The 72,089-nt window shown below is 46.8% G+C and overlaps 1 protein-coding gene across 2 annotated transcripts; it reads left to right on the top strand.

Moving 5' to 3' along the window:
- The first annotated feature begins 17,753 nt into the window (after positions 1-17,753).
- Positions 17,754-62,070, top strand: XPO6 (exportin 6). 2 transcript variants are annotated; one of them, XM_040440282.1, is made up of 24 exons: positions 17,754-18,440; positions 21,422-21,512; positions 25,622-25,734; positions 27,147-27,344; positions 27,578-27,737; positions 28,259-28,336; positions 34,917-35,418; positions 37,610-37,736; positions 39,306-39,415; positions 39,816-39,924; positions 40,717-40,809; positions 43,797-43,866; positions 47,680-47,839; positions 48,303-48,395; positions 48,596-48,740; positions 49,266-49,412; positions 51,895-52,081; positions 52,178-52,333; positions 55,060-55,174; positions 55,860-56,031; positions 56,122-56,286; positions 59,848-59,946; positions 60,613-60,843; positions 61,879-62,070. In XM_040440282.1, the coding sequence occupies exons 1-24, from the start codon at positions 18,438-18,440 to the stop codon at positions 61,978-61,980; spliced, it is 3,426 nt and encodes a 1,141-aa protein (XP_040296216.1). In that variant the 5' UTR covers positions 17,754-18,437; the 3' UTR covers positions 61,981-62,070. The 2 variants fall into 2 exon arrangements, with proteins under 2 accessions (XP_040296216.1, XP_040296217.1); XM_040440283.1 differs by lacking the exon at positions 40,717-40,809.
- The last annotated feature ends 10,019 nt before the right edge of the window (positions 62,071-72,089 follow it).

Genomic DNA, 72,089 nt, shown 5'->3' with positions numbered 1-72,089 from the left:
TGGAGGAGTAGAACTGTGGCTGATATGGGGCTCATTCTCACATTGGACTCATTGTCTTAAGCCACGGGTGCAATAAACCTGCTCCACAGATACCAGGCTTGAGAGAAGTATCTTAAAGTGCACTTGTTGGCAAGATCAATCCTATTATACTCTGCATACCACCTGGAAGGGTTGGTCCTGCTGAATAAAATGATACCCGTCTTGTGAAAATTGGTTATGGCGTTCCTGAGAAAAATGTATTTTATTCTTTACGCAAATAAGGGCTTAACTGCACTGAGGGGCGGGGCCTCAACCCTCAGTGACCACTCAGTTTTCCAGTGCTGTCCCCGCCCCCTTGGAGCGCTGACTAACTTGCATACAGAATAAAAGTCTTTTTTTTTGTCAGGAACGCCACAACCGATTTACACAGGACAGGTATTGTTTTAATCAGAAGGAACAACACTATCAGGTACTGTAGTATTCCTGGTTTGCTAGGGTTGATCCTGCTGAAAGGAGCTCTTTGAAGGGGTTCCCAGGCTCAAGATGCTGGGAGGGACCGTTATTGAAGCAAACGCATGACGCCCCGCAAACGTTTCCCATTCTAATTAATAGTATATGGGCATTACACCTATTAGGTGTCAGACGGTTGTGGGAGAAAGGGTCTGGACAACCCTTTTAAAGGGATTATTCAGAGTGTTTTATATTGATGACCTGTCCTCGGGATAGGTCATCAGTATCTGATCGGTGGAGGTCTGTTGCCTGGCACCCCTGGCGAACGACTGTTCGAGGAGGCTGCGGCACTGTAGTGAGAGCTGTGGCCTCGTTGCAGCTTACCAAGCAGAGCGCCATCCACTGAATAGTGGCTGCGCTTGGTATTGCAGTTGAGGCCCATTCACTTGAAGGACATCCCCAGTTCTATTTTTTTCCCTGGACACTTCTCCGTCCAGAGACGACATGAGGGGCGCCACTGTATGCAGGGCCGGCATTAGGGGGTGGGGGGGGGGGGGCAAACTGGACAATTGTCCTGGGCCCCCATCACCAAAGGGGCCCCGCTTCAGGTGGTCTTCCTCCTATCTTTACAGAAAACAATGCTATGAGGATCTGGAGTGGGGAGCAGAGGTGAACCGGAATCATTCTGCGTTAGCTGGACAGCAGCTCACTCCTTCCGTCTAGCAGAGGTTCCGTCTGCTAGCAGCTGAGTTAGGCTACTTTCACACTAGCGTTTAAATTTTCCACTATTGAGATCCTTCATAGGGGCTCAATACTGGAAAAAAAACGCTTTTGTTTTGTCCCCATTCATTGTCAATGGGGACAAAACTGGACTGAACAGAACGGAGAGCTCCAAAATGGATTCCGTTCCGTTTAGTTGCATTCCTATACCAGAGAGCAAACCGCAACATGTTGTATTTTGCTTTCCGCCCTGGGATGCGGAGCAAGATGGATCCTGCATGACCCACAATGCAAGTCAATGAGGACGGATCAGTTTTTTCTGCCACAATAGAAAACGTGTAGTTTACATCTCCAATTTTCTCGAGTACCTCGTAGGGCCCCTGCCACCTAGCCAGGAACTTACTGTCCACAGTCGGCACCAGAACCAAAACCTGATCACCCGGGTTAAAGATCCGGACCCGAGCCTGCCGATTATAGACCCGACTCTGGGCTCGCTGAGCTTCCTCCATATGCTCCTTAACAAGAGGCAATACTGTCTCCATCCGATCTTGCATCTGGGTAACGCACTCAATGACACTTTTATGTGGAGTGGGTTGTTGTTACCACGCCTCTTTGGCCACATCCAAGAGACCTCGAGGGTGTCTGCCATATAGCAGTTCGAAGGGCGAGAACTCAGTAGAGGCCTGGGGCACCTCTCGCACTGCAGACATGAGATAGGGCAGAAGGAGGTCCCAGCTCTTTAGACACTACCTTTATCAACATATTTTTTAATGTTCCAGAACGTCCGTTTGCAGATCGTAAACGGACGTCCGTAGTTGTTTTATGTGCAGCAACTTACAGAGTTCCCTCATCACCTTGGACATAAAAGGGGTCCCTTAGTCGGTCAGAACCTCTTTAGGTAGTCCTACTCGGGAAAACATCTCCATTAACTCCTTAGCTATGAGTTTGGCCGAGGTATGTCGCAGTGGCAGCGCCTCCGGGTACAGAGTGGCGTGGTCTAGAATGACTAAGATGTGCTGATGCCCTCTGGCGGACTTCGGTACTGGGCCTAGGAGGTCCATAGCTATTCGGTCAAACGGTACTTCGATAATCGGGAAAGGTACTAGGGAACTATCGAAATGTGGCTGGGGGCTAGTTATCTGGCAGGTCGGGCAAGACTTACAAAACTCTTCCACTTCTTTGAATATGCTGGGCCAGTAAAACCGCTGAAGAATACGATCCTGAGTTTTCTGCAGCCCCAGGTGACCCCCGAGAACGTGTTGGTGGGCTACATCTAACACAAGCTTGCGATAAGCCTTGGGGACCACCAACTGTTCAATAGGCTCACCCCGTAGTTGGTTTACCCGATACAACATATCCTGATGAACCACAAAACAGGGAAACACTGACTCTGCCCCAGGTTGTTGTGGTTCATCATCTACTATTAACACATTTTCCCAGGCGCGGGATAGGGTTGGGTCCCGAGGTCTGCCAATTCAGGACCCCGCAGCAATTCCTTCACATCTCCCACCACCTAGCGGGGTTGTCCCCCTCTTGCACCGGAGTGGCCTCACCCCTACCGCTGGTCCTTTGGTCTTAGGTTCCCAGGGTTCTGGTCTCCCCCCCTGAGCCGCCCTGCTAGGGTTACTCCTGTCTCATGGGTATCTGTCACTCTCATAGCAGGCCACAGTGCCGGGAAGTCTCTCCCTATTATGAGTTCATAATGTAGATTTGTGGCGACAGCCACCTCGTGGGTCCATCTACCGGCCACCATGGTTAGAGACACCAGCGCGGTGGGATAGTCTTTTAAGTCTCCGTGGATGCACATCACCCCGACTTACCGGTCAGTATACTCAGCGGACCGCACCAGGTTAGCCATTACTCCCTGAGTCCAGCCTCCACCGGAGTGTCTCCCACTTCCACCTGGCACAAGTGATCTAGAGACTCTGGGTACCTGTTGCACACAGCCTCCTGGCATATAGCGACTGACGGTAGTGTAGTGTCCCACTACGTAAGGGTGGGCACTACTAAGGGACATGTTGCCCCCACCTCCTGTGGGAAATTGCTATTGTGTTTTGTATTGCATTGTAATGCATATTTTCATGTTATTTCCTGTGTACAAGGCCTGCTAGGGGTGTAGTTTCTCCTCCCAAGCTGTAGAGGGAGCTAGGGAACCCCCTAGTACAGTGGTGGCAAACCATTGGCACGGGTGCCAGAGGCGGCACTCGGAGCCTTCTCTGTGGGCACCCACACCCTGGAAAAAGTCTGAGTGTACCAATATGCCTTAGACCTTTCCTGCCATTCATCAGCGCAGGACGCACCATGAACAGCACAGGCAGCGCACTGAATGTATGCAGGCTATTATAGCTACTACATGATAAAGTACATGAAAGATATACTATATTGGACTGTAGGATTCAGGTTAACTTGCCGCGTTGGCACTTTGCGATAAATAAGGGGGTTTTGGGGTTGCGGTTTGGGCACTCGGTCTCTAAAAGGTTCGCCATCACTGCCCTAGTATATATAGTTAGGCCCAGACAGGAAAGAGTTAGTTCAGTCCAGTCCAGGAGGCTAAGTAGCTCAGTCTAGCCTGCCTGAAGTCCTGAGTAAGCAAAGCTCAGAAGTTAGTCTAGGAGAAGAAGTTTCCTCCTGAAGTTATTCTGCATGTAGCAAAGTACAGAGCAGTGCTAATTGTATCCAGCCAAGTAGAAAGCTGAAGGGCAGAAGTTTATTTGCAGCAAGTGGATTTATACCAGAGGAAGGTTTCCCTACCCAAGGATAAAGCCAGCTATTAGGCATTCGGGCCTTGGAGAAAGTCAGACAGGATTCTGCAGAAAGTACAGCCTGATCTGTGAGTTTATTCCCTCTGAGTTATCTTGCCAGGATTATTCCTGCCATTTGTGTAAAGCCTGCCTGTTACCAAATCTACTTCATATGGAACTGTCTGAAGCCTATATATAGTTGAACTGTTCAGTAAAGTGGAGTTCTATTTCACCATAAACGTGTGTACCTCAATTATTCCTCCAACAAATCGGTGTGCCACCGTTACCGGCACTGGCGTCACGAACTGTAAGGGATCTTGCCACCGGCACACTAAACTTCCAACACCCAGGGCACCTCACCTACCACCCGGCCTGGTCCCTATATTCAGATAGTGCCCCAGAGGATCTATGTGCCAGCCTCTCTATCACTGCTGTACGCCTGCCCAGGGTCTTCTACAAACTGTGAGTACCAAGAGCAACTGCTCGCCCTGCAGGACTGGCGTACTGCAGTAGCCATAGTTAGTGTCCATTGGCTACCCGATGGGGACAGTCAGCCCTTACATGGCCAGGCTCCTGACACCGCCAGCAGACTATCGGAGCCAGGTCCGCCGTGGGTACATCCGGGGAGGGTTTTATCGGCTCAAATCTCCGGGCCTGGGGTGGATATTTCCGGGGTTTGCTGACCCCCCCTCCCGACAGAAGCCTCCTTTAGATTCCTGGTAGCTTCATAGCATTCCACCAGGTCCACCATCTCAAGGGCATTGCCAGGGGACACCTGACCGATCCAGTGCTGGAGAGGGTATGGCTAAGCCCTCCAGAACATATCGGCTAACATACGATCCAGCATAGCTGTGGGACGTCAGGCTGTAGCCATTCTTGCAAGAGGTGAAGTAAGTTATAATACTGGGTCCTCGCAGGCTCAGCCGGGTTGAACCCCCACTGATGCAACCGCTGGGCCCGGACCAACACATTTACCCCCAGTCTTGCCAGAATCTCACCCTTGACTTTCTGGTAGTCGGACGGTTGATCGTCCGGCAAGTCGGAATACACCCGCTGGAAATCGGATGCCAGGAACGGAGCGACGACCTCGGCCCACTGGTCACGGGGTAGCTTTCCCTGATGGCCACTTTCTCGTACATCGCCAGGTAGGTTTCGATGTCGTCTGCGGGGGTCATCTTAGGAATTGTGGCACGGACTGCTTTCCGGGCATCGTGGACGCTCAGGGTTGCTCCTGCTGCTGCTTATTAGCCTCGCGTTGCTGCAGGTTTGTCTCTCGCTGCTGCAGATTAGCCTCCATGAGGGCCTTCACAACAGCCTCCATTTTGTCGTGGGGCACTGGTTGTAATACAGCTGGTTTAATGTACGACATACAACCGTGCCTGAAAAATGCAGAAACCTAAAATATCGTTGTTCACGCCAGCCTCACTGCTCTTGCCCGCATCCTCCACCAATTGTGGGGACTCGCTCTGGTAGACAGGATTAGCGGACGCAGTATAGAGGCAACAACAAGTTCTTTGGATCAAACAGTTTAGTGTTTTATTCACACTTTAGGCAAGTGACAAAACAAGCAGTCATAATCAAACAAAAAGTCACCTTGTGGTGTTGGTGGTAATTCACACAATGCGGCAATTCTGCCTCAAAGAGTCCTTGCTGATCGCAGCACCAACCTGTTTTCACGTCAAACAGGTAGCAAGCCTTCATCCAGACACAAGACTCCCAGATCCCAACACAGAGACATGGCTTCTGAGCCCAGCTGCCTATTTAAGGACAGCCAGGTGCTGCCAAAACCCAGACCAGCACTTAAAATCCGTTCCGGTATTTGACCTCACTTGGCTGTAAATCAGCCCAGCAGCACAAGCTGGGAGGAAAATACACACTTCTGCCTTTTTGTTCACTTATTTAAGTGAACAAGGAGGCAGAAGTGCTCAGTCACGTGTTGTCCCTCCTCGCTAGCTGAAGACTCGGTAAGGCCTCATGCACACGACCAATCTGCTTAGCCGTCCGCAAAACACAGATCTTGGTCATGAGCTTGCCATCTTTTTTTCCCAGTCTAGAGAAAAGAACATGCTCTATTTTTATGTGAGGCCACGGAACGGAAGTACGGATGCGGACAGTACACAGTGTGCTGTCCGCATCCTTTGTGGACCCTTTGAAATGAATGTGTCCGCATCCGAACCGCAAACAATGTGGAATGCATGCAGACCATAAATACTGTGATGTGCATGAGGTCTTATAGAAAGTCTGTGATCCAGTCTTTCGTTTGTGAGGAGGGACAGTAGAAGGCTGAGCATTTCTGCGGGGTCTCAATACCCTGATTTCCAAAATTGGCAGGTCACTATGAAACGTAAAAAGTGTTTTTAAAGGAGAGTTACACTATATATGTTTGTCTTTCTAACCTGCTTCTTGTTTTTTTCACTTAAAAGTTTTAGCTGGGATGGTCTATCCTCGGGATAGGTCATCAGTATCAGTTCAGTGGGGATCTGACTACCGACACCCATCAGCTGTTTGAAGAGGCCACTGCGCTCTGCACTGCGGTCTCTATAGCTTACCAAGCACAGCGCCAGACATTAGACTGCGGCGATGCTCGGTAATGCAGATCATCTCCTTTCACTTGAATGGGACTGAACTGCAACTAGGCCATGTGACTGATATACAGTCGTGGCCAAAAGTTTTGAGAATTACATAAGTATTGGAAATTGGAAAAGTTGCTGCTTAAGTTTTTATAATAGCAAATTGCATATACTCCAGAATGTTATGAAGAGTGATCAGATGAATTGCATAGTCCTTCTTTGCCATGAAAATTAACTTAATCCCCAAAAAACCTTTCCACTGCATTTCATTGCTGTCATTAAAGGACCTGCTGAGATCATTTCAGTAATCATCTTGTTAACTCAGGTGAGAATGTTGACGAGCACAAGGCTGGAGATCATTATGTCAGGCTGATTGGGTTAAAAGGAGGGTGATGCTTGAAATCATTGTTCTTCCATTGTTAACCATGGTGACCTGCAAAGAAACGCGTGCAGCCATCATTGCGTTGCATAAAAATGGCTTCACAGGCAAAGATATTGTGGCTACTAAGATTGCACCTCAATCAACAATTTATAGGATCATCAAGAACTTCAAGGAAAGAGGTTCAATTCTTGTTAAGAAGGCTTCAGGGCGTCCAAGAAAGTCCAGCAAGCACCAGGATTGTCTCCTAAAGAGGATTCAGCTGCGGGATCGGAGTGCCACCAGTGCAGAGCTTGCTCAGGAATGGCAGCAGGCAGGTGTGAGCGCATCTGCACGCACAGTGAGGCGAAGACTTTTGGAAGATGGCCTGGTGTCAAGAAGGGCAGCAAAGAAGCCACCTCTCCAAAAAAAAACAGATTGATCTTCTGCAGCAAGTATGGTGAATGGACTGCTGAGGACTAGGGCAAAGTCATATTCACTGATGAAGCCTCTTTCTGATTGTTTGGGGCATCTGGAAAAAGGCTTGTCTGGAGAAGAAAAGGTGAGCGCTACCATCAGTCCTGTGTCATGCCAACAGTAAAGCATCCTGAGACCATTCATGTGTGGGGTTGCTTCTCATCCAAGGGAGTGGGCTCACTCACAATTTTGCCCAAAAACACAGCCATGAATAAAGGATGAAACCAAAACACCCTCCAACAGCAACTTCTTCCAACAATCCAACAACAGTTTGGTGAAGAACAATGCATTTTCCAGCACGATGGAGCACCGTGCCATAAGGCAAAAGTGATAACTAAGTGGCCGGGGACCAAAACGTTGACATTTTGGGTCCATGGCCTGGAAACTCCCCAGATCTTAATCCCATTGAGAACTTGTGGTCAATCCTCAAGAGGCGGGTGGACAAACAAAAACCCACTAATTCTGACAAACTCCAAGAAGTGATTATGAAAGTATGGGTTGTTATCAGTCAGGAATTGGCCCAGAAGTTGATTGAGAGCATGCCCAGTCGAATTGCAGAGGTCCTGAAAAAGAAGGGCCAACACTGCAAATACTGACTCTTTCCATAAATGTCATGTAATTGTCGATAAAAGCCTTTGAAACGTATGAAGTGCGTGTAATTATATTTCACTACATCACAGAAACAACTGAAACAAAGATCTAAAAGCAGTTTAGCAGCAAACTTTGTGAAAACTAATATTTGTGTAATTCTCAAAACTTTTGGCCACGACTGTACAGTGACATCACTGGCCTCCCAACAGTTGATCGGCAGGGGTCCCAGGAGAAGGACGCCAGCCGATCTGATATTGATGACCTATCCTAAAGATAGACCATCAAAATTGAATCCCCAGATAACACGTTGTTCTTCTTGTGTAGAACTAGTATCTGCACTTTATAGTCACTGCATGGTGGTAATATTGGTCTTTGTGTAGTGATTTGTATTCGGTAAGACTACGGTAATATTATTCAGTGACTCAGTGGTAATGCTAATGGTGGTAATGCAAACTGTGGCAAAATAAAAAGGGGTAAGGCACTTATAGGGTGATTTGTATGATAAATTAGGATAAAAACTAGATGATTATGCTCACCTTTAAGCCTCTTTCCCACGGGCGTGTGCGCCCCGTTGCCGTATTGCGGACCGCATTTGCGGATCCGCAATACACGGGTGCCGTTCCCTGGGCATTCCGCATCACGGATGCGGACCCATTCACTTCAATGGGTCCGCAAATCCGGAGATGCGGAATGGTGCGGAACGGAAGCACTACGGAGTGCTTCCGTGGGGTTTTGTCCCGTGCTTCCGTTCCGCAAAAAGATAGAACATGTCCTATCTTTTTGCGGAATGGGTCAGCGATCCGCTGCTGCTGCCCCACGGACTGTGCTCGTGCATTGCGGCCCGCATTTTGCAGGCTGCAGCACGACCGCGGGGGCGCACACGCCCGTGGGAAAGAGGCCTTAGGTGTTGTGCAATCATAGGCACAAGACTAGTGAAAGGTGTGTAGGTGCAATTGGTTGGTGCTGCCAGTGTCGTTAGGTCCTCAACACAAGGGCTAGCCAACCCTCCGGAGGAAAGTGAATAGTATAAGCAAGGGGGTGCAAACGATCGACACTGTGCAATGTTCTGACACCTCTGGGCGCAAACACGATCACAATAGGATGGAATAGATTTTTCTTATTTTTTATTTTGTTACCAATGAAGAAAAATCTATTCCATCCTATTGTGGTCGTGTTTGCGCCCAGAGGTGTCAGAGCATTAAACGCTCTGTAGCGGACTGACATTAGCGATGTGCGAATGTCAGCACTACATAACAGTACGCTTTATAACTCCCTGCTGCCGCCGCTCTCTTAAAATAAAGACTTTTAAGAGAAAGGCGTTGCTTCAGCACCTAGAGCAGGGGTACTCAACTGGCGGACCGCGGTCCAAATACGGACCGCGGCCGCCAGTTGTCCGGACCCCGGCCATCCTTCAGAGCGCTGCTCCTCTCCTGCACACTGTGCCGTGCAGGAGGAGGAGCTTACCGGCGCACTTCCGCCTGTCCCACAGCGCAGTGAGACAGGGCTTCCTCCACATGTAGCGCTCCTCCTCCTGCACACTCTGGCAGCTCTGCTCAATACAGCGGCGGGGCACAGGAGCTGATAGTTCTCAGCAGCGCAGGAGGAGTCTCTCCCTCCCCCCTGTGCTGCTGCTGTCCCCACCGCTGCCAATAAGAAGAGGCAGGAGGAGGAGGGGAGGGGCTGTGGCCACTGCGCCACCAATGAAGAAAACTGACCTGTATTACAAATACAGGAGGCGGGTGCTGGAATCAAATAGCCGGCACCCGACCTCTGTGACAGGGAGCTGCGATCAGCTGCAGTTGAGTTAACCCTTCAGGTGCGGTACCTGAGGGGTTAATTGTAGCTGATCGCAGCCCCCTGTCACAAAGGTCGGGTGCCGGCTATTTGATTCCGGCACCCGCCTCCTGTATTTGTATAAGAAACGTTGGTGGCACAGTGCGCCCCCCCCCCCCCTAGTATAAGAAACATTGGTGGCGCAGTGGGAAGTGCCAATGAGGGTTAAAAATAATAAAAGAAAATTAACTCCCCTCCTCCAGTTCATCGCGTAACTACCGGTCTCCAGTTCTTACTTCTTTCTTCAGGACCTGTGGTGACATCACTGAGCTCATCACATGGCCGATTACCATGGTGATGGATCATGTGATGAGCTTGCAGTCAGCAGCGAATGTTCACCGCAGCCAGGTGAATGCAAATTATTATTATTTTTTTGCAAAAGCAGAGAAGGGGGGCAATACTCTTACTGGGGGCACTAATGGGGACATTATTCTTACTGGGGCACTAATGTGGCCATTACTAATTCTGGGACTTACCCGGGGCGCTCCACTATAACGTCAGAGCGCCCCACGCGCATGTATCACATGATCGCATGGCATCTTTACTGTTGGCGTTCAGCTCGGACCTTCACCTGACTGCAGACCCTGGTATGTGGACCTTTAATAAAACTAGTTGAGTACCCCTGACCTAGAGGCTCGGTCTACGCACCCTTTGGCACGCCCAGGTTCAGTTGATTGACTGTCGAGTTCTCCTCAGTGTCCCGTAAATCCTGCGCCTGCGCCGTTCCATTTTAGAATTCGGCGCAGGCGCAGTGAGTGAAAGACGCGCTCCTGCTGCCGGCTTCCTCACTGCGCCTGCGCCGAAGCCGGCAGCAGGAGCGCGTCCTTCACTCACTACGCCGAATACTAAAATGGGCGGCGCAGGCGCGGGATTTACGGGACACAGAGGAGAACTCGACAGTCAATCAACTGGACCTGGACGTGCCAAAGGGTGCATAGACCGAGCCTCTAGGTGCTGAAGCAACGCCCTCATAGCACCTACAGGCTCATTAGCATATTTTAAGTCTTTATTTTACGAGAACGGCGGCAGCAGGGAGTTATAAAGCGTACTGGTATGTACTGCTGACATTAACACATCAGCTACATAACGTTATTTCTGATGACAGAAACCCTTTAAAGAGTGTTGATCATCTGCACCCCCTTGCTTATACTATTCAGTAGTGATAATGGTTATGGTGCCCCATATAGCGGTATTATCGGCAATACTGGCCTTTGTACAGTTTGTTTTGTTCATTTTTAGTGTGGACGTTGGACTAGATAAACCTTCTATTTTAAATCTTATCAACTACACAACTAATTAATTTATATTTAATCAATTTCTGGTGGTAACATCTGGTCCTGGTATAGTAGTCTTATTTGATAATGACTGTATATACATGACATTCAGCGGATTTCTAAATCCACATGGCGGGAACAAAGAAGCAAAATGTACATGAGATTTGTCCAATCTTATACACCTTGCTGGTCCTGTATTACGCTGCAGTATCTCCGCACGAGAATCCGCGTGGAAAAAACATGCTTATCTGCAATCTGCGCCGGCAGGCTATATGTGACTGTGTGTTTGTGCAATATTTCATTTAGGGCCCCACTTAAAATTTTGCCCAGGGCCACACTTTGTCTAAAACCGGCCCTGCCTGTATGCCCCCCTGACACCCCGCATGTGCATAGGGCGCTCACAGGTAGACAGACCCCATGTTATGTACCCATAATAAATCTGACACCTTACTTCTCAGGTTGTCACAAGTCTTACATTCTATCAGAGGTTCTCTGGGCTCAGACATCGCTGCTTGCACAGCGGAAGCGCACGGCACACTGGTGAATGAACAGACATAGAAGAGGATGAGTGATTATAAAGAAATGTGGATTTCATAAGACAAAGGTATGAGACGTCGGCACAAACACTGATGTCCTGGATATTACTGCCTGCCCCTCGCTGGAGGCTGCTGGGTGAGAGCCGTCCACGGAGGGAGAGCGGTGCCAGAGCAAGATGGAACCTGACAGCTCCCCCAGGACACGGCAGGAATGTCACATATCTGAGGCAGTACGGCTGAAGCCCTTCCCAAAGTCATAGGCATCCAGACACACAGCCGAAGCCTCCTAATACACAGACATCAGGACACGGACCTCTCCTCCTCCTAATACACAGACATCAGGACACGGACCTCTCCTCCTCCTAATACACAGACATCAGGACACGGACCTCTCCTCCTCCTAATACACAGACATCAGGACACGGACCTCTCCTCCTCCTAATACACAGACATCAGGACACGGACCTCTCCTCCTCCTAATACACAGACATCAGGACACGGACCTCTCCTCCTCCTAATACACAGACATCAGGACACGGACCTCTCCTCCTCCTAATACACAGACATCAGGACACGGACCTCTCCTCCTCCTAATACACAGACATCAGGACACGGACCTCTCCTCCTCCTAATACACAGACATCAGGACACGGACCTCTCCTCCTCCTAATACACAGACATCAGGACACGGACCTCTCCTCCTCCTAATACACAGACATCAGGACACGGACCTCTCCTCCTCCTAATACACAGACATCAGGACACGGACCTCTCCTCCTCCTAATACACAGACATCAGGACACGGACCTCTCCTCCTCCTAATACACAGACATCAGGACACGGACCTCTCCTCCTCCTAATACACAGACATCAGGACACGGACCTCTCCTCCTCCTAATACACAGACATCAGGACACGGACCTCTCCTCCTCCTAATACACAGACATCAGGACACGGACCTCTCCTCCTCCTAATACACAGACATCAGGACACGGACCTCTCCTCCTCCTAATACACAGACATCAGGACACGGACCTCTCCTCCTCCTCCTAATACACAGACATCAGGACACGGACCTCTCCTCCTCCTAATACACAGACATCAGGACACAGACCTCTCCTCCTCCTAATACACAGACATCAGGACACGGACCTCTCCTCCTCCTAATACACAGACATCAGGACACGGACCTCTCCTCCTAATATACAGACATCAGGACGCGGACCTCTCCTCCTCCTAATACACAGACATCAGGACACGGACCTCTCCTCCTCCTAATACACAGACACCAGGACACGGACCTCTCCTCCTCCTCCTAATACACAGACATCAGGACACGGACCTCTCCTCCTCCTAATACACAGACACCAGGACACGGACCTCTCCTCCTCCTCCTAATACACAGACATCAGGACACGGACCTCTCCTCCTCCTAATACACAGACATCAGGACACGGACCTCTCCTCCTAATACACAGACATCAGGACACGGACCTCTCCTCCTCCTAATACACAGACATCAGGACACGGACCTCTCCTCCTCCTAATACACAGACATCAGGACACGGACCTCTCCTCCTCCTAATACACAGACATCAGGACACGGACCTCTCCTCCTCCTAATACACAGACATCAGGACACGGACCTCTCCTCCTCCTAATACACAGACATCAGGACACAGACCTCTCCTCCTCCTAATACACAGACATCAGGACAGGGACCTCTCCTCCTCCTAATACACAGACATCAGGACACGGACCTCTCCTCCTCCTAATACACAGACATCAGGACACGGACCTCTCCTCCTCCTAATACACAGACATCAGGACACGGACCTCTCCTAATACACAGGACCATCACTGCTCTTAAGAGCAGTGATGGTCAGTTCGCAGTGTTTGCCAGCGAACACATGCGGGCTGCCATCTTTAGTAAGGTAGACTCACCCGTCCGGCGATGCACAGGTAAGCCCTTATCTGTGCCTGTGCCGGTCTGAAATCAAATGCAGTCACAGGGAGCAGGCAGTTCCGAGAACAGCTGCCGGGGGCCTCCATCGGGCTGTTCTCGGAACTGCCTGCTCCCCGGTGACCGCATTTGATTTCAGACCGGCTCCTGGCACAGGCACAGGTAAGGGCTTACCTGTGCATCGCCGGACGGGTGAGTCTACCTTACTAAAGATGGCAGCCCGCATGTGTTCGCTGGCGAAAACACGCGAACTGACCATCACTGCTTATCCCTTTGAGGACCAAGGGACGTATTTGTCCCATGTTTTTAATTGCCTGTATCGTTTCATTAAGAACTTAAAATACTTTTTTTTGAGTCAAAATATAAGTTCTTATCAACGAATGGTTCTAGCTTTTTGCCAGTTATTTCATGAAAATGGCTTAGTTACAGCAACTGAAGTGTACGAACTTCAGTTGCCGTAAAAAAAAAAAAGTAGCTTCTTTTGGCCTTCCATTAAAAGTAACCTAAATAGTCACATTTGCCCCGTGTCATAACTCCTCCCCCAAAAATGACACAAGTGTGGAAATGGTTTTTATTTATTGTTCAAATACATTCTTAAATGGAAAAAAATATAATTATTTTTATATTGATGACGGTAATCTTATGGTCCTCAAAGGGTTTTTAAGGGCAGGTTTTGCAGGGATGATTCCCGCAGGGATAAAATACTAAGTTGGATAGCCATGTGCGAGATTTGGAATAAATTGGTTTTAAATCGCTAGGTGCAATTTTTTTGACCTATTGTTTGAGCTTTCCTGTAAGACCCTCTAAATCAGTGGTTCTCAACCTTTCTAAAGCCGTGACCCCTTAATACAGTTCCTCATGTTGTGGTGACCCCCAACCATTACATTTTTTTCCTCGCTACGTCATAACTAATTTTGCTACTGTTATGAATTGTAATGTAAATATCTGATATGCAGGATGTATTTTTATTGCTACAAATTGAACATAATTAAAGCAGAGTTATTAATCACAAAGACAAAATATTATATATTGTTAAATATTTATTTCTAATTACAAATAAATGAAATTTTGTATTGAAGCATGGTGTATAAATCAGTGGTGCTTCAAGTCCCCCCCAAATAAATAAATCAGCGGGGCTTCAGGTCTCCCCCAAATAAATAAATCAGTGGTGCTTCAGTTCCCCCCCCCAAATAAATAAATCAGTGGTGCTTCAGGTCCCCCCCCCCCAAATAAATGAAGCCTTGCTCAGCCAAATAATTAAAATAAAATTAGCCAGGCTCAATTAAATCATTGGTGGCAGTGGTGCTCAGCGGCGGTGTCATTAACGAAAAAACTCGGACCTCAGCAGACAGGCGGCCCGACTTACCCGTCCAGACGTCAGGCTCCTTCAAGCACAGGCAGTGATAGGACATCACTTCCTGTGCGCGAGGATAAGGGGCCGCTGCGCGGGCGACCCACAATAGGAAGCCTCAGGCGACCCCCCGGAAAGGGCCGATCGACCCCCAAAGGGGTCGCGACCCCTAGGTTGAGAACCGCTGCTTTAAATCCTTCAGATAATATGTGGTGTCATTTTTCATCTTAATAAAGTATTGGTATATATTTCTAAATTAAAGAGCGTACTGTTTTCATTGGGGGTATTGTGACTGTTCGCACCAGGGTTTACATTGGCACAATGTTGTTGGCACTAATGGAATAATGGCTAACCCAAAGACTGGCATGGTGATAGGGGCACATTGCATTTACTTGTCCTTATTCGACTTGGGCCTCGTGCACACGACCGTTGTGTGTTTTGCGGTCTAATAGAACAGTACTATCCTTGTCCGTAATGTGAATAGGACATGTTTTAGACTATTTTTTTGCGGAACGGAAATACGGAAACGGAATGCACGCGGAGTAACTTCCGTTTTTTTTGCGGAAAACGGAACTGACACGTAAAAGAAAATATGTTCGTGTGCATGAGCCCTTAGTCTAAAAAATAAAAATAGGAGAACGAGGCATTTCAGTAGCAAATCAGACAGTCTGAACAGCATTTTTAGACTAAAAACAGGCACAAACACTTTAGTAAATGTGCCCCCATGTGTGACTAGCAGTTTTTGGTGCGGATTGACCGCAGAGCTTACCCTTGCATTGAAAAGAGTGAAATCCGCCCCAAAAATTTTTGGACATGCTGTGAATTTCAAAATCCGCAAGGCAGGTCAGTTTCAGCATATAACGAGTAAGCAAGGTGTACACGAGATTTGGGAAATCTCCCCCCATATGAAGGTCACCCCATTATTTCTATACAGTGCCATAGGGAGTCACCATAAGGCAGCAGATGGCGCGCCAACATCTCTGTGAGCTGTGACTGACTTACAGGGGTTGTCCCATCTGGACATGAATGCGGCCTCAGACGGCTGGGGGTCCAAACCCTCCACTGCCTTAGACCACCAGGGGTGTTAAGTTTTTTTTTCCGGAGTAAAATATTGATATCCTCAGAATAGGTCATCAATATCAGATGGGTAGGGGTCCGACTCTCAATACATTTTTTTGAAGAGGCCCCAGTGCTCAAGCAGGTGATCGTCGGGGCTGCCAAGAGTTGAAATCCCACTGATCTAATGAGCTATCCTGAGGCTAGCTCATCAATACTGTACTCCTGGCAAAACCCTTTAATATGAACCCCTTTACTTTTCTAGACCACCAGAGGTGTTTACATGAGTCCCTTTATTGTTCTAGACCAGTAGGGATGTTTATATTAACCCCTTGGCTGCCCTGAACCATCAGATATGTTTATATTAGCCCTCTTACTGTCTTAGTCCACTAGGCAGGTTTATAATAACCCCTTTACTGCCCTAGACCACCAGAGATGTTGATACTAACCCCTTTACTGCCATAGACCACTATGGATGTTTTTATATTAACATCTTGGCTGCCTTAAACCATCAGATATGTTTATATTAGCCCTTTTACTGTCCTAGACCACTAGGCAGGTTTATAATAACCCCTTTACTGCCCTAGACCACCAGAGATGTTGATATTATTAACCCCCTTTTACTGTTTTAGACCAACAGAAATGTTTACGTTAGCCCCTTTACTGTTCTAGACCACTATGGATGTTTATATTAACCCCATTAATGTCCTCGACCAGCAGAGATGTTTATATTAACCCCTTGGCTGCCCTAAACCATTAGATATGTTTATATAAACCATTTTACTGTCCTAGACCACCAGGAATGCTTCTATTAACCCCTTTACTGCCCTAGACCACCAGAGATGTTTATGTTAACCCCTTTACTATTCTACACTACCAGAAATGTGTATATCAACCCCTTTACTGTTTTAGATCACCAGACATGTTTACAGAAGCCCCTATACTGTCCTAGACCACCAGGGATGTTTACATTAACACACGTCATTATCCCTAACCTGCCCCCCCCCCCCCCCCCGCCTGTTGCAAGACTACAAGTCCCAGCATGTTTGGACAGCCTAGTTATTAGGGCATGCTGGGAGTTGTAGTTTTGCAATAGTTGGAGGGCAGCATGTTGGGCATCCCTGCATTAACCTCTCGACTGCCCTAAACCATTAGACATGCTTATATTAATCCTTTTTTTTTTGCTGTAGACCACCAGGATTGTTACTATTAACCCCTTTACTGCTCTAGACCAGAAAACATGTTTCTATTATCACCTTTACTGCCCTGAACCACCAGAGATGTGTATATTAACCCCTTCATTGCCCTAAACCACCAGGGATTCAAGGTTTCAACCCTTCCTGTAACCTAGATCACATTTTTGTGGAAAAGGTGTCAGGTCTACTCCTACTGCACTTGCACACATTCACGGACCAGGCCACAGACGTTACTATTCATCAGATGGAAATCTACCTCCAAGCTTCTATTACGCTGCTATAACAAAATAAACAAACTGAAATAATCCTGTGATCAATAACGTGTGCCACATTCCATCCGTTATTTCCATTCCACCAGTTGCATCAGTGTACATAAAATTAAAAAAAAGCCGTCAGGTGTGTAATCACCTCTGTTCCCCTACCAACATGGCGGCCTTATGCGTACCACTGCATGTCACGTGACAGTGCCCTTCCAGCGCCGAACGTCGCCTTTCCTCCGCTCTCATTGGTCGGCTCTAACAGCCGAGACGAGATGTTCCTCCACCAACATGGCCGCCCGTCTTTTCGGTCACGCTGATTGGACGATCCGCCTAATGATCCCGCCTCTCTTTCTTCTCAGCATTATCTGATTGGCTCCGGTCCCGGCCCGGCCAAGATGACTTCCGGCCAAGCGGAAGGAGTGTACGACTCTGTCAATTAAACGGGGAGACGACAGAAGGGAAACGCTAGAGGCACCACTCCCCCCTACCGGAAGCGGAAAGCAAGCTGAATAGAGACCCCCCTTGGGAGTCGTGAAGACTGACCCCTGACACCCCCACCTCCCCATTAGCCATCCTTTACTGGGTGTGGCCCCTGACCCTAGCAGGGGCCACATGTGCTTTCTATCTTCCTCCCAGGGAGCGTACTGGCTGTTGTAGCCCATTTTATGTCTTTACAATTCATTTCTGCATGCCTCGTCTCTGCCTAGCCCCCCATACCTGTGCTGCAGCCCCTCTGTATACAGCCATACCTGTGTGCTCTCCTCCCCCATCACTGCCTAGGGCTGCAGTAATGGAATGCCCCCTATAGCTTGTTGCCCCCCTTTGGGGTGATAGAAGGGCACGCCCTCGGAGGGTGTTTGAGATTTTATATATATATATATGTGTGTTCATGTGACGATGTATTAGGCGTGCACCCAAGACGTGGAGGGGGCAGCACTGCCAGTACATTAGTGCCATTTTATATTTGTTAGGTTTTACTGTCCGGGAAAGGGGGGGAGTTGGGTTGCGTCTAGCCGGCGGTGTGACATGTGCCGGGAAAGAGACGGCGGTGTGAAGAGACGAGCTTGACAACCAATCACAGCATGGTGAGTACACGGGGCAGCGGGATAAGTACCCCACATGAGTCGTAGGGCCCCCTCGGATACTAGATGCTACCTCTGCACCCCTTAGAGCAGGGGTCAGAAACCTCCGGCGCTCCAGATGTGGGAAAACTACAACTCCCATCATGGTCCACTCACTGCCAAGCAAGTGAGCATGCTGGAAGATGTAGTTACACCACAGCTGGAGCGTCAGAGGTGGCACCTAGTGTCTAAGGGGGCCCACGACATGTTAGGAAGGGATCTTGTTGCGGATTTTCTTCCAGGAGCTTCAAGTTACCCCCTCCCCCAATAGAAGCGATAATGATGACCTGTGGGCAAGTGTCTTAAAGGGGTTGTGTCATCTGAGACATTGGTGGCATATTGTTAGGACAGAGCGGGACCCCCGAAGTGAGCAGAGAACAGGCGCGCATGCGTGGACGCTCTCCATTCATTTCTATGGGACTGCCTAAAGTAGACAAGCTTGGCCATCTCTTGCAGAGCATTGGCCGCGCTTGCGCAGTGCTCTCTCCGTTTATTTCTATGGGACCTCCAAAAATAGCCATGCGTGGCTGGCGGGTGCGCGAGGCACTCTTTGACTTCCGGGGGGGCCCAGAGGTGGGATCTGCACCTGTCTGACTGGTGGCATATCCTAGTGATGTCACCAATGTCTGAGATGAGACAACCCCCTTTTCTTTTTTTTTTTTTAGGTGTATTCCTGTGTTATGAGTGCATGAATATGGAGCCAGAAGTCCCCAGGGATCAGCTGCACGGCATGGGCCAGTTTCCCTTACCCTGGGTTCAGACCTGAGCGTTCGCGATGGAGCGCTCTGTATGCGCGTTTGTACCGGTGTTTACAATCGCGCATACAGAGACAAGCGAACGCCCAATGTCGCGCGTTCCCGAAAGTCTATGTACGGGAACGCGCGACAAACGCCCAAAAAAACGCTCAAGTACTTGTTTGAGCGTCGGGCGTTTTACAGCGCGATCGTACGCGCTGTAAAACGCCCAGGTGAGAACCATTCCCATAGGGAAGCATTGGTTTATCCTTGTTGAGCGTTTTACAGCGCGTAGGAACGCGCTGTAAAACGCTCAGGTGTGAACTGGGTGTTAGGCTTCTTTCACATGAGCGTGTCCTGTGTGCAAGCGTGATATCCCATCGTGGACACTGATCGCATTATAATGATTTATAAAGCTGTGTGTCTCTGCATCACCTTACTGCTACAGAATTATACTGACTGCATTATGTCAGTATAATTCAGTAGATACAAGTCATGCAGAGACACACAGCATTATAATGCCCTATGCTCCTGCGAAACGAGCAGTGTCCATAACGGGCTATCACGCTCACACGCGGAGTGTGATTTCGCACAGGACACGCTCTTCTGAAATTAGGTATACATTTTTGTGCCCTGATAATCCCGCTTGCATATGGCCATTGGAAAAGAGAATCAGATTTCATGCCCTGCAGGCCGATCAGTGGGTTACAAGCTGCTGTTTATGGCAGCCTGTATACTACCATTTGGACTCCTGCAAGGTATCGGCGGCAGTAATGAGGCTCCCACATTTAGGGCAATTGCTTTTTATGCCATTTCCTAATATTCAGAGTGACTTAAAGGCAGCCTGTCGCCTCCAAAATCAGTTTCGAAGTAACCATGCCGCCATGTGAGGTTGGTCCACAAAGCCAGTGTTATGGCGGAACATTGATGCAGCATACGGAGTGGCCCCTCCCACAGTGCACCGAAAACCTCATTCCTATAAAAATAGAAGCATCTTTCAGCATTAAAGGATTGAGTTTTCACACAGACCGCTGTCACTTAATTTTCCACAGGATTTTTGTGCGTTTTCTTCTGCATTTCCGCACCAAAATCTGCTTTCGTTACTTGCGGATTTGCCCCAGATCTTTTCAAAAAGGGTGAAATCTGAGCTGAAAAATCACACAATCGACAACATCGTCTCCACCGCAGGTCCATTTCCACCTAGAAAATTTCAGCGCCATGTACATGAGATTTTAAACATCAGCCGCTACTGTGCACGAAAATCCGTACCATGCGCATACACCCTAAGGCAGGGATCCGCAACCTCCCGCACTCCAGATGTTCTGAAACTACAACTCCCAGCATGTTCCACTCACTTTCATGGCAGTTACAAGAACAGCCAAGCAATTGTGCATGCAGGGAGTTATAGTTTCACAACAGCTGGAGTGCCGAAGGTTGCCGACCCCCTGTCCTAAGGCCTCATGCACACGGCCGTATCAGTTTTGCGGTCCGCCACCCTCGGATCTGCACAATACGGATGCTGTCCATGTGCATGTCACATTTTCCTCAGTCCCCATTATAGAAATGGCTATTCTTGTCTGCAAAACGGACAAGAATAGGACATGGGACAGACGGACGGATGCAGATGTCATCTGTGTGGTGTCCCCTCTTTTTTATCTTTTTGCAGACCCATAGAAATGAATAGGTCCATGTGCGATTCGCAAAAAATGCAGATCGGACGTGGACCCAAAATATGGTCACGTGCGTGAGGCCTAACGGAGACTGACCCCTTTATATAAGGGGGTCTAGCGGATTAGTGATCTCCGACCTATGGCAAAACTTCAGCTCCCGGCATGTCCTGCCCATCACAGGCTGGAAGCTACATCTTTAAAAGAGCGTGGGGCAGCGGTCCCTGATTATCAGCGCAATGAAATGGCCGCAGCGTTTGCAGGAAGCGCCCTTATATTGAGGAGCCCTCCTTATGTATTTATGACTTGCAATACCGATTTAGGCATGCGCCCCATTCTAAACCCTCTGCACAGCCAGGCGGCCGGGGCTGCCACCCCATTCATTCTCAGGATTGAGAGGTCGGACCTTCACTGATCATATGGCACATTTTAGCATTGTACATAATGCATGCTGAGAGTCGTAGTTCAGCTGAAGATCACTGCTCTGTATATGTGACGACTACTACCACCACCATCTGACTTTACGATCCCTTTCTGTTTCCAGGCGTCCGAGGAGGCCTCGCTCCGTGCCCTGGAGGGTCTTATGAGTGAGTTCTTTCACACCAGCACATCCAATGATCGGAAGAGAGAAATCGGTGAGGCAATCGGTGACGCGGATGACTTTATGCATATGCATGGCGGTGTATTTTTTAGGTGACCTTGGATGGTACCTCTGTATCTTAGGAGCCTGCTATTGGATAGCCTGTGGGGTGTATACTTGCTGGATCCGGGAAGGTGGGAGCGGTGGTCCATGTGACGTAGTGTTCTGTGGTCATGTGACAAAATCTGCAAGACTTGAAGGCGCAGAGCGTGTCAATGTGAAGCAGCCCGACTCTGACTTAAAGGGGTTGTCCTAACGGGACAGCTCTTGCCCACATGCACTGTTGGGTTATATGGACACCATAGTGGGCAAAGAGCGTATAACCTCTGTAAAGAGATTTCTCATGACCCCAGTTGAATGTAGAGGTGGTCACGCATTCGCACTACCGCCCCATTAAATCTGTGGATCCGATGGAGAGAGTGGGCACTGCATTCAGTCCCATAGAGTTTGAATGGAGCAGCATGCGTGACCACTATTCCGTTCAAACACAGGACCCTCATTCTTGCTGCACGGTCAGACCCCCAGCGATCAGATCTATCCTGTGTGGATAATAAATGTTTTTCATGGCCCACCCCCTTTAATAGAGACTATAATGGAATTGTTCACTATGCAGTTTTCTGGCTCCAGAATTGGACGGGATATGTGAGCGGAGAGTGCAGAGTGTCACCTGTCGGCGAAAACGATAATTCCTTACCTTTTTTTATTTTTATTCAACTAATGTGTACGAGCACCGTTTTAAAGGGGTTTTCTGGGGCCTAGATACTGATGACGTATACTCTGAATAGGTCATCAGTATCAGATTGGTGGGGGTCCGACACCCAGCGCCACTCAACGGTTTGCTATTCCTGGCAGCCGCCGGCGCTGACACTATACAGGGGATGGAGCTGGAAGCAGAAGGCTCATCATCCACCACGTAGTGGCCGTGCCAGAGTACTGCAGCTCACCTCCCATTCACCTGAATGCTGCAGTACGCCGGCATGGTCACTACACAGTGGAGGAAGCTTTCTCCTTCCAGTTCTGCCCACAGTATAGTTTCTAACGTTAGCGGCTGCCAGGAAAAGCTGATTGTCGGAGGTGTCAGGTGCCAGACCGACCCCCCACTGATCTGATATTAATGTCCTTTCCTAAGGTCTCTGAAAATCCCTTTAAAGGGGTTCACCCCTCTCAGACGTTGATGACACGTTGCTAGGATATGCCATCAATGTCAGGTGGTGTGGGTCCGACCTCGAAGGAGAGCACACTGCGCATGCGTGGCGTGCAGTCTGCTATTTTTGGGAAGTCCCTTGGAAATGAATGGAGAGCATGCCGTGCAAGTGCAGTGTGCTCTCCTTTACTTCCGCTCAGTTCACCTCTATGGGACTGCCGAAAATAGCAGAGCCAGTGCACTCAACGGTGAATGAAGAGTGGCTATGCTTGCTTGATGTGCCCTCCATCACTTCGGGTGGTTCCCAGAGGGAGACTCGCACCGTGTGACATTGATGGCCTAGCCTTGTGATGGGCCAACCCCTTTAAGCTGGCCATAGATTGGATAGCTGTCGGATGAATGTCTGCTCCCTGCTGAGCATGCATGTATGGCAGCGGATATATGCCACTGGCAGCAGCTTATCTCCCCTGAGAACAAAAAGATTGGGCATGTTGAAATCCAACTGCCCGATCCCTTACCTCACCCAACATCTGCTGTTGGTGGAGAGTTGGAAGGACCCCCTATACACATTAGATGGTTGGCAGGTTCAGCTGACATTCATCTAATGTGTATGGATGACATAAGGCAGTTCTCTTCTCCGGTTGAGAAAGTATAACTCCCAGCACCCCCCAATAGCTAGTTGGAGATCACTGGCCTAAAGGAACAAGGAGGGTTGACAACGCTGTCTATATGAGTGGTCCCCAGACCGGATCCTGACGTGGTTGTGACAGGTCTGCCGCACGTGTTGTTCTGCTGTGTAACTTCTTCTTGAAGTTTTTAAAAATGAGAGCGGTGCGTCGCTCTGGGGAGACGTATTAACCAGTCGCCTGTATATAGCTGGTTGTGCATGCCATGGGCGCATAGCCCGGGTGCAGCGGGCATCGGTGCACAACTGAAGGGGTTTTCCATCTTTTGCTGTTTCTTTCTTTCAAACTCTGTGGTCAGCGATTGGGAACATTGTACGTCCACTCCCTGACTTCTCACAGCTGAGGGGCTGGTACATTCCATGCTGTGTAATCCTTTGTATTCCCATCCGGAACACTTGTGGCATATTACAAGAGGTGGGACCTACACCTGTCGAGAACAAATCCCCATTACGTCATGTGCAGCCCCTCTCCATTCACTTCCATGAGAATTCCAAAACCCTACTTGGCTGTTTTTGGGACTCCCATAGAAGTGATTGGAGAGAGCTGCGCATGCACGTGGACCTCTCCGTTCACCGCTGCTGCCAGTCAGGCCCTGTTATTTGAATAGTGGTGGGACCTGCACCTAGCAGACATTAAAGGGGTATTCCGGATAGTTTGTTAGCCTCTGTCCACAGGATAGGGGATAACTATTAGATCGATTGGGGACTCCTACTGCTCTCGAACGGGGGCCCCGTACCCTCTGAAAGGAACAGACGTTCACATGTGTGTGTCAGTTCTATCCATTTCTATGGAAGTTCCAGAATTAGCAGAGTACACTGCTCTGATATCTCCGGAACTCCCATAGAAATGAATAGAGGGGCTGCACGCATGCCTGACTGGCTGCTCCGTTCATTTCAGAGGGGCTGCAGGGGGTACGGGGGCTCCAATTATTATGATCAGTGGGGGTCCCAGTGGTAGGGACCACAATTTAATAGTTATCCCTTATCCTGTGGATAGGGGATAACTTAATCTTCTCAGAATACCCCTTTAATGTTGCACACTGTCCAGTCTAAATATCGCTGACAGGAATACTGCTTTAAAGGGGTTGTCCGGTGTTTTAATATTGGTGACCTATCCTCAGGATAGGTCATCAATATCACATCGGCGGGGCTCTGACACCCGGCACCCCCGCCGATCACCTGTATGAGGATATGGTGCGCACCTGCCTTTTCACGTCTCTCTTCCTGCTCTGCCATAGACATAGCAGCAGTGAGAAGGAATACGGCACTGTGCACACTGTGCTTGCGCGCGCCTTCCCTTCATAGAGCTGATCGGCAGGGGTGTCGAACCCTCGCTAATCTGATATTGATGATCTCTCTTGAGGATGGGTCATCAATAGAAAAAGCCCGGAGAACCCCTTTAAATCGCTGTCCTATCCTTCTCGTTTCTTGCATTTAGCCTGCACTGGATATATTTGGAGGAGATGTTCTAAGCCAGGGATGCTCAACCTGCGGCCCTCCAGCTGTTGTAAAACTACAACTCCCACCATGGCCTGCTTTAGGATGATAGCTGTAGACTATCTGGGCATGCTGGGAGTTGTAGTTTTTCAACAGCTGGAGGGCCGCAAGTTGAGCATCCCTGTTCTAAGCCAATCTCCTCCGTTGTATCTCGGAGGATTCTCCAGACTTGGATACAGCTGGAACAAAATCTCAGCTGTGAGAGGAATTAGTTCAGGCGAACCTTTTATGTCTGGCCCCATTCCTTGACCACAAGCAGATATGTTGATATTTGTGAAAATTCACTATAAAAAAATAAATAAAAAAAGTAGCACAACCCACTTTACAGAAACGCATTTTAAAGGGCTTCTCTGCTTTCTTTGGGCTGAAATGCCATGACTATATTTCTCATTGTGGCTTCTGAGGGGGGTGGGTTATGTGCTGCTCTTCAGCACTATTTGCTGCATGTCTTTAAGGCCTCAACGGTTGTGTGTATGAGGCCTAAGGGGGTTGTCCAGGATTAGAAATCGTGGCTGCTTTCTAGCAAAAACAGCGCCATCCCTGCCCCACAGTCTGTGTGTGATCGCAGTTCAGCCCCATTCACTTCAATGGTGCTGAGATGGAATACCAGACACAACCTGTGGGCAGGGGTGGTGCTGTTTTTGGAAGAATTTCTAGGGAAGTTTATAATCCATTACATCACGGTTGGGTCAGCCTGGTGAAACTACAACTCCCAGCAGTCTCTGGTTATAATGTCCTGTACTGTATCGCTCTCTAATGACTTTCCTCTTTTGCACAGAGGCCCTATTGAATAACTTCGCGCAGCAGCTCGGGGCCTGGAGGTTCTGCTTCTACTTCCTGTCCAGCTCGCACAATGACTATGTTCTGATGTACAGTCTCAGCGTGTTTGAGGTGAGAGAATTCATCACTTCTTAGCTTATTATAGATCGATGCATGACACACACATGTAGACACAGATGAACTTTGCCCTTAAAGGAATTGTCCATTGACTCCAGCGGGCCTGATGATTAAAAGAACACTGATGAATAATGTGTTATGTCGAGTGCAGGGTCTGTGAGGGCGTCTGTCAGCAGTTTTGTACCTATGAACTGTTGCATATGCGCTTGGCAGCTGAAGGCATCTGTGTTGGTCCCATGTTCATATGTGCCCGCATTGCTGAGAAAAATGATGTTTTAATATATGCAAATGAGCCTCTAGGAGCAACGGGGTCGTTACCATTACACCTAGAGGCTCTGCTCTCTCTGCAACTGCCGCGCCCTCTGCACTTTGATTGACAGGACCAGACAGTGTAAACTTCATCACACCTGGCCCTGTCGAAGTGCAGAGGGCGCAGTAGTTGCAGAGAGAGCAGAGCCTCTAGGTGTAACAGCAACGCCCCCGTTGCTCCTAGAGGCTCATTTGCATATAATAAAACATACATTTTTCTCAGCAATGCGGGCACATAGGAACATGGGACCAACACAGATGCCTTCAGCTGCTAAGTGCACATGTGACAGGTCAGTCAGTGTCATAGGTACAAAACTGCTGACAGATGCCCTTTAAAAAAAGTAATACTCCGTATACTAATTGCCCACCTTTTCCGTTCTGAGTTCTCCTGGGTTCGTCTCGGCCTTGATTTGCCGCAGCCAGTGATTGGCTGAACAGTCAGTTGCGCATTGAGAGGGTCTAGATCAGGGATCAGCAACCTTCGGCACTCCAGCTGCTGTGATACTACAACTCCCAGCATGTAAACTTACTTGGCTGTTCTGGTGACTCCCTCAGAAGTAAAAGGAGGATTCTGGGAGTTGTAGTTTCAGAACTTCTGGAGTGCCGGAGGTTGCTGATCCCTGGTCTAGGAAGTAGTGGGGGATACAGAAAGCATCTGGACGGGAGCAGCAGGGAATCATATTACTTTATTTTATTTTAAAGTGTTCCCTAGGCTACAGATGTGGATGCGCTATCCTTATGGTAGGCCATCAGTATAATGATGCTGGGTGTCCCCCACCGCTCACCTTATTCGGGCTGCCATGGTGCCTATACTACCCCCCTTCTGCTCCATACACTTGTTAGTTTCTGGTGCTGGATGTTGACATTCACCAAGCAGATATTGATGACCTATAATTGTAACCTGGAGAATTCTTTGAAGTCATTGCAAAAAAATTAGTCGGTCACAGAGCACAGATTTAAGGAAAAGTTTCTTATACCGAGGTGAAATGTATTGCAGAATGTGAGCCGCTGCTGTAAAATTGGCGCGCTTTCTGCCTGCCGTGTATCATAAATATAGGACTGCGGTAATAAATCTCCCCCACTGATTAATTGTGCAGAACTTAATCAATAAGATGTGGCTGGGCGTCCCGTCAGAGGAGAAGATGGAGATCCGCAGCTCCTTGCCCAAGCTCCTCCTGAGCCAGCACAAAGCGCTTCCTGGCTTCATCTGCAACAAGCTGTGCAAGGTGATTGTGGACATGGGCAGACAGGACTGGCCGATGTTCTACCATGACTTCTTCACCAATATCCTGCAGGTAAGGGGATTCCTCCTTGGGTAAAAAAAATAAATAAGGCAGCTTGTCCATAGGTTGTGCTTGGTATTGCAGCTTAGCTCCATTGACGTGAGCTGTAATACCACATGCAACCTGTGTGGAGCTGTTTTTTGGAAAGGAAGCAGCATTTTTTTTCCCCAAATTATAGACAACCCCTTTAAGAGGCAGTTTCTCAGCACGTATTCACTGTGTGTCTCCGTCACCCCATCATGTAGCTTATCCAGAGTCCCCGCACGACTTCCCTCGGGTTGATCATGCTGAAGACTGCTTCGGAAGAGCTGGCCTGTCCCAGGGAGGACCTGAGCGTAGCCAGGAAGGAGGAACTTCGCAAACTGCTGCTGGAGCAAGTGCCAACCGTGCTGGGTCTGCTGACGGGTAGGTGCTTAGAAGCCACGCGGAACTCTGGACTGAAGGGGACATGTCTCTTTTAGTAACTACTTGCATTCTGCATGGATCATCTATTCTTATAACTGTATGCAGTGCCGTTCCTCTGTTATTCCTGCTAGAAGTTTAATTGGCTGGGGAGGGGTGTCCCTGCACAGTCAGATAATGGCAGCACCGATTGGATAGAGTCAGACTGTGCAGGTAACAACCAATTGTACTTTATTCATAAACTTCTAGTAGGAGTTATAGAGGAATCATCATCATTTGTTTCTGTTACAGAATCAGGAAACTGTACGCTTCATGCTTTCATTTTAATTTCTGCCAGACAAAGGGTGGGGTTGTCATTTTATTTTTATTTTTTTTGGCTCTTCGTGCATCTCCATTTACATAGACCTCTGCCTAAGGGTGTACACCTCATTTCCTCCATATGTAATTTAACGTAACCAGGGCATGTTATTTAGGTCATTGCCTTTGCATTACCTCTAATGACACTACTTTCTGTTAAATTCCAGGCGTGCTTGAAAGTATATGGGATAAACACAGCGTCACCACAGCCACTCCTCCGCCATCACCCACTGCGTCAGATGCCGGTGAGCGTGCCACCTTCCTATATGTCCTCCCGTTTCTTTCTGGTCAAATTGCTTGACACTGTGTACGATTTTTAAAGGGTGTTCTGGTTATCACCTATCCAGAGGTTGGGGCTATAATCATTACATCAGTGGGGGGCTATTTGCGGAGACCCCCACCGATTATGAGAACCTGGCCCCATACCCCACGCAGACCTGTCTGGTTGAGCGTGCACGCAGCCGCTCCAATCATGTCTAAGGGACTGCCAGAGATGGCAAAAGTACAAGCGCTCGCCTGTTTCCACCAGTCCCATAGAAATGAATGGAGCAGCAGTCCCCATGCTTGACCTGCAGCTCTGTTCGTTTTACGGCCCCTGTAAGTCATGACAGATGGCTACAATTTGCCATCACTTCATGATCCATTTCAGTCCAACCTCTAATTCTTTACCCTGTTTCCAGCCCACTACTTGCAAAATACATGACTGGCACCCAGCTCTGTCCCAGTGCCGAGTTCACTTCAGAGTCCATGGGGTCCCAAAGATCAGACCCTCAAAGATCATAGGCCAAGTAATGACCTATGCTACTGACATGTCATCACTTTACAAGAAGATATTAACCCTCTAATTGACTCCTATGCTTGACAAGGATCCTCCAGAGTGCTTAAAGGAACACCCCTCACTACAAACCTGTTATGCCTAGGACAAGACCTAAGGGTGGTCAGACAAGATATAAGAATTTGCTTTAGGAGGTCCTTTAAATGCCTTAATCATTCTCCTCCATGTCTAGGCAGAATACAGTATAGTAGTTTGCCTTGAGTCTCCCTTTAAGAAACCAGTTATAATACTCTTAACGTGAACGATGGTTGCCAGCGTACCCCATTAGGAGATGCAGATGCCCACCTAGCCATACTGCAGAATAATTCTGGTTGGATTAAGTGGCCCCATCGACTATCTGTCTCTAATTCTGTGATCTGCAAGCAGCGTCCAGTAAGGGGAAGCTGGAACTGGTCTTCTTTATCTCCTCTGGTAATATGGCGGTGTTCCATGATTGTAGTACTCCTTATTGGTGATCTTGAGGTATCTTCCCTCCAAGCATCAAAGAGGCAGTTGCAAGGGGTTAGAAAAATGTTGCTGCTTTCTTTAAAGAGGTTATCAGGGAATTAATATTGGTGACCTATCCACAGCATAGGTCATCAGTTTTCACAACGGTGGGGGGTGGTAGTCCTGACACACCCGCCGATTAGCTGTTTTGGGAAGCTGCAGCTCTATGGTGAGCGTGGAGGCCTCCCCAGTGCTTACCAAGCATGGACTTGTATGGGGCTGAGCTGCAACTAGGCAATATACGGTGCTCACGCAGCGCCTGGGCTCTTCTAACAGCTGATCGCTGAGGGTCACGGGCGCCGGACCCCTGCTGATTTGATACTGAGGATAGATAATCAATATTAATTCCCAGATAACCCTTTAAAGAGGTTGTCTCCTCATAGACCATGGGGGCGTATCGCTAGGATATGCCCCCATTGTCTTATAGGTGCGCTGGGACCAGCACCTATATCGAGAACGGAGCCCCGCAAGGTGGTGGCTGGAGAACTCCGGCCACCACCAAGCCGGCTCCCCATAGAAGTGAATGGGAGCGTACCACACATGCGCGGCGCCTGCTCCCATTCATTTCGATGGGGCCGACGGAAATATCCGAGCCAGCGCTCGACTATCTTTGCCGACCCCCGTAGAAAATGAATGGAGGGCGGCTGCGCATGTGCAGTGCGCCCTCCTTCACTTGCGGGGCTCCGTTCTTAATATAGGTGCTGGGATCCGCACCTATAAGACAATGTTGAGACATGATGAGACAACCCCTTTAAGAAACAACACCACTCCTCTCCTGAGGCCATGTCTGATTGTGGAACTCGTATCCCCTTCATTGGACTCCAAGACACAGACCATGGACCAGTGGTGCTTTCTCTTTCAACTTCAGGCACAAGCAAAAAATGGAGACATGCCCCTAAGTAGTATGGGAGCACATTTTACTACGCACAGCGGACTTCCTGCCTTGTAATCGCATTGGAGGACACTGTGTAGTTCTCATTTCCTAAAAATATCCAGTAAATGTAGAGCCGTTCTAAAAATAATGTACTTCCACTTTAACGTGTGACCTTCTGAGTACAACACATTTCCACTTGTGCAAGGCAATGTGAAACCTGTAGTTTCAGAAAACGTCTAACTTGTCTTAGTGCCTTTTTGATCTGTGAGGTGCAGATAGTGAGACCCCCCCACCCGCTGATTCTCGGGGAGGCAGGATAGTATACAGCGGGGATCAGCAACCTTCGGCACTCCAGCTGCTGTGAAACTACATCTCCCAGCATGCACACTTGCTCAGCTGTTCTTGTAACTCCCATAGAGGTAAAAGCAGGATTCTGGGAGTTGTAGTTTCGGAACGGCTGGAGTGCTGGCGATTGCTGAGCCCTTACGTCGCTCTGATTGCTTCCACGAGGATCAGCAGAGCAGAGTTGAAGCAGCTGAGCGCCTGTTATGGGGGCACCAACCATTAGATCCATCCGATACGTCAGATGTTTTCTGAATGTAGATGTACACTAAAGGCTTCACGTCTGCCCCTTCAATAAGTGTATAAGAGACGTGCCCCCATGTGAGACTCTTCTAACTGGGGGAGTGTACATCATCCCTGCCATATAGCACAAGTTAGATTTCAGATGCACATTTAAAGGGGCTGATATTGTTAAAGATCAGCCCTGACCTTTTCCATACGTCCTGTTGGGCCACCTGCTCTGGACCCTCATTTACAGTAGGTGCCACCAGCAGCGGCTCTTGCTCTGGTGCATTTGGGCTGTACATTTGTTTAAATGCTCTCATCTAATACGTCATTACATCCAGTGGCCTCTAAATAATCTTCTGGCAAAATCGGCAAGTTGCCTGGTGTCTTGGTGGCCACACCAGCAGTGACTCTCCTATTCAGGTGGTTATCTGTGACGAGATGTTCCCTTTCTTGGAGAAGACTGGAGTTGCCCTCGTGTTACTCGTTATAATAGAGGAATGCAGGTTTTGCAGCATCTCTATAGTAAACACATGTCATCAGCACCCAGTTTTTGTCACTCCCGGTCCCTGCGCGTCTTCCGGCATGTCTGTCATTTCCCCTGAGATCATTGGCGTCTACTTGTTGCTTATTTCCTTCCTGTTCACGAAAGCATTTGTGGTTCCCTTTTGTAATGCGGCTGCAGACACGGACTGAAGAGATGGCACAAGAGGTGGCGCCTAGCCAATATTGGCATTCTTTTTCACAGTGGTAGCATGGACTTCAGGACTGACAGTATGGCGACTTACCACACCATGAGATGTCTCCTTCAGAGGTGACCACCAAGTGTCGACCATGCACAGCCTGCTTTTCTATCAGGAACATCCACTCCCCTCTCCGTGGGTTGTCTTGTATTGTAGTTCAGTCCCTTTGACTTAAAGGGGTATTCCCATCGCAGACAATGGGGGCATATCGCTAGGATATGCCCCCATTGTCTGATAGGTGCGGGTCCCACCTCAGGGACCATCACCTACAACGTTAACTGAGCGAGGAGAGCTGTGGCGGGAGGACCCTGGATTTCCCGGGGTACGTCCACCACCAAGCGCTGCTCCCATAGAAGTGAATGGGAGCGCACCGCGCACGATCGCCCCTTTCTCCCATTCGTTTCTATGGGGAAGACTGAAATAGCCAAACCAGCGCACAGCTTTTTTCAGCGGCCCCTTAGAAATGAATGGACCCGCACCTACAATGAGAACGGAGCGGGGAAAGTAACTGGGGGGCGCACTGCGCAGCCCTCCTCCATTCATTTCTATGGGGCTGCCGAAAATAGCTGTGCGCTGGCTTGGCTATTTCCGTCTGCCCCATAGAAATGAATGGGAGAAGGGGGCGATCGTGCGCGGTGCGCTCCCATTCACTTCTATGGGAGCAGCGCTTGGTGGTGGACTGACCCCGGGAAATCAGGGGTCCTCCAGCCACAGCTCTCCTTGCTCCGTTCTCGTTGTAGGTGCGGGTCCTAGAGGTGGGACCCGCACCTATCAGGCAATGAGGGCATATCCTAGCGATATGCCTCCATTGTCTATGATGGGAATACCCCTTTTTAAATGGATGTGAGCTGCAGTACCAGACACTGCCTATAGACAAGAAAGGCGCTGTTCCTTCAGAAAAAAAATAATAATAAATCAGACTTTCTCCTAATCTTGGACAAGGAGAGGTTCCCATAAAAAAAATATATATACAGTATATACCCATGAATTCCAGAAATGATGAATCTTTGTGTGAGATGCAGGAATATTCTAGCCACCACTCTCAATGGGATGATGTTGCTTCTTCTATCCACAATCTGTTTTTCTCCATCCCAGTTAATGACTGGCCTGCAGAAAGGTTTTGGACACAGTGTCAGGTGACTGTGCCGTCCAATAGCTACTGTGGGATGTCTCCTTACAGTCAGTCCCCCCCCCGACCAGATGGATGATCATGTCGGCGACTGGCTTATTGCAGTAAGGACTTGTGCACGTGGCCGTATCACAAGTCCATCTTGTATGCAACCTGTTTACAGCACCCGTAAAAATCTATGGGCCCCGAGTCTGTTTGCTTCCAGTCCCGTTCCCAGGGTCGAATGGGCCACGTGCATGAGGCCTTATGGCAATGTAAAGCAGGGCTAGGTCTCCGCTGCCCCTTAGACAAGGCCACTGCAGGGCGGTCAGTCTGGTTTGTGCAGTCCTGGATGCAATATCTGGCCTCAAGCTGTGGCTTCTCTTAGGATGCAATGTTAGGGCTCATGCACACAACCCTATGTTCGGTCCGAATCCGCATTTTTTGCAGACCCATTCATTTCAATGAGGCCGCAAAAGATGTGGAAAGCACACGGTTTGCTGTCCGCATCCATACGTCCGTTCCGTGGCCTTGTAGACAAGATAGAACATGGTCTAGTCTTGTCCATAGGACATTTCTACAGGAGTTAAAAGAAATGGTGGCATGCACTCGGCCAGGACCCATGACTTGCAGAACGGATACGGTTGTGTGCATGAGCCCTTAGTATGCAATATCATTATCTCCTCACTACTTACAATGTTAATCCAGAAACTAGAAAATATTCTCAACTGAAAAAACAAGCTCTCCAATATTCCACCTGCATACATTACTTCTTTACTTCCATATTCCCTTATTTTTAGTCAAGCTGCACACATGAAGAATTTGTTTTTCTTTTCATGCAAAAATATAAAATTTCCCGCAAATGAACTGCGCTGGGCCTGGATGGATAGGTCGGTGCCAGCGGTGGGCAGAGTCTGCTGCGTGCTAATGACTTCTGCCTTGCTGGAAGCATCCTTGAGATGTGTAGCGTAATGATACGGACAGATTTCATGGGGGGAGAAAATGCCAGGAATTTGCAGTAATAAAGTTCCAAGTGGATGACCTTGAAACTACGAAGGAATGCAAGGGAAAGGGGCATTATAATAATAATAAAAAGGGAAAAAAAAATTCCGTAGCCATCAGCGGCTTTTATATACAGTAGATGTCTCCATTGGGTTGCACTCAGCCATTCTAGATCATTGGTCTCCGACTTGTAGCTCTCCAGCTGTTGCAGAACTAGGACTCCCAGCATGGCCTGACGGCTACAGCTGTGAGTTGTAGTTTTGCCACAGGTTGCAGATAGAGATGAGGTTGACCAGTGTTGGCTAACCTCCGACACTCCAGCTGTGGTGAAAGTACGACTCCCAGCATGCTCCATTCATTTCTATGGAGTTCTGAGAACAGCCAAGCAAGTGCGCATCTTCGGAGTTCTAGTTTTACCACAGCTGGAGCGCCGGAGGTTAGACTGTTCGACCTTTCATGGGGAGGCCATGTTGGAGGAGGATGTTGACCGAGCACCACTTGCCAGACATGAGCTCCAAGATAAAGACACTACCGGTCACTACAGGATAATGCTAAGCTCCAGGACTAGCGTCATAGACACTTAAAGAAGTGTTCCCATCTCGCAAAGTGATGGTATGTTGCTGTCTGTTTAGGATTGGTGGGGATCTGACCTCTGGAACCCCTACCGATCCAGGGAAGGAAGAGGTCGCAGTGCTAGTGTATAGTGCTGTAGCCCCTTCAAAGGAGCTGATATGTAAAGGAGCTGCAGCACAGACCCTTTCAGCAGAATTGAACCAGTGTAGTCGAAATATCGTCAGTCATGCAGTTACTGCCATATGGAGTTCGATAAAATGAGACTGTTCCCCCTAATGCCAATGACTTCACCTTCAACTGTCCCATGTGCATCTTCTTTACTGCTCTAAAATGTAAGATGAAGCAAGCAAGTTTTTTTTAAACTTGGTGCCATGGTAACAGACTACAACAAACCATCTGTAGTCTGATCCTACAATTACTCCGTTCCATCTATGCCTTAGTTCTTGCTAACCTGCTGAATGTATGTTGGCAAGTAGCAGATGGGAGCGTGACTACGTAAGGTGTTTGTAGTCTGTTACCATAGCGACAATGTGCAATAGTGAAGAGGCTGTCTGCATCATTGTAGGGGTCACTAATACCTGCAGTGATGCTTTCTCATTGGTCTGAATTATTTTTCTTCCCTTTTCCACCTTTGTAGAAGACCTCCTCAGTAACCTTGTGCACACCCCCGCCTTGGCAAAGCAGCTGAGCCAACCACCTCCGAGCCTGGAAGCTGAAAGTGAGCGTATTTGTGCCCTGGCCCTCGAGTGCCTCTCGCATCTCTTCAGTTGGATCCCCCTTTCCGCCAGCATCACCCCCTCCCTGCTTACCACAATCTTTCACTTTGCCCGCCTGGGTTGCGACACCCGGTCACGAAGGACTCATACCGTCAACAGCACCAATGCCGTCACCATGAACGGTGGTGGCAGCAGTAGCCCTCCCCTACCATTGACTTTGCCCACCTCTCAGCAAGACTGTAACCGACTGGGGGTCTTAGCAATGTCTTGTATTAATGAACTGATGTGCAAGAACTGTGTCCCCCTGGAGTTCCAGGAATATCTGTTACGCGTGTGCCAGCAGACCTTCTACCTCTTGCAGAGGATTACACGAGAGACGAATGCCCACAGTGTGCGCAGTCGCCTGGAGGAGCTGGATGAGAGGTACTCGTGGTTTTTATGGTAGCACGATTTAAAAGAAAATTCTGAATGTGAATGATTTTAAAGGGGACAGACGCATTCACTGTCTTATCTCCATGCAATAGAAAGCAAAATATAGCAACTTTTGCAAAAGATCAGTGTCCATAGCACCTTTGCATACCCATGTGTCTCCGTGGCAACAGACTACAAACAACCCCTGTGTTGTCTGATTTGCAGTCGTGCTTATATACATTTGGTAGGCAAGCAAAAAGGGACAGGTAGGAGTGTGGTTCCGGATCACTTTGGCTGGGAATAGTGGCAACAATTGGAATGACTTTCTCCGTGAGAAATCGGTGCAGATCTAATATGAAAGGGGTTATCCAGGATCTATAATGTCCCCCGTATGCCCAGGCCCATCACAGATGTGGTACCTCCTCGGCACCCGCATCGCTTCTCATACCGGCAGGGCCTCCGCTGCATCTCCCCGTCACATGGATGAAAACATCTGGGGCGTGGGGGTTGGGATGGGCAGCCAATAGCTGGCCACGACGGGGAGGAGCCTTCCTAGCATCGCCCTTTAATATTGACTGTCCTCAGGTATTGGTATTGCAACTCTGCCCCATTCATTTGAATGAGACTGAACTGCGCCTATGCCATGTGACCGATGAACGTGATGTCACATGGCTTAGGAAGAGCCTTTTCACACAGCTGATCGGCAGGGGCGCCAGGATTCGGACCCCCCCACTTATCAGGTACTGGAGACCTATCCTGAGGATAGGACACTTCAATATCAAAAATCTCGGACATTTCCTTTAGGGCTCATTCAGACGGCTGTATGCTGTCCGCAAAAATGCGGATCCGTTTTTTTGCATATTAGATTCAGACCTGTTCACTTCTACGGGGCCCTTTTTATCTTCTGTTCTACGGCTCCGGATAAAAAAATAAAACGTCCTATATTTGTCAGTGAAAATCAGGACGGGGCCCCATTGCATTCTGTGGGCCCACAAAAATGCAGAATGCAATCCGTTTTTTTGCGGACATACCTAACTGTCCGCAAAAAAAAAACAGGTCTGCATTTTTGTGGACAACATATGGCCGTCTGAGTACGATTCCCGATTACATGCTAGGATCCTAGAGGGCTGTATTACACCTGGAGATGGTCAGGCAGATCATCGCTAACATGCGTTCGTAGTAACACTAGTCAGCGAACATCTTCCTGTGTAAAAGTGCCACCGATTACCCAACGAATGAGCAAACGCCCGTTCATCGGGTAATCGTAATTTTTTTAAGCAGGCTACAAAATCGTTGCTTGCTGGCGACAGATCGTGCTGTCTAATCACGATCTGCTGTTGGCAAATAATGATTCTGTATGGGGACGAGCGATGGCATTAGAGATTGCTCTGCTCTTCCCCATACTGTGGAGGAGATCGCTGCATGGAATAGCTGGTGAGCAGGTGATTGCCGAAAGGAACGCTTCCTTCCCGATACAATACAGGACCTTAGGGTTGCATGAGATTAAAAAGATGGCACACTCAGACTACACGCGGGGTTTGTTTGTAGTCTGTAACCATGGAGACACATAGGTCTGCCTAAGAGCTGTATACAAAGGAACTAGAAGATTTTTAATATTGACTGCCCTGTCGAGCTACATTGAGACATTTAATTGATACTTTCCCTGTATTTCTCAGTAAAAGTTTAAGTATTAAAGAGAGAATCAGATACGAGAAGGGTCAGAGACTTTGTACCGGTCAAGTCGTTCTTCATTTGCCGCAGGATACGTTGTAATGTCCTTCCTTTTACGATAATTCTCACTACTTCAGATCCGTGGCATGTATCGTCCTTGCAGCTCAACAATAATTGCATTTTCTTTGCTATAAACCACATAAAAGCAGTGCCCTTCAGTGTGCAGCCTGGCACCAACCGATGCCATACCATAGGCACCGATGCTGGCTCGTTAGTGTTGTGACTTGTGATGCCCCACAATTTCTGGTCACCCCGATCTAATGAGGTCACGGCGTGCCCAAGGCCGTGGCGGCGCTTCTTAAGTAACCAGTTCTTTCAGGGTCATTACTGTATCTGTTATGTCAAGGAAGGCTGGATGGCTTCCATTACCCTCTGACACCCAGCTTTCCCAGAGTCCAGACCTGCAGATCTTTACTTGTGGCCGTGTTGGGGGAGTGGGCTTTTCATCGTTTGCCTCTTCATGTCGTTACAGTTATGTGGAAAAGTTTACAGACTTCCTTCGGCTTTTCGTTAGCGTCCACTTGAGGAGGATAGAATCGAATGCCCAGTTCCCTGTAGTCGAGTTCCTGGCATTACTCTTCAAATACACCTTTCATCAGGTAACGTGTTGGACTCCGCTAAGGTCCCTTTAAGGTTCAAGCAGTGTTTACCTTGGGCCTCACCCACATTGCAGAGCTGTGTCATACAGCGTCCCTGCGGCTTGTGCTGCCGAGCTGTAGACTTTGAGGGGATTCTGTCGGTTGCAATCTTTCTCAGATCTTCTCTTCTAGAAGCAACAACCCCGCTATAGTAAATAAGAGGGATGCTCTTGGTACAGTATGGTCCTGTAGACCATTCAAAGGTTGTCTGGAGCAGTTACATAGGAGGGGAGTAATCCACTGCCAGACTAATCTGGCGGTGGCTTATTCCTCCCCGAAAACAAAAAGGGTCTGGAATGTTTAAATTTAACTACCCAATGGCTACCTCTTTCATATAGCAAGTATCTGAAAGCTCCCTCCCTACAGAATTAGATGGATGACTGATCCCACCAAAATCATTAAGTCCGGTTGACATACATCTAATGTGTAGGTATAGCCCTTGGCCCCAAGCATTGACTGCACAGGGGTCTCCAATCATGAGTTCTTTATTTTTTGCCTTTAAAGGGGTTGTGCGGCAAATATTGATGATCTATCCACAGGATAGGTCATCAATATCGCTTGGGCAGAGGTCTGTGTCCCAGAAAGCTGCGGCGCTCACTGGAGCTCTTAAGAATGCGCCGGCCTCCTGGGCACTTGCCAAGCACAGCGCCATACATCGTATAGCAGCTATGCTTGGAATTACAGCTCAGCCCCTTTTGATTTAAAGGGGGCTGAGCTGCAACTAAGCGATGTGACCGATCTACGGTGATGTCGCATGGCCCGGGAAGAGGTCACGGCACTCAAGGAGCGCCCGGCTTCCTCTAACAGTTGATCAGTAGGGGTCCTGGGTGTCAGACCCCCACCAATCTGGTATTGGTGACCTATCCTGAGGATAGGTCATCCATTTTAATTCCCGGATAACCCCTGTAATGTTCAGGGGGTTAAATGGCTGAGTCGGAGGTTTGACTGTCAGGCGAGAATACACTCCAGGTCGCCGCAAAATCATATATAAGCGATCGGTAGTGAACAAAGGACATGAACCAGCGTGGAATAAAAGACTTGCCGCTGGTCCATCCTCCATAGGAGAGATCGGTCTGACTGTATGGCACCTGAAAAAAACACTCTTTTTGACTAAAGGGGGAGCAGCAGCCTTAGGCCTCTTGCACACGACTGTATGGCTTTTTCAGTATTTTGCGGTTCCCAAAAAATACGGATGACGTCCTTGTGCATTCCGTTTTTTGCGGAACGGAACAGCTGGCCCCTGATAGAACAGTCCTATCCTTGTCCGTTATGCCGACCATAATAGGACATGTTCTATCTTTGAATGGAATGGAAATACGTAAACAGAAGGTATACGGAGTACCTTCCGTTTTTTTTTTTTTTTTTTTTTTGCAGATCCATTGAAATTAATGGTTCCGTATACGGAAAGCAAAAAACAGAACGTAAATGGAAAAAAACCGTTCGTGTGCATGTAGCCTTAGATGTATATTTGTCGGGTTATTTTTCTGTCTCCTGCTCATGTACTTTATCTGTGGTATTTGCCTCCTGCAGCCGACACATGAAGGTTACCTCTCGTGTCTCGATATCTGGGCGCTCTTCTTAGACTATCTAACAAACAAGATAAGAAACCGGCTTGAAGACAGAGAGGCCATTATTGGCAGGTGAGGGTTTTTGTGATGCCGGGGGCTTACAAGGAGCTGAAGTTCAGTGGGAAGTCTTTGTGTTAAATGTGATTTCTGTCTCCCTCATAAGGCCTTCCGCAATATACGGGCACCGGCCATTTGTGCACCGCATCACTGTGGTGCGGTGTGGAACAGGGTTCTGTCCGTGCCTCCACACTGCAAAAAGGTAGTGCATGCAATACTCTTTGCATTGCGGATCGTGGAACCCATTCAAGTGCATGGGTCCTGCCTCCGCCTATGGTGGCCCTACGGTCAGTGCCCGTGTACGTTCATGTGCATGAGCCCAAAGGGAATAATAGAAAAAGTAAGAAGGACAGGTGGAGGGGTGTCTCTGCTGCCCTAGAGTCATAGCAGCATATTCATTTTGCATCCTTCGCAGGTACGAGGATGCCCTGGTGCTGCTGCTGACTGAGGTGTTGAATCGCATCCAGTTCCGCTACAACCAGACACAGCTGGAGGAGCTCGACGACGAGACGCTAGATGATGATGTAAGTAGTTCGGGCACAGTCACTGCTGCCCGCTTTTTGCTGCTGAAGTGTCTTACTGCCATGGTTAGATGTGCAGTCATGGCTATATATATATATATATATATATATACACATACACACACACCTGACTTGAGAAAGGTTCTGTGAGAGAACCGAAACGTTGTCACTTGATGTGTGAATAAAGAGCACATTTTTATTTTTAAGGAGTGCTGCGGATTTTCATTATTTTTATATATATATATATATATATATTACACTTTTAATGCATGTGCAAATGAGCTGTTAAGTGCAATGAAGGTGGGCCCAAGCTCCTCTGTGCATCCTTGCTCCTCTTGTATCCTCTGCCAGCCCCTCACTCTTTCTTGATGGACAGGGCCCGGCAAGAGGACTATGCAGGCGCCTTCACCCTTTCAATCAAGGAGAGAGAGGGGCTGACAGACAAAGCAAGAGGAGCAAGGATGCACAGAGAAGCTTGGTCCCACCTTCAGTGCACTCAACTGCTCCTTTTCAGATGCATTAAAAGTAGTTTTTCTCCAGAATGAACAAACAGATCACTAAGTGAAAGGCATCATTACATTCAGATAGACCTACAAGGCAGTGTGCCAGTGAATTTCCTGGTGACTGACTCATTAACAGAGCGGAGCTGCAGTACCACACACAACCCATGGACAGGGGGGGGAGCTGTGTGTGTTTTTTTTTTTTTTTTTTACGAAGAATGCAGACATGTTTTTCCCATCCTGTGCAATGTACTGTACTTTTGCACTGACCTGTGTGTTGTACGTTGTTCTACAGCAGCAGACGGAGTGGCAACGATATTTACGTCACAGCTTGGAAGTGGTGGCCAAAATCATGGAGCTGCTCCCCACACATGCCTTCAGTACTCTGGTAAATACTTTATTAATATTATTAATTATTATAATAAAATTTATACAGTCCTGATCAAAAGTTTAAGACCACTTGAAAAATGGCAAAGAATCCTATTTAGCATGGCTGGATCTTAACAAGGTTCCAAGTAGAGCTTCAACATGCAACAAGAAGAAATGGGAGTGAGACAAAACATTTTTTGAGCATTCAATTTAATGAAAACAACGAATAAACTGAAACAGGCTGTTTTTCAGCTGATCAGAAGTTTAGGACCGCACCTCCAAAAAAACCTAAACCCCCCCCCAAAACAGAAATCCAACTTCCAAACATGAACTCAGTTATGAGTAGCACCGCCGTTATTGTTTCGGCATGCTTGATACAAGCGTTTCCATGAGGTGAGTGGGAACATTTCTTCAAGTGGTGAAGACGGCCGCACGAAGGCCATCTACTGTCTGGAACTGTTGTCCATTTTTGTAAACTTCCCTTGCCATCCATCCCCAAAGGTTCTCAATTGGATTTAGATCAGGGGAACACGCAGGATGGGCCAAAAGAGTGATGTTATTCTCCTGGAAGAAGTCCCTTGTCCTGCGGGCATTGTGTACTGTAGCGTTGTCCTGTTGAAAAACCCAGTCGTTACCACACAGACGAGGGCCCTCAGTCATGAGGAATGCTCTGTGCCACATCTGGACATAGCCAGCGGCCGTTTGACGCCCCAGCACTTCCTGAAGCTCCATTGTTCCACTGAAGGAAAAAGCCCCCCAGACCATTATGGCGCCCCCTCCACTGTGGTGCGTAGAAAACATCTCAGGTGGGATCTGCTTGTCAGGCCAGTAACGTTGGAAACCATCAGGACCATCAAGGTTACATTTTTTTTCTCATCAGAGAATAAAACTTTCTTCCACCTTTGAATGTCCCATGTCTGGTGCTCTCTTGCAAAGTCCAAACGAGCAGTTCTGTGGCGTTCAAGGAGACGAGGTCTTTGAAGACGTTCTTTGTTTTTGAAGCCCTTCAGTCTCAGATGCCGTCTGATGGTTATGGGGCTGCAGTCAGCACCAGTGAGGGCCTTAATTTGGGTCGAGGATCGTCCAGTGTCTTGACGGACAGCCAATTGGATCCTCCGGCTCAGTGCTGATGAAATGTTTTTGGGTCTTCCACTTGACTTTTTTGTTCCATAACCCTCAGGATCATTTAAGAAATTCCAAATGACTGTCTTCCTGCGTCCCCCCTCAGCAGCGATGGCGCGCTGTGAGAGACCCTGCTTATGCAGTTCAACAACCCGACCACGTTCAAAAAGGGAGAGTCTTTTTGCCTTTGCCATCACAACGTGTGACTACCTGACAGAAGATGACAATGAATCCACATCTTTGCACAGATTTGGCCTTTTAAAGGCAGGTGGTCCTAAAATTTGGATCAGCTGAAAAACAGCCTGTTTCAGTTTAATCGTTGGTTTCATTAAATTGAATGCTCAAAAAATGTTTTGTCTCACTCTTATGTCTTCTTGTTGCATGTTGAAGCTCCACTTGGAACCTTGTTAAGATCCAACAATGTAATTTTTTGCCATTTTTCAAGTGGTCTTAAACTTTTGATCAGGACTGTATTTATTTATTTATTTATTTATTTTGGTCACAAACCTCTTAGAATTTTGCTCGAAAGCAGCTGATTGCAGATTGGAAAAACTGGTTCTGTATATAAAGACTGCAACAGGACCATAAGGGAACAGTTTACATGTTCTCAGTGTCCCGTGTGGAATTCATGTTTCGAGTCAGTTCACCCTTTACCTCCTGTATGTGCACCCTCGCCCCCTACATATAATTCACTTTTCATTCCTATCCTTGTGATACCCAAAGTATATTATATCTCGGGTGGGGGTGGAAGGCCGTAATGGAGCAGATGAAGGGACGTCTGGAGCCAGCGTGCATTGACTCCCTGGCTCCTATTTTCTTTATTTTCCGGTCTGCCGAGATCTTGATGTCCAATGGTCATGGATGTTTTCTTTTTACAGTCCAATTTCTGGTATTATAGCCTTTTTTTTAGTAAATTGGAGAATTTCTGGTAAGTGGCTTTCCCTGAACCTCCCTTCATTTGCTACTTTAATGTCCCCGGTGGGAGAAAGCTTCATTTCTTTAGGTAATTTCAGTGATCGTGAATTTTCATTAGCGGTAGATGAGCTGCAGGCTCTTAGCGCTGTGTGTTAGGAGGTGTACTGTAGGTCAGTGCCTCATCTCAGACATGGCTCTTTAGGCGACCATAGGTGTTGCCTTAAAGGGGTTCTGCAGTTTGGACAGTAACTTTTTTATATTAGAAGGGTTTCACAATAATACAGCTGATAATAAGGGATCCCCAGGTATCGGCTGCAACCTGCAAGGAAGCCTGAAGCACCACCACAGGGAAAATGAAGCATTGCACAGTTCTCATTGACATCAATGGGCAGTTTGTGTAATGTATGAATATGCCGGGTCCTCCAGAGCTAGAGACACTGTCTGAGGTCCCAAAAAATTAGGTCCCTATAATTAATACATTTTTTTGTAACGGATTATGCAAACGACCATACTGCTATAATGTAGCGAGTTTGGGTCAGCGGAGCTGCCGTCAGTCCATGCGTCGGCCGCCTCTCCCGAACCGTGTTTCCCGAGCATGGGCCCTGCATCCTAATAAGTAGAATGAAGTTGACCATTGGCATCCCTCAGTGGCAGTCCTCACATTTCTTTAGCTAGCATTGGTGGTTGGCTAATATGATAATGGCATATAAGTGCTGACGTGTCCCGATCCTTGTTTACCGGGCTCCAATCACTGGCTGATGTTGACTCCCTTGAGGTCATCGCTGCAACGGTCACAACATCATAAGAGGTAAAGCAAGAAACCAGGGCAGCATTGATGCGGCTGGGGATCAACGAGGTTTTCTTTTGTTGTGTGTGTTTTTTTTTTTTTTTTTTTTTTAGCATTGGTGAAAGATTTAATGGAACTGAAAAACACCTTTTAACTGTGTTTTTTGTCTTGGGTTCTTGCAGTTTGCTGCACTGCGGGGGAACTTGGACGTGTATCTCGGGCTACAGCAGTGCATCGTGACCACAGGGGGAGGTAAGTGTCAGTGGCAGATGTCGCCATGCTTTTTTTTTTTTTTTTTTTTTAATAATAAAGGGATCATATAGACTTGGGGTACTTTCACACTAGCGCTTTTCTTTTCCGGCGCTGAGTTCCGTCCTAGGGGCTCAAATCCGGAAAAGAACTGATCAGTTTTATCCTAATGCATTCTGAATGGAGAGAAATCCGTTCAGGATGCATCAGGATCTCTTCAGTTCAGTCTTTTTGACTGATCAGGCTTTTCAGAAAACCGTAGCATGCAGTATTTTTACCTCCGGCCAAAAATCCTGAACACTTTGACTGAATGCCGCATCCGGTCTTTTTCCCATTGACTCGCATTAACGCCGGATCTGGCGCTGTGTGTTCAGTCAAACCGGATCCGGCTTTTGCATGTTAAACCCGAAAAATGTGAAAAAAAAGTTAGTCCATAAATGGCGGATCCGTTTTTTCCAATGCATTTTTTCATTGTGATAAATCCTGATCAGGATTCAAATGTAATCTGTTTTCACACGTTTTTCCGGATCCGGCGAGCAGTTCCGGTGTCGGAATTGAACGCCGGATTTAAACAACGCTAGTGTGAAAGTATCCTTAGGTGGGGGAATCTACGAAGAGATTTGAGCACGAAGAGAATAGATCTCCGTATCGTCCCTTCAGAGCCTTCTATTTTTAAAAGGATATAAGATTGGCAAATATAAGATTAGATATAAGAATTTTTTGAGCAACCGATATGTCAGGGGTTGGGGGGATGGGGTAATATATGTAATGTAAGAATAAGATTATTGAATAATTATGTAAAAATTTGAAAAATGCAATAAAGATTTATTATTTAAAAAAAATTGGCAAAGGGACTGACGTGCAGGGTAAAGATGCCACAGGAAAACTGAATCGTGGGAGAAATTGTGCTGACAGGAGTGGGAAGTGATACTGGGGGAGGTGGAGGAGCAGAGGGTGTTTCAGCAGTGAGAGGAGTATTATCAAATCCATTTTAAATAAAATAATGTAGTTACAGAAGAAATCAATAATCAAAAGTAGTTCTGGGCTCCTGGTTGAAGCAATCACAGGCTGACCTAAAACGGCATACAGTAGCTGGGATGGTGGTCTGCAGGAAGTCTGTGGAGAACTTAATTCCATGGCTGCTGCCTTGCTTTAACCCCTTAAGGACTTAGGACGTACCGGTACGCCATGTTTGCCGAGTCCTTAAGGAGTTCAGCAGGCACCCTGTGACTATGCCTAGGGGTGTCCTGTGACCCCCTCCGCATTGCCGATCGCTACAAACCGCAGGTCAATTCAGACCTGCGGTTTGTAGCGCTTATGCAAGTTTCTGATCCCTGACCGCATCCTGCTGTCCATGGTGCTAAAGGCAGAGATCTGTTCAGACAAAGTGTGTGAAATACAGTGCAGTAGTACACTATATAGTGTACTGTACTGTATTATACAGACATCAGACCCACTGGATCTTCCAGAACCAAGTGGGTCTGTGTAAAAAAAAATGTTAAAGTGAAAAAAAGTAAAAATAAAAAAAACACTTATCCCTGATTAAAAATAAAAAATTAAAAATTCCCTACACATGTTATATATCACCGCGTCCTTAGCAACCCGATCTATAAAACGGTCATGTTACATTCCCCGCACGGTGAACGCCATAAAAAATAAAAACTATGATGAAATTGAAATTTTGCCCACCTTACTTCCCAAAAAAGGTAGTAAGTGATCAAAAAAGTTGTATGTACGCCAAAATAGTACCATTGAAACAGTTGTCTCATCCCGCAAAAAATGAGCCCCTACATGAGACAATGGCCCAAAAAATAAAAAAAAATATGGCTCTCAGACTATGGAGACGCTAAAAAGATTTTTTGGTTTCAAAAATATTATTGTGTAAAACTTAAATAAATTTAAAAAAGTAAACATATTAGGTATCCCTGCGTCCGTAACAACCTGCTCTATAAAAATAGCACATGATCTAATCTGTCAGATGAACGTTGTAAATAATAAAAAACTGTGCCAAAACAGGTATTTTTTGGCAAATTTTCCATTTTTTCCCGTAACAAAGCAAGGGTTAACAGCCAAACAAAACTCAGTTTTTTCTGGACTTGTTTTTTGACACCATGTCCCATTTGAAGCCCCCCTGATGCACCCCTAGAGTAGAAACTCCAAAAAGTGACCCCATTTAAGAAACTACACCTCAAAGTATTCAAAACTCATTTTACAAACTTTGTTAACCCTTTAAGTGTTCCACAAGAGTCAATGGCAAATGGAGATGAAATTTCAGAAATTCTATTTTTTGTTACTTTGCTTCACAAAAAGTGTAATATAGAGCAACCAAAAATCATATGTACCCTAAAATAGTACCAAAAAAAACTGCCACCTTATCCCGTAGTTTCCAAAATGGGGTCACGTTTTTGGAGTTTCTACTCTAGGGGTGCATCAGGGGGCTTCAAATGGGACATGGTGTCAAAAAACCAGTCCAGCGAAATCTGCCTTCCAAAAAACACACAGCGTTGTTCCTTTCCCTCTACGTCCTGACGTGTGGCCGTACAGTAGTTTACGACCACATATCGGGTGTTTCTGTAAACCGCAGAGTCAGGGCAATAAATAGAGTTTTGTTTGGCTGTTAACCCTTGCTTTGTTATTGGGAAAAAATGGATTAAAATTGAAAATTCGGCAAAAAATTGAAATTCTGAAATTTCATCTCCATTTGCCATCAACTCTTGGGGAACACCTAAAGGGTTAATAATGTTTGTAAAATCAGTTTTGAACACCTTGAGGGATGTAGTTTCTAGAATGGGGTCACATTTGGGTTGTTTCTATTATGTAAGCCTCACAAAGTGACTTCAGACCTGAACTGGTCCCTAAAAAGTGGGTTTTTGAAAATTTTCAAGATTTGCATCTAAACTTCTTCTAAGCCTTGTAGCGTCCCCAAAAAATAAAATGGCATTCCCAAAATGATCCAAACATGAAGTAGACATATGGGGAATGTAAACTAATAGCTATTTTTGGAGGTATTACCATGTATTATAGAAGTAGAGAAATTGAAACTTGGAAATTTGCTAATTTTTCCCAAATTTTTTTTTTTTTTTTTTTTTTATAAATAAAAAAAAATTTTTTACTTCATTTTACCAGTGTTATGAAGTACAATATGTGACGAAAAAACAATCTCAGAATGGCCTGGATAAGTAAAAGCGTTTTAACGTTATCACCACATAAAGCGACACTGGTCAGATTTGCAAAAAATGGCCTGGTCCTTAAGGTGAAATAGGGCTGAGTCCTTAAGGGTTAAAGTTTTTTTTTTTCTATAGTAGAATACTGACGACCTATCCTCTGGATAAGCCCTCTGTATCAAATCAGTGGGGGGCCGACTTTTGGCACCCCTGTCAGTCAGCTGTTTAGAGAGGCTTCGGCCTCTTCCTAGGCCAGTGATGTCGTATTCAGGGGTCACATGGCCTGTTTGAAGCTCATTGAGTGGGCCTGGGTTGCAATATCAAGCACAGCCACTATACAATGTATGGAGCTATGCTTGGTAAGCAGTGAGGGGGCTGCAGCGCTTACTGGAGCACTGTGCCCTCTTCAAACAGCGGATCCATAGCAGTGCCGGGTGTTGCACCCCCACAGTCCGATATTGGAGACCTATCCTGGGGGTAGATCATCAATATTCCACTCCTGGGAAACTCCTTTTAATATTGAATGACTCCCACCCTTCCCCGATAGTGTGTAATAGTGGGCGATTTAGTAAGAGACTGCTACGTGTGCAATTCCATAGATTGCAGCCAGATAATGTATAAGGTTATTAATGGATATTTCTTCCCCTTACAGAACAGCGTCTCAATGTGACTGCAGAAAATGACTGTCGCAGGCTGCACTGTTCCCTACGAGACCTCAGCTCCCTCCTCCAGGCAGTCGGAAGACTCGCGGAGTACTTCATCGGGGATGTGTTTGAGGCCCGCTTCAATGATGCCCTTACTGTTGTGGAACGGTAAAAGCTGGCACCCATTTAAAAGGTTTTTACTGATGACCTGTCCTCCAGATAGGTTATTAGTATCTGATTGGTGGGGTTCCAACACCCGGGACCTCCGCCGATCTCGGCTCACCAAGCACATCGCTGTACATTGTATAGCGGTTGTACTTGGTATTGCAGCTCGGCCTCGTTCATTTCAATGGAGATGAGCTGCAACTAGGCCATGTGACCGATGAACATGAAGTCACTGGCCTAGGTAAAGCTGGAGATGGCCGCAGCACTACTGCGAGCTCCGGTGGCTTCTCAAACAGCTGGTCAGCAGGGGATGGGTTCTGGGTGTCGGACCGCCACTGATCAGATACTGATGATCTATCCAGAGGATAGGTCATTAGTAAAAAAAAATTATCTATCTATATATCTTTCCCTCTCGGGAAAACCCCTTTTGAAATTTTCATCTGTCCCTTTTCCCCATCTCTACCAGGTTAGTCAAAGTCACATTGTATGGCTCCGAGCTCAAACCGTACAATATGGAAACTGCGGTGCCATCAGTGCTGAAGCCAGACCTTGTCGATGTGTAAGTATTTCATCTTGGCACTCTCACTTAGGTTTGACTTCACCCGTCTGAGTTTAGAGATGTGAGTTTCTTCTTGGGCCGCTCTACACTTGGCAGGTTACTTGTGAGTTGGCGGTCTGGCACTTTACACTAAAGATGAGTACAAGATCCGCCTATAGGTTTATAAAGTGCATAATATCTTTGATGTTTACCTTTGGCAGCCATGCCCAGTCCCTGGCAGCATTACAAGCTTACTCCCACTGGCTCGCTCGATTCTACAGTGAGGTTCAGCACCAGAACCCTCAGCAGTTTGTGTCTATCATCTCCACTGCAATGGAGGCTCTACCCACACTCATCAGCTCAAAGGTGAGTCCTGACGAAAAAGGTTAGGTAAGGGTCCATTCACCGTTCCGCAATTTTGCGGAAAAGGAGCGGACCCATTCATTTTTAATGGGGTGGGAATGTGCTGCCCGGATCCGCACATCCGTTCCGCAAAAAAATAAACATGTCCTATTCTTGTCCGCAATTGCGGACAAGAAAAGGCATTTTCTATGAGGGTGCAGTCCGCAAAATGCAGAACGCACATTGCAGGTGTCCGTGTTTTGCGGATCCGCAAAACACATACGGACCTGTGAATGGACCCTAAAGGGTCTAGCTATACAGTGACATGTGTTATAATGTATTTCAATGATGTCGCAGTGCGACCCGACAGTCACAGAAAAATGTGACATTTGACTTGGATGGATTTTTTTGTGACTGTTGCAGAATGTCACATTTTCAACACCATTGAAATGCATTCCATAAAATGTAGCGCGATACTAGTCGCTGTGTAGCCAGCCCCTATATAAAGATGATCTGGAAGACGACGCCTTTACACTTGAGTCTTTCCAGGTACAAGAAAAGCTGCTATTATCGGCATGTCATCTGCTGGTCTCTGTGGCTACAACGGTGCGGCCCGTATTCCTCCTCAACATTCCTGCCGTCCAGAAGGTGTTCAACCGTGTGACAGACAGTTCTGCACAGAGACTACCAGAAGAGGTGGGTCTCCTTATTAAAGGGGTTATCTCATGACTAATTTAAAGAATGAAAATCAGACATCATATAGCACATGACAAGCTCTTTCTAACAAAGCTAGAACCAGCCCTGTACCTCACATGGGTCCAGAGTAGTGTTGAGCGAACTTCTGTTTTAAGTTCAGCGTCTAAAGTTCGGCTTCCGGTTAGCGGAGAATCCAGATATGGATTCCGAATTCCGTTGTGGTCTGTGGTAGCGGAATCAATAATCGGCCAATTATTGATTCCGCTACCACGGACCACAACGGAATTCGGAATCCATATCTGGATTCTCCGCTAACCGGAAGCCGAACTTTAGACGCTGAACTTAAAACAGAAGTTCGCTCAACACTAGTCCAGAGATCTCCCCATTCATTGTTCTGCTAGATTCATATCAAGCTGGCAGCTCAAGGGGAGTGTCCTTTCTACTGCAGCTCAGGGTGCGTGTCCCAGCTCTCCCAATCACAGCTCAGGAGGCAGTTGAAGGATGAAACTGAGCATGTGCGGCCATCTCAGTGAGCAGGTTGAAGAAATAAGAAGAAAACAAACAGCAGGTGGCGCTATACAGATATATTTTATTGAATAACTCAGCGGCTGTGCTAAATTTTTAATTACATGCAATTACAAAAGTATTCAGATCCAGGGGCTGGTTTGAAAACTAGAATATTTTTAGTGACAACCCTTTTAATGCCCCTCCGATTCTATCAGTTACATCTTCAGCTTCTGTGACTGCTGCAGTAGTTATGTAACCTCATGTATTATCCAGTTAATGCTGCAAGATGTTGCATATTCAACAATACATTTCTTGGAGTGAAATTGGTGATGTGGTTATACGGTGTTACACTGCGCATCTCATATTGTGTGATATATATATATATATATATATATATATATATATAAATATGCTCTTCTACTCAAGACTTCCCCCTCCTCCTTGATTGATCTCACACCTGCACTGTTGCTCGGTGTAGCGGCACAAGAGGATATGCTGCTGCTACCCAGTGCGACTATGCATGAGCCGCTACACTTCTTGCTACTTGAGTGGCACAGATGCCAACTGTGCAGGTGGTACCTGGAAATGTAGCCGTGAATGCACAGTTGGCATCTGCGCTGCTTAGGCTACTTTCACACCTGCGTTCAGGTGTCCGCTCGTGAGCTCCGTTTGAAGGAGCTCACGAGCGGTCCTGAACGCAGCCGCCCGGCCGCAATGCATTCTCAATGGAGGCGGATCCACTGAGAATGCATCCGCCTGCCAGCGCTCAGCCTCCGCTCCGCTCAGCTCAGTGAGCGGACACCTGAACGCTGCTTGCAGCGTTCGGGTCTCCGCCTGGCCGTGCGGAGGCGAGCGGATCCGTCCAGACTTACAATGTAAGTCAATGGGGACGGATCCGCTTGAAGATGACACCAAATGGCTCAATCTTCAAGCGGATCCGTTCCCCATTGACTTACAATGTAAAGTCTGAACGGATCCGCTCAGGCTACTTTCATACTTAGAAAATTTTCTAAGTTTTAATGCAGACGGATCCGTTCTGAACGGATGCGAACGTCTGCATTATCGGAGCGGATCCGTCTGATGAAACATCAGACGGATCCGCTCCGAACGCTAGTGTGAAAGTAGCCTTAGGTAGTAGTATGTGTATCCTCAGCACATGTGCCGTTACTCAGATCAACAGCTCCTCGCTGCTCAAGCAGGCTGTTTTTATAAATTAATACATTTCGTCCAAATCTATTTGCTCATCTCAAGTGTGCAGTATACTTTTTTTTTTTTTTTCTTTTTTTTTTTTATATATATAAATGTATACCACTGCAAGCCTCTGCAGTGGCACACATTGGAGAAATGCACTGGGAAATCCCAACATATGCTACAAACAACGTGAATGCAACATAACCCTGACAGCAGCTGAAGAGCTCATTCACACGACCGTGCGCTCCCTATCACGAATGTGGAACCGTTGAGTTGAATGGGTCAGCAATCCAGAAGATATGTATCAGAAGGCCATGGAAGCACTACAGGGCACTTCCGTGGCATTTCGGTCCATACCTCCGCACCGCAAAAATAAATAAAAAGAAAACATGTTTTTTTTTGGGGGGGGTTTTTGGGACCACAATTTGCAGTCCCCAATGCACGGCACGGTCGGCATGAGCCCTAAAGAGGTATTCCCACAACAAAGACTTATCGCCTATCCACAGGCTTTTATGTTGCAAGGACCTGGCACTCGTTAGAAGGGGAGATGAATAGAAATATTTGAGCCACGTATCTTATCAATAGGAACGTTTTCTGTGGGATGCCATAGAGACTGATATTGTGGGATCGTTACCTGGGTATCAACCTGTCTAATGAATCTCTCCTTGACAGGATCCTTATCAAAGGACCTGTCCTAGTAAATGTGATATTTTCTGGTTTCGTAGTGAGCCTCCATTATCTGTAGTCAATCGGGAATGATTCCTTTTTTTTTTGTCTCTTGCAGGCTCAGGTGCTGCTATGTCGCGCTCTGTCTAATATTCTCCTTCTCCCATGGCCAAATGTCTCCGAGGCAGAGCAGCAGTGGGCAGAGCGCTCAAGTCATCATGCCAGTCTCCTGAACGGCTTGACCAGAGACTATCGCCAACTGAAGGGTTCTGCTCCTCCTCAGCGGAAGGGACAACTTGAGGCCAGTGAGTAGCAGACCCACACCCATATCATTGCATTCCTTTCTGTACTTGTGCATATTTTGCTTACTTATAATTTTTTATTTTATTTCCCCCCTCTAGCTAAGCGTGTTATCTGTCAGACATTAGGTGTGTTGAAGGACATTGTGGAGAACATCTCTGGCGAGGGCACCAAATCTCGGCAGATCTGTTACCAGTCCATGCAGGAGTCGGCCCAGCTCTCCCTTGCCCTCTTCCCTACGTACATTCACCAGTCGGGTATGAGGCTCTTCTTAGACCTATTTAGTAGCTCTTTTATATATCCTGATTTCCTTTTGTTATGTAATTACTATAGGATATCAGTCCCCTCACCTTTAACCTGTGCATGGCCTTCATGGGAGGAATCGGCATGTAGCAATATTAAAGGGGTTGGTTTATCCCACACTTTAGTGGAATGTTGCTAGTACACGCCACCAATGTTGGGCTAGATGCATGTCCCACCTCTGTGGCCTCCACCTGTTTGTAGAATGGGGGCCCTACATGTGAACGAGGGTGCACTGTGCAAGAGTGGCCACCCTCCATTTGCTTCTATAAGGCTGGGCTCACACGGGCGTGACGGATTTGTTCAGGATGCGTCCCGGGTGTATTGCGGCAAACCCGCTTAAGTAGGTACCCAATTGCAGTCAGTTTTGACTGCGATTGCGTTCCGTTTTTATCGCGCGGGTGCAATGCGTTTTGCACGCGCGTGATAAAAAACTGACTGTGGTACACAGACCCAAACTTCTTCACTGAAGTTTGGGTTTAAGGTTGTGTAGATGTAATTATTTTCCCTTATAACATGGTTATAAGGGAAAATAATAGCATTCTTTATTACAGAAGAATCATGAGCTGCCGGCTAAAGGACCTGTGGTGACGTCACATCACATGGTCCAATCACATGGTCCATCACCGTAGTGATGGACCATGTGATGAGCTCAGTGACGTCACCACAGGTCCTTTAGCCGGCAGCTCATGATTAAAGAAGTAAGGAGACCGGCAACTACATGATCAAGAGGAGAAGGTGAGTTAATTATTTTTTAACCCTCAATTGACCTTCTACTAAGCATTCTGTATTAAAGAATGCTATTATTTCCCCTTATAACCATGTTATAAGGGAAAATAATACAGTGAATAGACTGTCATCTTAGCAACCATGCGTGAAAATCGCACCGCATCCGCACTTGCTTGCGATTTTCACTCAGCCCCATTCACTTCTATGGGGCCTGCGTTGCGTGATAAAAGCACAATATAGAACATGCTGCGATTTTCACGCAACGCACAAGTGATGCGTGAAAATCACTGCTCATGTGCACAGCCCCATAGAAATGAATAAGTCCGGATTCAGTGCGGGTGCAATGCGTTCACCTGACGCATTGCACCCGCGCGGAAATCTCGCCCGTGTGAGCGCAGCCTAAGGCCTCTTTCACACTACAGTATGTCCATTTCAGTGTTTTGCGTTCCGTTTTTCACGGATCCGTTGTCCCGTTTTTGGGTTCCGTTGTGTCTCCGTTTCGGTTCCGTTTTTCCGTTCCATTTTTCCGTATGGCATATACAGTATACAGTAATTACATAGAGAAAATTGGGCTGGGCATAAAATTTTCAATAGATGGTTCAGCAAAAAACGGAACGGAAACGGAAGACATACGGATGCATTTCCGTATGTGTTCAGTTTTTTTTGCGGACCCATTGACTTGAATAGAGCCAAGCACCGTGATTTGCGGACAAGAATAGGACATGTTCTATCTTTTCACGGCACGGAAATACTGAAATACTGAAACGGAATGCACACGGAGACACTTCAGTATTTTTTGCTGAACCATTGAAATGAATGGTTCAGTATATGTTCCGTATACTGAACTCAAAAAACGTCCAGTATACTGAACGCAAAATACTGTAGTGTGAAAGAGGCCTAAGAGTGCTGGCTCAGCTGTTTTTGGAACTCCCATAGAGGTGAATGGAGAGGTGGCTGCGCTCGCCGTGTGCTCTCTCCCATTTATTTCTGGAGTTCTGGAAATGGCTGAGCTCGCTCGGCCCTTTTCGGCACCCCCATAGAAGTGAATAGAGAGCGTGCTATGGTGCTGTCTTAGAGATAGGTGTGGGTCCCTGAGATGGGACATGCACCTATCTGACATTGGTGACATATCCTGTATGAGATGGGCCAACCCCTTTAAATTCCGACCATAAACTAATGCCGTAACCTAGCAATATGTCCCTTTTAAAGAAACTTATAGAAAGAATTGTGTACTCTTAAAAATATAAAATGTGCAGACAAATCTCCAGTATCCCACCTACTCTTTGTGTGGAGAGGGATACTCGGAACCTGTCAGATTTCGCTTCATTTAGCAGTGGAAGCAGACCGAAAAAAAGTGTGATTTACTCCATCCCAACTTGTCAGTCTCCATACACCTTAACCCGTAGCTGCCAAATACTGTAAGATATCTGGGTAGGATCAGGCATGTTGGAATTCAACACGCCCAGTCCTTTGTTGCCTGGGAGATTATTATTTCCCTTTTACTGCTGTTCTCTTTTGCCTCATAAAAAAATCAATCTTTCAATTCTGTGTGTTTTGAGGGGGATGGGGATGGCAATCTAATGTATATAACCTAGTAGCCATAGCCATCTGGCTCAGTCTCATCCTGAAGAAATGCCAGCATGATCTAATGTCTATGAATAGACCTGGTAACACGAGGTATAGGTGGTATTGTCAGGAGAGCGACCTGATGTAGAGAACCCGCAAAATAGAACGCCTTAGTCGGGAACCACTCCGTCCCCAGAGGGGTTACACAAGGCTCTTGTCTAGCAGCCGCATTCACTATATGAACAAGTGCTATATAGCGAAATTAGAGCCGGTCTTGTTGGAAGAAGGATGGGTGCTCCATACAAAAGGGAGATTCTGGCATACTGGGACCTGCCGCTGCATGCATTGTTCTTTTTGTACGTGTCATCATCTGATTTCTCTCTCCTAGATGTGACCGAGGAGATGCTCAGCTTTTTCTTGGCCTTATTCCAAGGACTCAGGGTGCAAATGGGGGTGCCATTTACGGAGCAGATTATACAGACCTTCCTCAACATGTTTACCAGGTAACCATACTCTGCCCGCCACTTGCTGTGTCGGGTAAGGCCCTGTTCACATTTTGCGCTTTGCAGATTCGGCAGGCTTTTACCTGCGCTGCTGGAATTCCGTCTGGCCCCATTCACTATAATGGGGACCGGCGGAGATCTGGCCGCAACCCAGTAAATATGCTGATACTTGCGGCGGTTTTCGTCCGGCCGATTCTCACCATGTTTGCCGGGTTGTGGCCGGATCTCTGCTGGTCCCCATTATAGTGAATGGGGCCGGCAAGTGTCAGCTAGCATCTAGTAGTGCCGGACCTAGACTGCTTCCTGCCGGAGTTGCCTGACGCCAGTGTGACAGTATGAAACTAGCCTAAGGCCCGGTTCAAATTATTATTATTTTTTCCTTCTTGTCAGAGGTATACGTTGGGAATGTACCCCAACACATACCATACCTCCAACATATGCCGCTACATAGTAACTATTGACTCCTTTTGCTCCTCTGCATAGGAAAGCAAAGAAGACTGCTTTTCATTTGCAGTTAATTAAAAGGACCATACCAGCCCAGCGTACATAAAAAAAAAAAGACACTTTTTTGGCATATATGCCTATGGACACTTCATAGATATATATTGGGATGTGTAATAAAATAAGACGTGAACTGAGCCTTAACGTGTCCAGTGCTCATTATTATATCGCACCATGTCTGCAGGGAGCAGCTGGCAGAGAGTTTACTACAGGAAGGCAGTGCCGGTTGCCATGTGGTTGAAAGGTTTCTCAAGATCCTGCAGGTCGTAGTCCAGGAACCTGGTCCGGCCTTTAAACCTTTCCTGCCAAGTATTTTGTCCCTGTGCATGGAGCAGCTCTACCCTATTATTGCAGAGGTAAGTGATCATTGATTGCTGTAGAGCTTTGCTCTTTGACAGTTTGTCATTTCCATCCACTGATGTCTGTCTTCTCCCCCCCCCCCGCAGCGGCCATCCCCTGATGTGAAAGCGGAGCTATTTGAGCTGCTGTTCCAGCTCCTGCATCACAATTGGAGGTATTTCTACCGATCCTCTGTTCTAGCCAGTGTGCACCGAGACGGTGGCGGCGATGAGCCCATGGAGAACCAGGCGCAGTTCATCGGTGTCATGCAGGTCAGCACTCAATTAACCCCATTCCTTATATAAGCAGAGCGAAGAGAACACATTTCCCATGCCAAGATTCCAGGTCTGCTTGCTCAGGGGCACTTTGAAGAACGAAAGCAACGACCCTTCTGCATAGTTTCTGAGAAGTCTCATCTGCTGCACTGGCTACACAATTAAAGGGATATTCCCGTTTGAGCAAATGAAGGTTCTTTATTGTATAATGAAACGTTATTGAGGCCTTGGGGTTCCCCCTCCCCCCTCCCAAGATCTCTGCTTGCTGTTATTCCATAGTAACCTCACAACATATAACAGTCATTATCTGAGCTCTTGTAACAAACCTCTAGGTGTCCATCGTATGATTCGATCTAATGGACGTAAATGCTGCAGATTTGACAGAAGTAAATTTGTGTGCAGCATTTTACAGAACCAGCAGTGTTGATGAAAATTGAATAAATGCCATCCACACTCGTATCCACATGTCCACAGCCTAAATTGACCTGCAAAAAAGGACTTTAACCCCTTAGGGACGTAGGGCGTACCGGTACGTCCTAACTTTAAAAGTACATTGCGGCGGGGGTTAATAGGAACAGGATGCCCGCTGAAATCATTCACCCCCCCCTGTATCGGCGATCGCCGCAAACCGCAGGTCAATTCAGACCTGCGGCGGGCGGTGCCATCAGGTCCCCATGTGGCTGTAGTGGGCACCCGATGGCATGGAAGGCAGCGCGATGCCTTCCGGTGACGAGCCTGTGAGATCCAGCCACCTGGATCTCACAGGCCGGAAGCTGTATGAGTAATACACACAGTATTACTCATACAGCCAATGCATTCCAATACAGAAGTATTGGAATGCATTGTAAAGGATCAGACCCCCAAAAGTTCAAGTCCCAAAGTGGGACAAAAAATAAAGTGAAAAAAAAGTTGAAAAAATAAAATTTTCCCCAAATAAAGTGAAAAAAATTTGGTAAAAAATAGGGGGGAAAAAAAGTATACATATTTAGGTATCGACCGGCTCTATAAACATCACATGACATAACCCCTCAGGTGGACACCGCAAAAAATAAAAACTGTGCTAAATAAATCATTCTTTTTGTCACCTTACATCACAAAAAGTACAACAGCAAGCGATCAAAAAGGCGTTTACCCACCAAAATAGTACCAATCTAATCGTCACCTCATCCTGCAAAAAAGAGACCCTACCTAAGATAATCGCCCAAAAACTGAAAAAAACTATGGCTCTCAGAATATGGAAACACTAAAACATGATTTTTTTTTGCTTCAAAAAAGAAATCATTGTGTAAAACTTACATAAATAAAAGTATACATATTAGGTATCGCCGCATCCGTGACAACCTGGTCTATAAAAATATCACATGATCTAACCTGTCAGATGAATGTTGTAAATAACAAAAAATAAAAACGGTGCCAAAACAGCTATTTCTTGTTACCTTGCCTCACAAAAAGTGTAATATAGAGCAACCAAAAATCATATGTACCCTAAACTAGAACCAACAATACTGCCAACCTATCCCGTAGTTTCTAAAATGGGGCCACTTTTTTGGAGTTTCTACTCTAGGGGTGCATCAGGGGGGCTTCAAATGGGACATGGTGTCAAATAAACCAGTCCAGCAAAATCTTCCTTCCAAAAACCGTATGGCGTTCCTTTCTTCTGCGCCCTGCCGTGTGCCCGTACAGCAGTTTACGACCACATATGGGGTGTTTCTGTAAACTACAGAATCAGGGCCATAAATATTGAGTTTTGTTTGGCTGTTAACCCTTGCTTTGTAACTGGAAAAAAATTATTAAAATGGAAAATCTGCCCAAAAAGTGACATTTTTAAATTGTATCTCTATTTTCCATTAATTCTTGTGGAACACCTAAAGGGTTAACAAAGTTTGTAAAATCTGTTTTGAATACCTTGAGGAGTGTAGTTTATAGAATGGGGTCATTTTTGGGTGGTTTCTATTATGTAAGCCTCGCAAAGTGACATCAGACCTGAACTGGTCCCTAAAAATTGGGTTTTTGAAAATTTCTGAAAAATTTCAAGATTTGCTTCTAATCTTCTAAGCCTTGTAACATCCCCAAAAAATAAAATATCATTCCCAATATAATCCAAACATGAAGTAGACATATGGGGAATGTAAAGTAATAACTATTTTTGGAGGTATTACTATGTATTATAGAAGTAGAGAAATTGAAACAAATTTTTTTGACTTCATTTTACCAGTGTCATGAAGTACAATATGTGACGAAAAAACAATCTCAGAACGGCCTGGATAAGTCAAAGCGTTTTAAAGTTATCAGCACTTAAAGTGACACTGGTCAGATTTGCAAAAAATGGCCAAGTCCTTAAGGGAACCTGTCATTGGGATTTTGTGTATAGAGCTGAGGACATGGGTTGCTTGATGGCCGCTAGCACATCCGCAATACCCAGTCCCCATAGCTCTGTGTGCTTTTATTGTGTAAAAAAAAGTTTTGATCCATATGCAAATGAACCTGATATGAGGCAACCTTGTCGTGGTAAGTGGGCCTATGCGCTTTGCTCAAACTGTATACTAATGCCTCCTAATAGTGCATAGCAATTTATTTATAATGGTGCTGTATAGCCATGTTTTATCATGCTGAAATTTAGAACAGTTGATTATATCAAAAGCATAGTAATGAGGATGTGCGATTTAGATTCTCTGACATATTGTGAACCTGATAGGAGTCCTGTGTCCGGAGATGAGTCCAATTTTCTGAGCGCAGCACCGCCCCGCGTCCCCTGAATCTCCTTGCTGGCTGACGTCACAGAGCTGGAGCGCCGAAATCTCGCGATGCGCGAGCTAGCGCATGCGTAGTTCGTTCCCTGTGCTGATGCCAGCACAGGGAATGAACATGATGCCGACACTGCGCATGCGCTAGCTCCAGCTCTGACGTCAGCCAGCAAGGAGGAGATTTGGAGGACGCAGGGCGGTGCTGGGCTCCTTTCCGCTGGACTCATCTCCAGATACAGGACTCATATCAGGTTCATTTGCATATGTATCAAATCAGGTTTTTTACACAATAAAAGCACACAGAGCTATGGGGACTGGATATTGCGGATGTGCTAGCGGCCATCTAGCAGCCCATGTCCCCAGCTCTATGCACAAAATCCTGGTGACATGTTTCCTTTAAGGTGAAATAGGGCCGAGTCCTTAAGGGGTTAAAGAGTGAATGTCCTCCATGTTTGGCTTGCCACCCTGTTCACCTGAAACGTTAAATAATCGGTATCAAAACTAGGCCAAAAAACAGGGAACCCAATCTAATACTTCCTTAAAACAAATGTGTTAAAATGAACCTAGTGTCCCGAAAATAACACCACCAAAAAAGTAAAAGGTTAGGGCTGAGCCCTCTGAGATCACCCTGATACTGATGGAATGGAGGGGATAGAGCGAGATGGGCCACTGTTCAGTTACTTGGTTTCATTGGTTGGAACGTTTTTCATGCCGATTTGTCTTATATGCTCTCGCTGTCGTTATATGGAGTTAAAACTCTCCTAAAGTATTGTTTAACTCAGACTGTAATTCTCTCCTACGTGTCCCTCCCCAGGCATTTGGTCAGTCATTTCTGCAGCCGGATATCCATGTTTTTAAGCAAAATCTTGGTCATCTGGAGACCCTGAACAGCAAACACAAACTGTATCATAAGGTAAGGTGTTGCACCTAAAGGTGGGTTTACACGGCCGGATTGTTGGGGACACACGTTTTAAAGGTGCCGCGAAACGCTTGTTCATCACAATCGTTCATGCGGACACCTAAATTATAGTTTCTTGGCAGCAGATCATGGTGTCTAAGCAGCGATCTGCTGCCCAGAAACAATACAGGTCGAACGGTAGCAGCAGCCAGGGCTCGTCCTCATACTGTGGAGGTGACCGCTGCTTGTAAATGCAGCTCCTCACCTCCACTAACGAGCAGCCAATCGTCTCGAAGAATCGTGTGCTCGATTACTGCATATACATTTTTATTTATTTTATGCACTTATATAGCGCTACTATATTCCGCAGCGCTTTACAGACATTAGCATCCAACGGTCCCCAGTGGGCTCACAATCTAAGGTCCCTATCGGTATGTTTTTTTTTTTTTTTTTTTTTTTGGAGTGTGGGAGGAAACCGGAGAACCCAGAGGAAACCGCAAACACGGGGAGAACATACAAACTCCATGCAGATGTTGTCCTTGGTCGGATTAGAACCTAGGACCCCAGCGCTGCAAGGCACCAGAGCTAACCACTGAGCCACTGTGCTGCCCCATGCAGCATAAGTGTCCTTGGCTCCCTCCCATCCCTCTCATCACTTGTCATTTTCTCGGTCTCTTCTAGAAGCTGTTCCGGGCCATGATGCTGCCGCAGTTCGTCAGTGTTTTACTTCAGGTTCTTATCCACAAGTCCCATGATCTTCTCCAGGAGGAAATAGGCATTGCCGTCTACAACATGGCGTCTGTGGACTTCAGCACTTTCTTCTCTGCCTTCTTACCTGAATTCTTAGCCGGCTGCCAGGGCATTGAAAGCGGTCAGAAGAATGTCCTTGCCCGCAACTTTAAAATGGAACGGGTGAGGATAACTTGTGTCTACAGATCTGGGAATTAAAAAAAATATATATATAAAAAAAAAACAGCTTAAAGGGATTTTCCAGGATTTTAATATTGATGCCCTATCCTTTCTATCCTTAAGATAGACCATCAATGTCAGAACAATGGGGGGCCAACTATTGGAACTGTGTGTAGGGACTGTGGAGCTTTGCTGCCTCTTCATTACAGGCACAGTGCCCTGTAGTGGCAGTACCTGGTACTACATGCAACTCTGCCCCATTCACTGGAACGGGACAGAGCTACGCATAGTACCACGCACAGTCGCTGCGCCCGATAAGGCAATCTGTGTGTGTGTAGTGGGGGGTCAGATCCCTGGGACCCCCCCCAACCACCAGATTTTAGGAGGAACTGGCCGTGCTTCTTGCTGAAGTCCCTTCATTGTTATTCCAGACACAGCGCCGTATATGAGTGTGGCTGTGTCTGGTACTGCCGCTCATCCTTTCACATGAACAGTCACAGCCACGCTTATGTATGTATATGGCCCTGTGCTTAAAGGGGTTGTCCGGGCTTTATAATATTGATGACCTATCAATATCAGATCAGCGGGGATCCGACACCCAGCACCACCGCCAATCGGCTGTAAGAGGAGACGTCGCAGGCGCGCAGTGTGCACATGCGGTTTCTCTTCCTGCTCGCTGCTGCTGTCTATGGCAAAGCAATGGCGAGCATGAAGAGGGAAGGGAAGACGACACATGCGGACTGCGTCGCCTCATACAGCTGATCGGCAGGGCTGCCTGGTGTCGGACCCCCACCCATCTGATATTGATGACCTAATAGAAAAAGCCGGGACAACCCCTTTAAATTAAAAATAAATCGGTCAGTGGTTCTTTCTTCCGTTCTGATTCTCTGCGCAAGTCCCAAGGGTTGGATCCCAACCGATCATACGTTTAATGTCTGATCCATCACTTAAAATGCCTGGAAGCCTTTTTTTTTTTTTTTTTTTAAAGTGGCACCAAGAAATAAATGAATGACCATAGTCTTCTGTCCTTCCTTCCAGGACCTGCCCTCGTTTACTCAGTGTGTGCATCGCTTGGTCAACGACCTCCGGTATTACAGACTCTGCAACGACAGCCTCCCCCCAGGAACTGTGAAACTGTGACAGAACCAGCCATAGTCTTGCATCCATAGTCTTAACTCACCCGCTACAGATGTGAATTTTGCTCCTTCACTCGCCCTGTATATTTTTTTTGTTTTTTTTTTAAAATAAAACTTTAAATGATTTTAGCACCTTCTCTCTGCGAGATTTCAGTGCCTCTCCTGGCCTCTCCACTTAATCCCTTTGTTCAAAGGGTTGTTATAAATGCCTCTGGTAGCTCAGGGGTTAAGGAAATGCTCCCTTGTCTTTTAACTGTAAAAAAAGAAAAAAAAAAAGTCAATTTCACAAGACTTCAATGCCATTCCCTGATAACGGAGAATGTGGGCGAGAGTCGCCCATTAGGGACGCTGACGTCTGGATTTTAAGACTGTATAGGCCACTTATTTGCCCCCGGTCGGTTGGGGTACACATACTTTATTATGTATTGTTTTATATATATTATTATTATATATTTTTTTTTTTTCTTGTTTTGTTATCATTCCATTGTGAAATTGCAGTCGCTTCTCGCGAATAAAACGAATGCCTTGTTTAATACTGCTTGTTGCTGTCGTATTACGCTCCGCAGGTTTAGGAGAGGGGCCGGGCTTATTTCTGACATGTCTGTTTTAGTACCCATGGCCTATCCTACAGTTGTCAATTTTTTTCATAAGTTTCCAGGAGGAATAACAGAGGATTAGCACAATGCAGAGTTCTGTCAGAGGATGCTCCAAAATTATTTTAAAGGGGTTGTCCAATATGTTTGCATTGATGGGCTATGAATATCTGATCGGCAGAAGTCAGACACCCCACATCCTCACCGATCATCTGTTCTGCAGTAGCTCCCGCTCCAAAACTAATGTACGGAGCTGGTTACTGCAGCACTGCTCCCATTGAAGTGGATGGTCAACTACGCATTGGATGGAGCTGTGCAGTGCCCTAGCGGGGATGTGGGGTGTTGGACCCCCACCAATCGGATATTCATGGCATATCCTTGAGGTAAGACCATTAGTGTAGAAGTACTGGACAACCCTTTTAAAATAATTTTGTAGCATCCACTCCTAGAGCTCTGCATTGTGCTGATCCTCTCTTATTCCTCCTTGAAATGTATGAATGAATAAATAAATTGACAACTGCACATTACCATTCCCTGAGCTTTGGGTCGTGTCCCTGCTCAGTCTGACACTATCCAGTCCACGCTGACCCTGTGAGATTGTGTAGGCTATTGAAAAAGGGGAATGGTAGGATCCAACTTTTAAATTGATTCATATGTTTCCAGGAGGCATAACAGAGGAATGGCACAGCACAAAATTCTAAGAACATATCCTCTAGAATTGTTTTTACATTGGCATTACGATTATTCTCTAAAACGGGTCAAGAGAGTGGACGGGTTCTCTTTTAACTCTTAAGTCTTAGGCTAGGGCTTCACAAGAACTTTTGGTCAGGTAGCGATTACTGGGATCCCTGTAGCAGATTGGGGGGGGGGGGGGGAGGAGATTACTGAGGACAGTTTGTCCCCCATCCAACCGCTTCCCATAGTCGCATGACCAAAAGTCCTTATGGAACCCCTGCCACTGAGATCATTTTGTTCAGCGGGTGGGCATGGACTGCATAGACTCGGGATAAAATGCAGGTTACATGTGACACTTGAGTGGCGTTTGAAATTCTGATTTAAAGGGGTTGGAGAAACATGGCTGCTTTCTTCGAGGAATAGCACCACGCCTGTTCATGGGTTTTGTATTGAATCAGAGCTGCAGTACCGCGCACAACCTGTGGGCAAAAGTGTGGCGCTGTTTCTGGAAGAGAGCAGCTATGTTTTTCTAATCTAATAACTTTTGTAATGAAAAATGGTAGCGTTTAACCTTTTCTCTACCGCCGCGCGACTTTATATGACGTGGTGATAGGCTCTTAACTGTAATCCGATGTATAAAAGCGTTGGGTTGCATTGCGATCTGCTGGTGCCCGTGGCGCTGCAGTTTGCTGTGACCGCGCATGCCTGAGACCAGCAGAAGTGGGATCCCTGCATGCTCCAACCATCCATCGAAGTGGAACAGCAGACAGGGGAGCGCTCTCTTCTTGATGTGAGAGCACCCCCTGCTGGCTGTTAAATTCAAAGGGGCTGACCCATCTTGTAGAACAATGTCTGAAAGGTGCGGGGTCCCACCTCTGGACAGAGACACGCAAAGTGCTAGAGGGCGCACCACACGTGCCCGACTGCCCTCCATTCATTTCTGTGGGACTGCCGAAAGTAACCAAGCACTCGTGCCGCTATTTCCATCAGTGCCATAGAAGTGAATGGAATGGTGGATATGCTTGCACGGTGCGCTACTCATTTATTTCAATGGGACTTCCAGAAAATAGCCAAGCACGCTGCTTTTATTTTCGGCAGTGCCATAGAAATTAATGGAGGGAGGCTACACATGAGTGGTGCGCCCTCCTTTACTTTATAAGCACCGTTTTATAGATAGGTTCTGGTCCCACCTCTAGGACCCGCACCTATTGTACATTGGGGACATATACATTGGGGGCATATCACTATAAGGCCCCTTTCACACGAGCGAGTATTCCGCGCGGATGCGATGCGGGAGGTGAACGCATTGCACCCGCACTGAATACCGACCCTTCATTTCTATGGGGCTGTTCACACGAACGGTGATTTTCACGCATCACTTGTGCGTTGCGTGAAAATCGCAGCATGCTCCTCTTTGTTTGCGTTTTTCACGTAACGCAGGCCCCATAGAAATGAATGGGGTTGCGTGAAAATCTCAAGCAAGTGCGGATGCGGTGCGATTTTCACGCACGGTTGCTAGGAGACGATCGGGATGGAGACCCGATCATTATTATTTTCCCTTATAACATGGTTATAAGGGAAAATAATAGCATTCTGAATACAGAATGCATAGTAAAACAGCGCTGGAGGGGTACCGTTAAAACAAAAAAAAATTTTTTTTAACTCGCCTTAATCCACTTGATTGCGATGCCGGCATCTCTTCTGTCTTCATCTGATCTCTGTGCAGCTACAGGACCTTTGGTGACGTCACGCCGGTCATCACATGATCCATCACCATGGTAAAAGATCATGTGAGGTACCATGTGATGACTGGAGTGACGTCATCAAAGGCCAGAAGCAGATGCCGGCATCACGAACAAGTGGATTAAGGGGAGTTAAAAAATTTTTTTAACCCCTCCAGCGTTGTTTTACTATGCATTCTGTATTCAGAATGCTATTATTTTCCCTTATAACCATGTTATAAGGTAAAATAATACTATTTACAGAACACTGATCCCAAGCTCGAACTTCTGTGAAGAAGTTCGGGTTTGGGTACCAAACACGCGCGATTTTTCTCACGCGAGTGCAAAACGCATTACAATGTTTTGCACTCGCGCGGAAAAATCGCGGGTGTTCCCGCAACGCCCCTGCACATTTTCCCGCAACGCCCGTGTGAAAGAGGCCTAAGACGATACAACCTCATTCTACTGAGCACCTGCAGCCTGTGAATGAACTTCTTCCTGCCCTGACTGTGGCAAGAAGGGGTTAATTGACTTTTTTCCATTAAAAATAAATAAAAAAATAATAATAATAATTAGTTACTAGTTTTAGTAATAGTATAGCAGACTACATACACAGACAACCCCCCCCCCCCCGTTTTATAAAAAAAAGAAAATAATAAATATTTCTTCGCTTTAGAAATAGTATAGCGGACTTTGTGTTTAATATATAAATCCTTTTTGCTTTCTTTAAAAAAAAAAAAAATGAATATGAAAATTTATTTTTTTCCTTAATTTTCAGTTTTTACTTATGTATTTGTCTTTTTATGGCACTAAAGAAAGGTAAAATTGTCCCGGTAAGGAAGGGGGATAAACGGTGTTGAAGTGTCATTGATATTTTCAGGAGTTCTCCAGGCCTGCAATGACAGTTGTAGGATATCCTGCTCCCATGTGATTATTGTACAGTGTTTGGAATGGCCACCAGAGGGCGCAGTGTTTGTTTACCATGTGGCACCAGGACCTCTCAATCAGCTGGTGAGCAAAGATGGGGGTTGTCCAGTCTGATGAAGCCCCTTTTTCGCCTGCGCGTTTCCTGCCTCGTTCTCGGCGCTGTGTAATCTTCTGAGAAATCTTTCGGGAACGTCTTATGTTTATTTTTCCCCCCCCTCGTCATCATGGAACTTCCTGCTAATTGCTAAAATGTCAGCTTAGTTTATAGCATTCATCCATTCATCATCCCCCTCCAGGACCCGTGATCCGCAGAGCACTTGTACGGAGGATTTATTTTATTTTATTTTTTGGAAAGGGAGGGGGGGGGGGGTAATCCTCCTACTTTCTCACTCGCTGATAATCGCCATAAATGACTTGTATATAACCAATTCTCGCATGCTAAAGTTTTGATTTAAAAGTATTGTTTACGCAGATCCAATGCAGGCCTAGGTGTGCGTGGTGGCGCAAACCTGTGTGGTTATACAATTGACGATCTAGGAAGTCATTCTGCCTTTTTTTTTTTTTTTTTGGGAAGAGCATCTGTCAGCAGTTTTGTACCTATGACACTGGCTGACCTGTTACATGTGCACTTGGCAGCTGAAGGCATCTGTGTTGGTCCCATCTTCATATGTGCCCGCATTGCTGAGAAAAATGATGTTTTATTATATGCAAATGAGCCTCTAGGAGCAACAGGGGCGTTGCCGTTACACCTAGAGGCTCTGCTCTCTCTGCAACTGCCGTGCCTTCTGCACTTTGAGTGACAGGACCAGGCAGTGTAAACATCACACCTGGTCCTGTCAATCAAAGTTGCAGTGATTGCAGAGCCTCTAGGTGTAACGGCAACGCCCCCGTTGCTCCTAGAGGCTCATTTGCATATATGAAAACATCCATTTTTCTCAGCAATGCAGGCACATATGAACATGGGGCCAACACAGATGCCTTCAGCTGCCAAGTGCACATGTGACAGGTCAGCCGGTGTAAATGGTGCCAATAAGCTGACAGATGCCCTTTGAGGTCTTTTTATATTGATGGCCTATCCTTGGGACAGGCCATCAATATCCGATCGGTGGGGGTCTCCCTCCCAGCACCACCTGTTCTGCAGTAGCCCTGGCACTGGAACTAAGCTCTAATGCCCCATTGTCCTTATAACTCCCCTGTAGTCCCAGTATATAATGCTCCTTTGTGCCCCCCTACTTAGTACCAGTACATAATGCTCCCCCCCCCCCCTTAGTGCCAGTAGACCACTGCTTAGGTTTAAAAAAACAAAACAAAACACCTCACTCCGTTCCCCCTCCGCCATCTGCACTGCAGGCCACAGTGTCCTGTGCCACATGACACGCACGCTCCTGTTCCAGGTCACGTGAGACTAGTGGTATTTTTATTTAGTGGATAAAAGATTACAGAGGCTCTACTGTCAGCAATTCACGGGCTGGTGCTCTCTCCAGATGGCAGTACCTATTGCCAAAATATTGGGTATACTATAAAGGTTCAAAAGGTGGAGGGCACTCAAATGGCTGGGTATACAGGTAAACAATGGATATCAGATGCAAATGTGGTGTGTATAAAAGAGTGTTTGTTATTTATATAAAATATATATATTGTGTATATATAGCACCACTGGGACTTGCAATATCAGTGATGACTTGGCCACAAATAGGATAAAATCATATATAGTCGGATATAATATATATATATATATATAATATCTCTCTCTATATTATTAATTACCTGCTCATACAGGTTATCAGTCTGTATAGAGGTATTAATAAAACATATTCATGTGCACAGTAGATAAAATAGGAATAATTGCATAATAAGCAGATTATAAAAAATTGAAACGCATTAAGACAGATAATTAAAGTCTAAATATAAATCGCATAAAAGCTATTAGGCCTCCTGCACACGACAGTATTTTTTCACGGTCCGCAAAACGGGGTTCCGTTGGTCCATGATCCGTGACCGTTTTTTCGTCCGTGGGTCTTCCTTGATTTTTGGAGGATCCACGGACATGAAAAATAAATCTAAGTCAAGTTTGCCATTGAAATGATAGGAAAAAACGGATCACGGACGCGGATGACAATCTTGTGTGCATCCGTGATTTTTCACGGACCCATTGACTTGAATGGGTCCGTGAACCGTTGGCCGTGAAAAAAATAGGACAGGTCATATTTTTTTCACGGCCAGGAAACACGGATCACGGATACGGCTGCAAAACGGTGCATTCCACAATTTTTCCACGGACCCATTGAAAGTCAGTGGGTCCGCGAAAAAAGACGGAAAACGGCACAACGGCCACGGGTTCACACAACGGTCGTGTGCAGGAGGCCTTAGTGATATTTGTGATCTTTCACTTGTGTCCCGAATAAATATTAGCAGCCGTATGGATAGAGGAACAGTCTTACCCCATTAATTGTGGGTCTCAGAGAGCGGCTGTGGGCAGGTTCTGTATATACAATACCCTGGTCTGTGTGGGCGATAATCGGGCCTAGATGGCGTTGGTGCGCACGTGGTTTATTGCTCCCTCGGCGTCTCTCTCCGCTGCGGCGTCCTGGATTCCTGGCTTCTCCTGCTGCGTCCCACTTCCACGTGGTGCTATATACACTCACCTAAAGAATTATTAGGAACACCTGTTCTATTTCTCATTAATGCAATTATCTAGTCAACCAATCACATGGCAGTTGCTTCAATGCATTTAGGGGGGTGGTCCTGGTCAAGACAATCTCCTGAACTCCAAACTGAATGTCAGAATGGGAAAGAAAGGTGATTGAAGCAATTTTGAGCGTGGCATGGTTGTTGGTGCCAGACGGGCCGGTCTGAGTATTTCACAATCTGCTCAGTTACTGGGATTTTCACGCACAACCATTTCTAGGGTTTACAAAGAATGGTGTGAAAAGGGAAAAACATCCAGTATGCGGCCGTCCTGTGGGCAAAAATGCCTTGTGGATGCTAGAGGTCAGAGGAGAATGGCCGACTGATTCAAGCTGATAGAAGAGCAACGTTGACTGAAATAACCACTCGTTACAACCGAGGTATGCAGCAAAGCATTTGTGAAGCCACAACACGCACAACCTTGAGGCGGATGGGCTACAACAGCAGAAGACCCCACCGGGTACCACTCATCTCCACTACAAATAGGAAAAAGAGGCTACAATTTGCACGAGCTCACCAAAATTGGACTGTTGAAGACTGGAAAAATGTTGCCTGGTCTGATGAGTCTCGATTTCTGTTGAGACATTCAAATGGTAGAGTCCGAATTTGGCATAAACAGAATGAGAACATGTATCCATCCTCTGATGGCTACTTCCAGCAGGATAATGCTCCATGTCACAAAGCTCCAATCATTTCACATTGGTTTCTTGAACATGACAATGAGTTCACTGTACTAAAATGGCCCCACAGTCACCAGATCTCAACCCAATAGAGCATCTTTGGGATGTGGTGGAACAGGAGCTTCGTGCCCTGGATGTGCATCCCTCAAATCTCCATCAACTGCAAGATGCTATCCTATCAATATGGGCCAACATTTCTAAAGAATGCTATCAGCACCTTGTGGAATCAATGCCACGTAGAATTAAGGCAGTTCTGAAGGCAAAAGGGGGTCCAACACCGTATTAGTATGGTGTTCCTAATAATTCTTTAGGTGAGTGTATATCTACAATATATATATTTTATATAAATAATAAACACTCTTTTATACACACCACATTTGCATCTGATATCCATTGTTTACCTGTATACCCAGCCATTTGAGTGCCCTCCACCTTTTGAACCTTTATAGTATTTTTTATTTGCCGTTAGGTTATGTTTTAATTGTATATCATCATATGATCATCATGATCCAGTGCAATTACAGGGTATATAAGGCAGTCATGTACAAATCAATATGGCGACCGGACGTTTCGGCCTGTCCGGGCCTTCTTCAGCGGTCTATAATCTAGAACAAAGCAATACGTACTTCTGTGAGCAGTAGGGTCCATGCATAATAAGATAGTCTCCATGATAGGCCTACCTAACTACGTTTCCTGCTAGCTCTGTCTATTTTATCAGACCATCACTGGACATACAGACATCTGTGTAGACCACCAAAGCATTTATATTGGCCCAACTGTGATACGAGTCAGTAAGGTCTCTAGACCTACCAGGAGAAAACCAGACCGCATTAATATATGTCACCATGTCATTATCGGAACATCAATACCGTAGGTGGTTATACGATTTTGTTCACTCCCGGACTCCAACAAGCTGTCCCTTGTTTTTAGTTCCTTTACCCCTTTATGTTTGTTCACGATGTCCTGATTTTGCGCTCCACAAAAAATTGTTGTTTATTTTCATTTTTTGATCTCTATGCATGGACCCTACTGCTCACAGAAGTACGTATTGCTTTGTTCTAGATTATAGAGCGCTGAAGAAGGCCCCGACAGGCCGAAACGTCCGGTCGCCACGTTGATTAGTTGTTTTTTTTTAATAGTGTTTATTTATCTCTTGCAAAGAAATAAAATACAACAATCCCCAAGGGGGAACAATTAGGCTACTTTCACATTAGCGTTTTTCTTTTCCGGCATAGAGATCAGTCACAGGGGCTCTATACCGGAAAAGAACTGATCAGGCATATCCCCATGCATTCTGAATGGAGAGCAATCCGTTCAGGATGCATCAGGATGTCTTCAGTTCAGTCTTTTTGACTGATCAGGCAAAAGAGAAAACCGTAGCATGCCGCCGGACTAAAAGTCCTGCTTTTTAGTCCGGCGGCCTCTCTCCGCGAACTGCCGTACTGCGCCGGAGCTCCGCCCCCGTCCCCATTATAGTCAATGGGGACGGAGCGGTTGTCCGGCGGCACGGCGAAATTGCGCAAGGACGGATCCGACAGGGTGAACAGCCTGTCGGATCCGTCCTGACGCAAGTGTGAAAGTACCCTTAATACCTGATCCGTTTTGCCTGATGACACCGGAAAAAAACGGATCCGGTATTGCAATGCATTTTTCTGCCTGATCAGGCATTTTTCAGACTGATCAGGATTCTGATCAGTCTGAAAAATGCCTGATCAGTCAGAAAAAATGACATGCGTTTGCATACAGTTTGCCTGATCAGGCAACGGAACTGCCTTCCGGAATCCTCTGCCGCAAGTGTGAAAGTAGCCTAACATGGACGACACACAAGCCAGAAGTCTATCAAATACAAACTCTGTATTAATGACTTGTCTGTAGGAATACTACTTAGGCTACATTCACACGTCCGTGGTGTGTTGCGGACCCGCAAATTGCGGGTCCGCAACACACCAGCCCGTCACCCCCATAGAAATGCCTATTCTTGTCCGCAAGCTGCGGACAAGAATAGGACATGCTCTATCTTTTTGCGGAGCTGCGGACCCAAAATCGGGGCCGCGCTCCGCAATTGCGGCTGCAGGCAGAAACTGTGTGCTGTCCGCATCCATTCCGTCCCCATAGAGAATGAATGGGTCCGCACCCTCTCCGCAAAATTGCGGAAAGGATGCGGACCCATTTTGCGGACGTGTGAATGGAGCCTTATACAGTCGCATACATATATAATTCAATGTGCAATCTCCCCTGGTTATGCAATAGATATTGACAACTAGGTACGCCATATTGATTTGTACATGACTGCCTTATATACCCTGTAATTGCACTGGATCATGAGGATCATATGATGATATACAATTAACACATAACCTAACGGCAAAGAAAAATACTGTGTGCTGCAATTTTCTGCTACTTGATTACGACCAGCAATAACGGTGTGCGGTACTCCAAATTTAACAGACAGGTCACGTGAGACCTGATGCAGGAGGTCGTGGTGACGTAACCCTGCCCCCCCCCCCCGACTTGGGTTTTTAATTATTATGATTTTTTTTTTTTTTTTTAAAGAAACATCTTCTTTAAGTCTGCTTTCACACTGGCGTTTTGGCTTTCCGTTTGTGAGATCCGTTCAGGGCTCTCACACGCGGTCCAAAACGGATCAGTTTGGCCCTAATGCATTCTGAATGGAAAAGAATCCGCTCAGAATCCGTTCCCTCCTCATTCCGCTTTGGTGTCCGTCTGACGAAACTGAGCCAAACGGATCCGTCCTGACGCACAATGTAAGTCAATGGAGGACAGATCCGTTTTCTATGACACAATCTAGCACAATAGAAAACAGATCCG

This window comes from Bufo bufo, chromosome 7 (genome assembly GCF_905171765.1).
Source record: "Bufo bufo chromosome 7, aBufBuf1.1, whole genome shotgun sequence".
In the NCBI taxonomy this organism is placed as follows: Eukaryota; Metazoa; Chordata; class Amphibia; order Anura; family Bufonidae; genus Bufo; species Bufo bufo.
Note: the sequence above shows the minus strand (reverse complement) of the source record. Positions and strands in the feature narration are given on the sequence as shown.

What these genes read in the sequence shown, in the direction of transcription:
- XPO6 (XM_040440282.1), top strand. An exon ending in ACCCACTGCGTCAGATGCCG is followed by an intron (nt 28,337 to 34,916) that starts GTGAGCGTGCCA and finishes CCACCTTTGTAG; the next exon opens with AAGACCTCCTCAGTAACCTT. An exon ending in CTGGAGGAGCTGGATGAGAG is followed by an intron (nt 35,419 to 37,609) that starts GTACTCGTGGTT and finishes ATGTCGTTACAG; the next exon opens with TTATGTGGAAAAGTTTACAG.